Source organism: Mauremys mutica, chromosome 18 (assembly GCF_020497125.1).
Source record: "Mauremys mutica isolate MM-2020 ecotype Southern chromosome 18, ASM2049712v1, whole genome shotgun sequence".
In the NCBI taxonomy this organism is placed as follows: Eukaryota; Metazoa; Chordata; order Testudines; family Geoemydidae; genus Mauremys; species Mauremys mutica.
Window position 1 is genome coordinate 18830336 of NC_059089.1, and position 66099 is coordinate 18896434.

General features: G+C 48.4%; 2 protein-coding genes across 8 annotated transcripts; one reads left to right on the top strand and one right to left on the bottom strand.

Annotated features, from left to right (window-relative positions):
- The first annotated feature begins 275 nt into the window (after positions 1-275).
- Positions 276-52870, top strand: PLPP7 (phospholipid phosphatase 7 (inactive)). 7 transcript variants are annotated; one of them, XM_044993063.1, is made up of 8 exons: positions 276-469; positions 8543-8632; positions 10900-10957; positions 11282-11362; positions 17496-17686; positions 27322-27550; positions 34601-35063; positions 51952-52870. In XM_044993063.1, the coding sequence occupies exons 7-8, from the start codon at positions 34613-34615 to the stop codon at positions 52314-52316; spliced, it is 816 nt and encodes a 271-aa protein (XP_044848998.1). In that variant the 5' UTR covers positions 276-469; positions 8543-8632; positions 10900-10957; positions 11282-11362; positions 17496-17686; positions 27322-27550; positions 34601-34612; the 3' UTR covers positions 52317-52870. The 7 variants fall into 7 exon arrangements, with proteins under 7 accessions (XP_044848998.1, XP_044849000.1, XP_044849001.1 ...); XM_044993065.1 differs by lacking the exon at positions 276-469 and having other exon boundaries at positions 8540-8632; positions 34590-35063; XM_044993066.1 differs by lacking the exons at positions 276-469; positions 8543-8632; positions 10900-10957; positions 11282-11362; positions 17496-17686 and adding an exon at positions 25294-25747.
- Positions 8626-25057, bottom strand: FAM78A (family with sequence similarity 78 member A). Its single transcript, XM_044993070.1, has 3 exons — positions 24536-25057; positions 23301-24081; positions 8626-13246 (listed from the first exon to the last, which is right to left on the bottom strand). Exons 2-3 carry the CDS (start codon positions 23621-23623, stop codon positions 12718-12720), a joined length of 852 nt encoding a protein of 283 aa, XP_044849005.1. The 5' UTR covers positions 23624-24081; positions 24536-25057; the 3' UTR covers positions 8626-12717.
- Positions 52871-66099: the final 13229 nt, after the last annotated feature.

The window sequence follows — 66099 nt, forward strand, 5'->3', positions numbered from 1 at the left end:
GCTCTGCCCTACTTTGTTTTTCTCAGAACTTGTTTTATCCTAAACCAGGCAGCTGGAGAGAGTCAACCAGTATGTCAGGGAGGGTAGTGCCAGGGAGACAGGAGAGAAATACTGAGTTAGAGCCTTAAGTAATAACTTTGTTCTGCTCTTGTAGCTGTAGGGCCAGGTTTTCAAGTGCTCAGCACTCAATGGGTCTCTTGAAAATCTGTCCCTGAGTGTGGATGCTGGAGCAGCTTTGAAAACCTGTCCCGGGGTGTTGTCATGGACTCAGATTTGGATACCAAATAGTATTTGCAGCAACGTGGGAAAAGATTGAGAGCTTGTTCTGGGTGCGCTCAGGCCCTGTGCACGGTTTTATTCGGAGTTTTGTTTTTTGATTTTAGTTATCAAGGAGATAAGGGACCAATAACCCTCCTGGAGCCAGGCCTAGCAAATTCCATAGAGAAACGGTGTAAACTTCCACAAACAGGTCAGTCAGTGTGTCTCAGGTCAGTGGGCCCCCTGCTTTTCTCATACCAGATCCCAATCACCTTTAGGTTAACCTCTTATTCCAGTTCTAGACCTCTACCAACACACTTCCTTACTGACAGTATTCTATCCCGCCTGCCATTCCAGTCCTGGGTCACTTCCAATATCAGCTCCTTTCTAATCATGAGCAAAGGTCAATTTGCATTTGAGTTCCCAGAAGGCTGATTAAACCTCTGCACCATTCAGGCCATGGCTGTATAATGCCTCCTGTGTGAAGCTACTGCCCCATGCCTTCTGCTGGCAGTACATGGCTGGTGTCTGAGAAGATGATACAAGCATCCATCCATGCTTGGTGCCAGCGTTGGGTCTGTTGTTTTTCCTGAGCTCCAAATGGTTCCTGAATGAAAAGTAAAGCCCTTCAGCAAAGAGGAATCTTTTGATCGGGCAGCTCTGCTAATTGCTAAAGCTAAATAACAAGGCCACTTACAACTACATTCCTCTACCGGCAGAATCTGAGCAAGAGGGGGGATGCTAGGCATGGGACAGGCATGAAAGCCACCAAGGGTTGGAGAAGGGGTGAACCACCTACCTTCCTTGGTTATACCTACCACATGCACATCAACTCTAGCTGCAGACCCAGAACCACAGAGCAGTGTTGCATGGATTTAACATAGGCCACTTATCAAAAGATAGTCCCTCTTGTTGCGGGCTCCACTGCTTAACAAGGACCGCAGTGGTATGCACCCTTCAGTGGTAAGTCAGAGCCTTTCCTAAGGCAAATCCAACCAGACCTCATTCTCTGGTTTTATTTGCAGGTGGGGGGAGGTTTGGACTTCCAAGTATTTTGGCTGTAAATGAGTCTGAAACCTCCAAAATCAAAGAATAAACCCTGGGTTGATTTTTGTGGGGATGGGCATGAATTACCCCAAAACTATAAATTGCTTGAGGTTCAGATCTGACAGAATTCAGACTGTGCCATAATCTAAGACCTGAGGAGAGGTGTTTGGGGGTCAGGTTGGTTGGTTGGGTTTTTTTTAGTATTGTTGCAGGAAGCCAAAGGGCTCCAGTTATTACTTCCCCATAAAAAACTGGCTCTATTTTAAAGGTGATGCACCAAGGTTTAGCATGGGAGAGTCGGGTGGGAAAATTAGAACAGTTATGCCACTTTTTTTTAGTTAAGTGCACAGAACACACAGCACTCTGAATTTAAGATGTTTCTGGATTCTGCAAACCATCTCTGAACTTTATGGAAAAGCGTTTGTTTTAAAACATAACAACATTGGAAAGTAAAAGCAACATCTGCAGCTGCTGCACGTCAGAGGTCACCACGGTGCAAGACAGCAGAAGACAAAGCCCAGCTGTGACAGCAGATGGAAGGTTACTGAAAATGGTTCTGAGCAGCGCCGTGGAGATAAATAGGAGACTTCCGCTAACAACTGAAAAGTAATAAAATCTGAGGCATTATTCTGCTTAAAAAAAGGGGCCATGAAATTACGAACCAAAGTGGTGAAGAACAGAAACTAGGCTCACCACCTTCAATGCCCCCTGCCCCCATGGGCTGCGAGGAGGGGAAGTGTCCCTGTTCTTAGAGTGGAGGCACTGCACAGAGAGCCTATGGTTAGTTCAGTTTATGGTGCAGGTGTCTGGCTGCATGGCCAATCCCCATGCAGTCTTCTGTAACCAGTGACTGGACTGCAATTCTGCTTTCCCTGACAGCATGTCTGGCCACGTGAACGAGAGTAAGAGCTGCTCTGGCCTGGAGCACTGTTGTTACTGGTGACCTCACAGGGAAATAAGTGTTTGGTGAGAGCTGGAACCTATGAGTTGGATGAGGCTGCTACACATTCCTCCAGCACCAGCCAGGGCTCTAAAATGCTCGAGGGACCTGCCGACTCCTGACATCAATTGCTAAAGGTGACCCTGCAGCCTTTGATGTAAATGACACGTCCAGCCTTGCGATCGTCATTCCTTTTCATTCCTCTGACTTGCATTTTCATTTAGCCCAGTGACGGGGGAGTCCTGGCATAGCTTTGCCTCCCTTTTCACATGGCTTCTAGTCACACACCCCTACCACCTGACCCCCTGACTACTTCTATAACCAGAGGATCCCGTCTGATCTTGGTGGGCTGTGATGGATTTTTTTTTTTTGTTCTGCTGGGCTTCTCAACCTTGGCAATGAAAAAAGAGGGGCCTTTTTTTAAGATGTCAGGGGGATTTAGGCGTTCAGCAATGAATGCTACAGCTGCCTCTGCTGCTCTTTTTCCCCAGTTCTCCTAGGGAAATATCTGGACTCTTCTATACATACAGCAAGTGACTGGAGCCTTTCACCTCCTTAAGTGTGTAGCCCAAAGCAGCTGTGAATAGACTGGTATCTTCCCCCTTCTCCCCTCCCCCACCCCATGCCCAAAAAAACCCCCTGGGACATCTAAATTTAACCAGTTATCAACATGGAAGGCTGGAGAGTTTCCACTGTGGAAATGAATCCCACTTGGAGCCTGTCTTCTCTTCTGTTCAGTCTCCATCCTTGCAAATTCCTGTCACTAAGCCACAGCCTACAAAATACTTTATCCCCCATCTCCTCCCCAGCTGCATACTCATGTGTCCTCGCATTCATGTTATGCTTTTACCTACATGCTTGTTCAACATCATGATACTCACGCTCAGTCACGGGTACATGTCCATACAGCCAGTAGCTTCCTGTACACAAATACATGGTGCATACATTGCACACGGCCTTGTAATAGTGTGAGAGATGCTTTGGCCCTCAAACAGTTGGCTGCAGTGTAGAGTATAAAGGTGCTTGCTATGCTGATTGCTAAAGGAGCTCAGGGAGAGAAGCAGGGTGTTTGAGGATAGAGGGTTTAGAACTGAAGGCCTGGTCTCTTTGTCCTGGTGCCACATGTGTCTGCTGCCATAAGAACGGCCATACTGGGTCAGACCAAAGGTCCATCCAGCCCAGTATCCTGTCTGCTGACAATGACCAATGCCAGGTGTCCCAGAGGGAGTGAACCTAACAGGTAATGATCAAGTCATCTCTCTCCTGCCATCCATCTCCACTCTCTGACAAACAGAGGCTAGGGACACCATTCTTACCCATCCTGGCTAATAGCCATTAATGGACTTAACCTCCAGGAATTTATCTAGTTCTCTTTTAAACCCTGTTATAGTCCTAGCCTTCACAACCTCCTCAGGCAAGGAGTTCCACGGGTTGACTCTGCACTGTGTGAAGAAGAACTTCCTTTATTTGTTTTAAACCTGCTGCCCCTAGTTCTTATATTATGGGAACAAGTAAGTAACTTTTCCTTATTCACTTTCTCCGCACTACTCATGATTTTATAGACCTCTATCATATCTCCCCTTAGTCTCCTCTTTTCCAAGCTGAAAAGTCCTAGCCTCTTTAATCTCTCCTCATATGGGACCCGTTCCAAACCCCTAATCATTTTAGTTGCCTTTCTCTGAACCTTTTCTAATGCCAGTACTTCTTTTTTGAGATGAGACGACCACATCTGTATGCAGTATTCAAGATGTGGGCATCCCATGGATTTATATAAGGGCAATAAGATATTCTCAGTCTTATTCTCTATCCCCTTTTTAATTATTCCTAACATCCTGTTTGTTTTTTTGACTGACTGCTGCTGCACACTACATGGACATCTTCAGAGAACTATCCACAATGACTCCAAGATCTCTTTTCTGATTAGTTGTAGCTAAATTAGCCCCCATTGTATTGTATCTATAGCTGGGGTTATTTTTTCCAATGTGCATTACTTTACATTTATCCACATTAAATTTAATTTGCCATTTTGTTGCCCAATCACTTAGTTTTGTGAGATCTTTTTCAAGTTCTTCACAGTCTGCTTTGGTCTTAACTATATTGAACAGTTTAGTATCATCTGCAAATTTTGCCACTTCACTGTTTACCCCTTTCTCCAGATCATTTATGAATAAGTTGAATAGGATTGGTCCTAGGACTGATCCTTGGGGAACATCACTAGTTACCTCTGTCCATTCTGAAAATTTACCATTTATTCCTACCCTTTGTTCCCTGTCTTTTAACCAGTTCTCAATCCATGAAAGGATCTTCCCTCTTTTATCCCATGACGACTTAATTTACGTAAGAACCTTTGATGAGTCAAAGGCTTTCTGGAAATCTAAGTACACTATGTCCACTGGATCCCCCTTGACCACATGTTTGTTGACCCCTTCAAAGAACTCTAATAGATTAGTAAGACATGATTTGCCTTTACAGAAACCATGTTGACTTTTGCCCAACAATTTATGTTCTTCTATGTGTCTGACAATTTTATTCTTTACTACTTTTTCAGCTAATTTGCCCGGTACTGACGTTAGACTTACCGGTCTGTAATTGCCAGGATCACCTCGAGCCCTTTTAAATATTGGCACTACATTAGCTATCTTCCAGTCATTGGGTACAGAAGCTGATTTAAAGGACAGGTTACAAACCATAGTTAATAGTTCCGCAAGTTCACATTTGAGTTCTTTCAGAACTCTTGGGTGAATGCCATCTGGTCCCGGTGACTTGTTACTGTTAAGTTTATCAATCAATTCCAAAACCTCTTCTAGCGACACTTCAATCTGTGACAGTTCCTCAGATTTGTCACCTACAAAGGACAGCTCAGGTTTGGGAATCTCCCGAACATCCTCAGCCGTGAAAACTGAAGCAAAGAATTCATTTAGTTTCTCCACAATGACTTTATCGTCTTTAAGCGCTCCTTTTGTATCTCGATCGTCCAGGGGCCCCACTGGGTGTTTAGCAGGCTTCCTGCTTCTGATTTACTTAAAAAACATTTTATTACCTTTTTGAGTTTTTGGCTAGCTGTTCTTCAAACTCCTTTTTGGCTTTTCTTATTACACTTAATTTGGCATTGTTTATGCTCCTTTCGATTTACCTCACTAGGATTTGACTTCCACTTTTTAAAAGATACCTTTTTATCTCACTGCTTCTTTTACATGGTGGTTAAGCCACGGTGGCTTTTTTTTAAGTTCTTTTACTGTGTTTTTTAATTTGGGGTATACATTTAACTTGGGCCTCTATTATGGTGTCTTTGAAAAGTGTCCATGCAGCTTGCAGAGATTTCACTCTAGTCACTGTACCTTTTAATTTGTTTAACTAACCACCTCATTTTTGCATAGTTCCCCTTTCTGAAATTAAATGCCACAGTGTTGGGCTGTTGAGGTGTTCTTCCCACCCCTGGAATGTTAAATGTTATATTTAGTCACTATTTCCAAGCGGTCCTGTTATAGTTACCTCTTGGACCAGATCCTGCGCTCCACTCAGGACTAAATGGAGACTTGCCTCTCCCATTGTGGGTTCCTGTACCAGCTGCTCCAAGAAGCAGACATTTAAAGTATCAAGAAAGTTTGTCTGAATTTCGTCCTGAGGTGACATGTACTCAGTCAATATGGGGATAATTGAAATCCCCCACTATTATTGAGTTCTTTATTTTGATAGCCTCTCTAATCTCCCTTAGCATTTCATCGTCACTATCCCTGTCCTGGTCAGGTGGTCAATAATAGATCCCTACTGTTTTATATTCTGATTAGAGCATGGAATTACTATCCATAGGGATTCTATGGAAGATGTGGATTCATTTTTACTTCATTTGATTCTACATTTTCTTCCACATATAGGTCTCCCCGCCCCCCACATGACCAAGTCTGTCTTTCCGATATAGTTTGTACCCTGGAATGATTGTGTCCTATTGATTGTCCCCACTCCACCAGGTTTCTGTGATGCCTATTATATCAATATCCTCCTTTAACACAAGGCACTCTGGTTCACCTATCTTATTATTTAGATTTCTAGCATTTGTGTACAAGCACTTTAAAAACTTGTCACTGTTTGTCTGCCCTTTTCTGATGTGTCGGATTCTTTTTTTATGTGAATGTTTCTCATCTGATCTGGCCCATACTTTATCCTCTTCTATCCTCTTCCATCCTCTCCTCCTGACTAAAACCTAGAGAATCTCTATCAATAGACTCTCTCCTCTAAGAGAAGTTTCTGTCCAATCCACATGCTCCTCTGCAGCAACTGGCTTTCTCCATCTTAGTTTAAAAACTGCTCTGCAACCTTTTTAATGTTAAGAGCCAGCAGTCTGGATCCACTTTGGTTTAGGTGGAGCCCATCCTTCCTATATAGGCTCCCCCTATCCCAAAAGTTTCCTCCTCCCTACACCACTGTCTTATCCATGCATTGAGACTCTGAAGCTCTGCCTGCCTGCCTACCTGGTCCTGTGCATGGAACTGGAAGCATTTCTGAGACTGCCACCATAGAGGTCCTGGATTTCAGTCTCTTTCCTAGTAGCCTAAATTTGGCTTCCAGGAAGTCTCTCCTACCCTTCCCTGTGTCATTGGTACCTATTTTTTAGGATGCCATGGGGATTTAGGGGTTAGCACTAGGTAACTCTAGACCTAATGACAGGGGTGTCTCCAGTTTGAGCTAAAACGTCCGGCTTGGTAGCTGGGGGCCTTACTAGACTCTCATCCTCTGTGGGTTGGGCACAGAAGGGGGTTGCTGTGGTAATGCAATCTACAAATTTGCCATAGTCATAAGCTCAACTGCTGAAAAGTGGGCAGAGGTTCATGAATGGTCACAATGAACTCTCTATATCACTGATTAAGGAAAGCTGTGAGAAGACAAACAGACTGAATTAATTTAAACAGGCTCAACTGATACCACCCAAGGACTGTTACGATTATGACTGGTAAACAAGCAGAGCAGAAATCAAGCAACCAAAATTGGTATCTTGGAAATCAGGCCTAACTGGTGGACAAAATAAAGAGCACATGTGCACCCACATCTACACAGCAGAAGCAGTCCCTTTGTGCCCTTTTTCATGGGCATGTGCTGGGCAAGCCACCAAACTGCCTTGCTGCAGTTACAGAAAGACAGACAGTCTGCACAAGAACAGGTGTCCTTGATCTGCCAGGAACTAGCCAGCACTGCAGGGTGGAACCTCTTGCATAGAACAGGTTGGGCCTTTCTCAGACTCCTTGCTGAGAAGTCCCTGCCTGGCCTCGCACCTTTGGCAGCAGTGAGTGATCTGGCAGCAGTGGTTCTGCAAAAGGGGAAATGACGATCCAAAACTAGATGCAAAGACGTATTTCCTGAGGAGGATGGGGAACCCACAGTGCGGCTAGCTGAATGTCAAGAGGAAGTTGCAGTTGAGACCTAGGCAATGCCACGAGAGGTCCTATTGATTAATCTATTAGCTTAGAGCTGTTGGCCTAAAGCCCAGGTCCCTACCTTCTCCTCGGACACTTTCCTGTTGGATTAGGTGCTGCCTTTCTTCTTGAAAAGTGACGTGAATCTTAACAATGGCAAGAGTTGGGGGTGGGGGAGGGGGGAGTTATGGAGACAGATGGAAGGGGGGGTAGGTTGAAGTTATTCCTATAGACCAGTGGTTCTAAAATTATATCCTGAAGTCCCGCAAAGGTCTACAAAGTTCTGCTTGCAGGAGTGGCCGTAGGCATTTTTCAGCCACCGCCCTCCTGCATCGAAGCGCCATGCCAAAAAAACCCAAAACCAAATCCAGCCAATCAGCACAGCTGCATGGTAACCCCTGCAAGTTGGTACCCAAGGCAGCTGCTCACCTGCCGCTATAGAATGGCCCTGAGTGCTTGGCAGTGAAAACCACATCAGGTAACCAAATTGTACAGAAGCTCAACTGGTGTCTACCCTGATGGGTGCTCCAGGCTAGGTTAGCCTGGCAGTTTTATCACAGGGCACATATCAGCCCAGATGGTGGTTAGGGGAAGGTGGAAAGCTCCCCTGTGTTTTTAAGCAGTACCTCCACGCATTGTGGAAATGCACACAAAAACAGCACATACACTGCAAGCAGAGTGTTTGTTTAATGTGGAGATCTGAGCATGAATGCAAACACCATGTAATCTTTACCTTAAAAAAAAAAAAAAATCCAAACCCCACCCCTAACCACTCCGGCAGACTTGTTTGAAAATTCCACTTTATTTCTCTCCATTATAAAAGCAGGGTTTTGTTTTTACATTTCTGTTAAGTGTCCAGACTTGGTACATCTTCATTATGTTTTCACAGTATCTCTGCAAGACCCCAAGGACGGTTCATATTGCTGCAGCATGAATGTGGGCAGAATGCTAGAGAGGAACCTCTGCTACGGAGTCTAAGGTAACCCTTCTCTCCCCCGGCCAAAGCACCATCCTAATCCAACTGCCTTTCTCTGAGCTCATTGCAGGCTCTCTGCTGCTTCTTGCCATGCTAGCTGGTACATATAAACATAATGAAAGCCAGGAATGGAATCCATGTGCCATCGCTCACGTGGTTTGCTAGTGAACAAGAAGCCATGAAGTCCTGCCTCCTTTCAGTGTGCAGGAGATGGAAGTTAACATGAGGGACCCCTTGCTGTTTCCATCCTGGTCCCTCCGCATCTCTGCCCATCCTCTCTCTCCTGACATGCAGCAGAGACTGACCCAGTTCTTCCTGAGCAGAGACTGGCACATTTCAGCTCATGCACTAGCTTGGAGCCATAGAGAACTGCCCATCATGAGAGGAGTAAGATGGGATCACCGGAGCTACCACACTCACGTTGCGCACTAGATCTGTACCCAGAGGTGCAATAGCTCATGTTTCCAGCAATACCCAGCTTTAGCTCTGCACTTCCTTCAGGACACGTCCCTCGTACAATCCCATCAATTGCTTGGCTACCCTAATAGAGAGGTAGCTGTATTTACCGCTGCTGATCACAGCCACTCAGTGCATGAGCTGGTGCCCTGAAGATTCAAGTACCAAAGGAGAGGCTAAGTGCTATGCACAGCAATTCTAAATATATGGCTATTGCGTTATTAACCAGCCATATAAATAGTGGTGTGCATAGCACTTTTCATTTCCAGCCGCCACCCCTTTTGTGTTGGCTCAATCTGTCCTCAGCAGTTTTCGTAATGGAGCAGCATTGGAAAAACATCACTTATTTAATCACAAAGCATGAAGTCTTAAAAAGGCAGTGTCCTTTTTCTACACCAGCATCTGACAGCACAAAGGGAGGAGGGAGGGATGTTTCCAACAAGGAAACAGGAGAGGCATTCTTGGGATGGAGTGGGAGTTAAAGGCCTTGCAAAGGCTATGCAAAACTGACCCCTGACATGAACCTTCATTCTCACATTTACTGCCCAGCCAGGTCTACTCAGTGCAGCAGGAAAGTCTTAGCAAGGAGGTTAATGTCAAATTGCAGGGGTGTATCCAATCCAGCAAGATAGGCAGTAGGAATCTGGCTTGTTTCATGTACCCAGAGACTAAGCCTAATGCCACGCTAAATGGAATATGGCCTGAGGATTCCCTGAATGTGATTTCGGATGAGCAGGAGAAGAAATCTTTCCTCAGAACCCACTGTCTTAACTAGCTTTATGAAGGAGTGTTCTGATTTTTTGTGCCAGAGGTGCTGAGAACCCACAACCTGTACTGAAGTCAAAAGTAGCTGCAAATACTCAGCACTTCAGAAAAAGGCTCAAAATAATGCCAGGCCTGAAAAACACCTCCCCCTTCCTTCCCCAACGTGCACACACTAAACTTTGGGGCTGCTGAGAAATGGATGCAAGCTTCACCACTTGGGCCCATCCCAACTATCACCAGTCCGGACGCACCAGGAAGAGGTTTTGCCGTATTCAGTGATTTGCTATTGCGTGGTATTGCCCGGGAGAGAATATGGATAAGTCTCAAGGGTCTGTACAAGTCAAGCTATAGCTGGGAGCTGATTAGACATAAGAAAGGGGAACTTAAGAATGATGGAGGCAGTCACCACGCACACCACAAGGTCTCTCAAGCTTGAATCATCATCCTCTCTAGATCTAAGGCCTGGGTTTAAGCCTTCTTTGGCCGTTGGTTGGCAAACTGCATCTAATGACTGGCTCCCTGCGTCAGATATCTGCCTGTTGGGAAGAGTGCAGGCATCTGTGGACAAATCCCATCTGAAGCAGTCTCTCCCGGAATGCCCATGAACACTGCTGCTGTTGGGAATCAACTGAGTCTGGTGACATGAAGGATGACTATAGGTGCTGTCATGTGGGATGCTGGGGCTTGGAAGCAGGCATTGAGGCTTCTGGTCCCTGAGCGGGAGGGTTGCATTTGAGCATGCTGCCAAAATAAAGGGGTTGGACACAAAGTAGGGAGGGTCCTGGTATATCGTAAGGCTGTCTTGCTGGTGAACTCTTTAAAGAGTGTGCATGGAGGCTGGCTGCAATGCTAGCAGCTAGCCGATGAGTGTGGGGGAGAGACAGAGCTGCTTGGAGCATAGCGTGGAAAATGGCAGATCCAGATGGGAGTCTTGTGGAGTCCCGGTGAGACCAGCTGAGCAGGGACCAGCCAGGTACAGAACATGTGAGCACTCCTAGTCCCTAAGCAATTCCTCGGGAAGGGGAAGTGTCACTATCCTCATTTTACAGGTGCAGTGGAGAGTCAGAGACTTACCTGAGGCCATACAAGAAGAGCTGAAAACAGAAGGTAGGTCTTCTCCTCCCAGCCCCTGCCCTGTCCTCCAGCCCACACTGCCTCCACCATACAAGTTCCTCCATTTCTAAACTCTCCTCAGCTACACATCTCAGTCGAGCTGCCTCCTTTTCATGCTTCCTGTCTTTGGAGAAATACTGGTGGTGTCTCTGAGGCCACCTAGGAGATCCACCAAATGATTTCTTAGGGCCCTGACTTATGTTCCAAACAGACATGACTTCCCGGAGCATCCTCCCTGCAGGATGCAGATTTTGCATTATTTTCATCTTCTTAGGGGTCGCCTGCTTACACATGTATGCTTCCACCATATCTCTGCAGCTATGTCATCACCCACAACCCTTATCACTGAAAGCTATCTGAATCCGGTGGGACCATAAGGCTGCTTCTCCATCAGCCCAGGTGAGCACTAAAGCTATAGTAAGAGGAGACTTTTTTTTGTTTTCACTGTTAATAGGAAGGGTGCATATTATTTTCACAGGTATAATTCTTCCTGGGTCAGAGACAACAGCTGCCCTCATTTACACCCATGCAGCCCCAGTGATTTTAGATGGGTTCTGCTGTATCTTGCTCCTCTCACCCCACCTGTTATGAGTTCATTGGGGTTTCATGGGAGTAACCGATGGCAGAATTTGACCCCACATATATTACAGTTTGCGTGTGACCCACCAGTCACGATAGCCTAGGGGGAAATAATAGTGGGCTCGTTTGGAAGGAGAAAGTCATCTCCTCAGGGCAAGCAAGATGGAACTAATTCCCCTGATTTGTGTTTTTTTGAGTACCACATCTCCAGTCGTTCCCACCATTGTCTGGATTGTCCCGTATTCTCATGCCAAAAGAGGCTCAGCTCAGAAGGCTTTAGCAATGCAAGGCTGGGATGACCCCTTCTATCGAGCAGTGAGGGGCCTGGCAGCTCTCGTCCACAGACGTTTCTCTAACAAACTTGTTACTTGCATTGCAACTGTGTGAGTACTAGTCCCATTTCTGCTCATACAGCAAAACAACTGGGTTTGAGCTGGGTTTATTTCCATGCTTTCTTGTTCCATGTTTAAAACCAGGAAGGTTTTCTTTTTAATCTGGTTTCTTCCATTATCATTCCTTCCTCCTCATCACTTGATACACTGACAATCTATCCCTTCCTCCAGAACGCTTCCCCTGACCCTCCCTAAAATCTTGTAGAAAAGAGATTCTGCTTGGTGAGATTAAATTTTCTTTCAAACACAGCTTTAAGGCAAAAGTTTGGCAATGCAAAGCAAAGTCTACATAAGGCCGCATGACTTAGGTTTGCAACTCAGAACCTTTTATCATTTAAAAAAAAATGCATAATAAATAAATAGTCAGCGTTTAGCTCCAGGAACTTGAGTTTCATTCTGGGGACAAAAAAAAAAATCCCTTTCCTCCCACCAAACATAATAAAATCCCCGATAAAAATCTTATTTTGTTCTGGACAATCTGGGTGAGCTAATGAGACTGAAGTTCAAACCATAACTAAAGTCAGGAAGAAAAGAAAGTTACAGGGCTAGAAATAAAGTTTAGTTTGCTGATTCCTCCCTTAGGGAATCAGGTGATGAGACAGACCCTGGTCAAGGTCTCCTCTTTAGCTTCAGCACAGTGAGATCCGTCCCAATGGGAGAAGGTAGAATGGTTGCATTTCTGTTGAATGAATAAAAAGTGCATCTCAATTTTGCTTAGATTCTAAAAGTATCTAAGTGCAGGGTTATTTTCTTCCCTTCTGGTGCCGGGATGCCAGGTTGCTATTACCGATATTTTGAAGGGATCACCACTAGTGGTGGCCCGTCCTTTGGCCTCCACATGAGTACCTGAGCATCATTGGCATTGGGTTTCACAAGGGCACTGGGTGGTATTGGCTCATTCTTGCTAAGGACCTGGGGCTGCTCTTGAGCAAAGGGTTGCTGCAGCGTTGCACGCTGCCCCAAGGGTCTGCTGGGATTCACGTCTATGCCCAGCCTCATACGCCACTTGATAGTCTGCAGGATCACCATCTCGCTGGTGGCTGTGTTGGTGGCAACCAACCAGGTGGTGAAGCTTTGATCCCGGTGGATGCTCGTGAGTTTTGCCACGTTGCTCTCGCTCACAGGCACCGCCCATGTGACACTTGGGTAGAAGTTATCATTCATACTGATGTTGAACTTGGATTCCTTCCTGGTGGGTCCCACGATCATGCAGGTTTCTGTGGTGTTGCCGTACCAGGGGTAGTTCACGCCGTCCGAGTCGCTTATGGCCTGGATCTTGCCATCTTGCAGATCTGGGAGCTCCCAACTCGACCTGCCACAACCAAGAAGGAATCACGGAAAACTGATTAGCGCAGGGACTCGCTGGGCTGGGTTTTCATTGTACGGCCTGAGAGCGGGGGTGGCTCTCAGTGCAGCTCCCCTGTATCTTCCTCTATCGGGATTTGTGCTCCCAGTGTTACTTTGTGATGAGAGCTCATCCCTTCTGGTTGCAAATGCCTAGGCCCAGTCCTAGAGCTGGGGGACACCACTGCCCTGGTATCAAACAGAACTGGAAATTCAGTCTCTAGGCTTGGTACCAGTGTGGTTGCAACTTAACTACTGGGCGTGCTCTCAAATATACTGGTGTTTCTAAACTTCTACAGAGGGCCCTGTATATCACTATCAGAGCCATGAGACCCACCCCAGTTCTCTTTTTCTCCTGTCCCTTAAAAACCCTTTATTGCAACCGGTCTTGTGCTGCTCCTTACTCAGCCTCTTACTCATTCCCTTGCCTCTAGGACAAATAAGCTGCCTCCAGTTTCCTGGCCCCTGCTGGTTTTCAGTAAGAGGAGGAGTCAAACCCAAGTCTCCCAACTAGGCAGGGCTGCTGCCAAGCTGGCAGTCAGACTCCCAATCCTATGGGACAGGAGGAGCAGCCTTGAGTGGTGGGGAGAGGAGGTCGGCAGTCTAATGGCTTTCAGAGGGCCCTGCCACTCGCTAAGTCCTGAAATAAATACTTGTGTTTAGCAGGGACCTTCCTATCTTCATTCAGTCTCTAACCACACACGATTGTTCAACATTCTGGACAAGCCACTGTCCTCTCCGTCTGCCCCTGCTCTATACCAGTCATGGCTAGGGCCCTCCAAATTCATGGTCCATTTTGCTCAATTTCACGGTCATAGGATTTAAAAAATCATAAATTTCATGATTTCATATATTTAAATCTGAAATGTCACAGTGTGGTAACTGTAGGGGTCCTGACCCAAAAGGGTGTTGTGGGGGGCGGGATTGCAAGGTTATTGTAGGGGGGTCTTGGTATTGCCACCCTTACTTCTGCGCTGCTGGTGGCAGGGCACTGCCTTCAGAGCTGGGCACCTGGCCAACAGCCACTCCTCTCCGGCCACCTAGTTCTGAAGGCAGCAAAGACGTAATGGTGGCAATACCATGACCCCTTTACAATAACCTTGCAACCCCCTTTTGGGTCAGGACCTCCTGTTTGAGAAATGCTGGTTTCGCACGTGAAATCTGTAGACTATGGGGTAAAAGTACACAACAGACAAGATTTCACGGCCAGGAATTTGGTAGGGCCCTAGTCATGGGCAAGGATTGCCTTGTACAGCATCCAGAACAATGGGGTTCTGATACTGACCGGGGGCTCCGGACACTACTTTAATACAAATTACATTAAATAAGGCCCAGCCTCTCCCTCTACCCCCTTCCCCAGTCCCTCCACTTTAATCTAAGACAACTTTCTTACAGCACAAGACTTGACTGTGCAGCTAAAAACCCAACCAAACCAATAATAGGCAAGTTGTTCCAGTGACCCTCGGGCTGCTACAAAAGAACAGCCTTCCCTGCAAGGAGGGGGGGGGGAAACGTTACAGCTGGGAAGATTGTTCTTAATTAGGCAGCTGGAGAGTGCAGGGAGGTAAATGGCCCCACTGGCAAATTAAAAAGTGAAGTGTGTCTGTTCTGCATACAAAAGGCTCTCCTCCCCTCCCCTCCCCCCCATCAGAGCAGTCTGACTCAGCTCTGCTGTCCTGATCAAACGTAGGAGTAGGAGGGGCTTTCCACTGGGGAAATGTCACTCAAGGGAAGCTCTGGCCCCTCCCCCCATCATTCCCAAAGAGTTGGCAGAAATTCAGCCATCCCCCATCACCCCATTTCCTCATATGCCAAGTCTGCTAAAACATCTCAAAACTTATTGCAAAAGAAGCAACGCTGGCATTTAAAATATTACACCGTTGGCTGGAGGTTTGCCTGCGTGCTGGGTTTTGTGATCTATGGATTGACAAACGTATAGAGGATCTGCGTATAATACTTTGCATTTCTAAATCCAGGGCGCTCACTGCATTTTCCAAACGCTAATAAACCCCGTAGCCTCCTTCCCACCTACCGTGTGTTTTATCCATTTTCCAGACGTTGAAGCACAGAGAGGTAAATGGTCTGATTTTCCCCCTCCCCCGCAAGTTGCTCAGCACCTAGAGACCACTCACATTAGTAGGGTCTGGGAGTGCTCGACGCATCTAAGAATCTGGCCCTAAATGCCTGACCCAACATCACAGCAAGTTAGAGCAGGGAGAGAGTGCAGTCCAGTGGCTAGTGCCCCTAAAGTGGGACTCAGGAGACCCGGGTTCTGTTCCCCCCCCCACTCTACTGCTGACCTCATGGCTGAGCTTGGACAAGTCACTTCCCCTCCCACCTTTTGTCTATTTAGCCTGTAAGCTCTTCAGAGCAGAGAGCCTCCTGCCTGTGTGGTGCCTAGCACAAGGTGGGTCCAATTTTGGTTGGCGCCTCAGGCACTACCTACCAAAATACAAATGATAAATGTTAGTGGCAGAGCTGGGGAAAGCACCTAGAAGTTCTGACTCCTCATCACCTGCTGTCACCGTTAGACAAAAGTGCCAGACCCAAGGGTTTGGAGGCCATCACAGTAACCACAAAAGCAAAGGCTATGTGGTTCAATGCCCTCTAAACCAGGAGGGGGAGGGGAGAGCAGCTGCAGTCGGTCTTTGATTGCAAGTTTAAACGTAATCACAGGACTCCAAGGGAAAGGCTAGTTCTTTCTGTTGAAGAGATGAACAAAAATGTTCCTGCCCGACCTGCACATTTAATGTCAAATGCTGGAGTTTTGACCCTTCCAGTTGGATTTTTCAAGCCCATTATGAGAAGCTGATTAGTGGGTCAGAGGAACATGATGCCAGAGGTAGCTGAGCTCAGCTGAGAGCCTGATATTTTGCAAAGTAAACACCCCGGACTCCAGTGACCACAAATGCTGATGTGAGCCCAAAGGCCAAGCTGCATTCTGGAGACCTGCTTTTGCAAATTGGGCTGGCAACGCTGGTTCTCATGTGCACACTGAATTCCTACTGGCGCTATAATTACTGTGTTTTGGGGGGATTTTCTTGCACTTCAGTACAAGTCTTATGTCCCAACCTTAAAACAGCCCTTAGAGTAAATGAGAAACATGCTTTGAGCACAGGACTGGGAGCAGGAGAGTCTAGTCTAATCCAAGTTTTGATATTGACTCACGGTGTGGTTTTGGGCTAGCCACTGACCCTTTCTTTGCCTCAGTTTCCTAATCTGTAATGTGGGAACAATAGAAGCTACCTCACAAAGCAGTTCTGAGGGCTAATGAGTTTAATGTTTGGAAAGCCCCATGAGATGTCTCTTTCGCGAGTTAGCAGCATTTGGCTCTAACCAGGCTGTGGGATATTTTATACGATCCAAGGTTTGTCGTGGTCTCCTTGGTTAAAGGCCTTGCACTTGTGGTTATGCTGTATACTGGGTGGCTGCATGTCTAGTGCTGTTGTCTGTACAGTGCTCAGGGATGTTGCAATATAGAAGACGCAACATAAAAGGAAAATATGAAGTGCAAAGCATTATTTTAGGAAACTGCATAGGGCGCTAAGATCTGGGGTCAAGATCTTCAAAAGTGACTAGCAACTTTGGGTGCCCACCTTCAAGGAGCCTGATTTGCACTTCCTGGAAATCAGGTCCCTTTAAGGTGTCTCAAGTTGGGACCCTAAAAATCATTAGTCACTTCTGAACGTCCTGGCCACAGAAACCTGGGATCCTGCCCCCAGCCTGGTAAGTTCAGTGCCATGCGATGTCATCAGAAGCTGTAGGGGTATATAGCCTGATTTGGTTTGTCATATGCTACAAACCTATTGGCTAACATACTGTCTGCGGCAGTTCTTGTTCTTTCAAGTATATTGCCAACAGACAGAGGGAGTCCTTTGCCTGAGAGCCACTTCTGACCTAAAACTGTGTTTAAAAAAAAAAACAAAAAAAACAAAAAAAAAACACCTCGGAGTGGATTCTAGCCATAACCCCTATGGCACAGGGGAGACTGATTATATGAGTGTCTCTTAAACAGCTAGGAGTCACTCCTCCCCTACGCCCCTCAACAAGGGATGAAAAAGAAAAGCTCCAGGGATTTTTTCAGTGAACTCTTCCCCGCGAGGGAAGATGAATAGGAGGTCACGTACTATAGCAACAGGTTTAGCCCTTGCAGCAGTGTCTCATCAAGTGTGATCTCTGAAATACCATATGGGAATCCTTTCTCTCCCTTTCAGCAGATGGTTTAGGATTACTTTCCGTTCAACTCGTTGCTGATGCTCAGCTTGACTGAGGCCCGGGGACGAGGCATGACAGTTTCCTGCACGTTCCTGTGCATTATCAACGTGCCCACTGCTGAGACGCAGGCGCAGTACAAACGTGGGCGCACCACACTGGGACATCTCGTTCGGGGCTCAGCCCGCTGCTTGAGGTTTGTAACTGAATCCTGAGCTGTTTTGTCCTACCCTTGCCACAGGCTGGTGGACAAACTATCTGGCTGAGGATGCCTCTGAAACTGTGAAAACAAATTAATTGGTTCCACCTTAGTGCCTGATGGATCTTTTGTCTGCATCTCAAAACCACTATGTAAGAGCCTCTGGTCAGAAGCAGCTCTGCAAAGGTTGTTGCAAGTCAGGACTGCTGGGCCCTGGATTAGACCGGTAAGGAGTGCTGCCAGTCAAGAGGTGCATCTGCAGAGTTTAGGGAGAAGGCTAAGGACTCAAATGGCAAGGGGTTCTATATGGCTGAAGTGCACTGGCTTAACTTTATAGAGTGACTCGGGCTGGGGGTGGGGGATTAGGAGTGGATGCTGCAGAGCAGGTGAGAGGTTTGGGGAGGAAATTTACACAACACCCAATGGCTCTATGCCTAATTCTAGCAAGTGTGACTAATCCTGAGGATTTCAATGAGCCTCAAATTTACTCGCATATGTTGGCGAGAGGAAGAAGTAGGCCTTCGTCGTCATCCTGTTACTGGAGCAAAGGGAAACTAAATAGCATAGTTCATGAACTACAAAACCTGGAGTTCCTGCCCCTTGCCTGCTGTTATTATCAAAGATCCCTTGCCAAGAGGGGTCATGACCTTTGATTGTGTGGCTTGTCCATATGAAGTCAAATAATTCTCCCCAACCGGCTATTTTAACATGCTCAGAAGGAGGTGCTGCAGAATGCCCCATTGCTACAAACGGATCTCTCTGGGATTAAAACCGTGCCATGGAAAGCCCAGAAACTTGCACTGTAAATTCTTCAACACCAGGGAAGCTGTATGAACTCCTAAGGCTATCTGATTTCAGGCGGAGCTGCTCCAAAATCAATGATTCCGGCTTGTAATGCTGGCAAGTTTGTGTTTTACTCTGCTGCCCGGTTGTCCAGAATCACCATAAACTAGGTAGCTGAAAGGCCTGCTTTAACTTACCATAGGGCCTTTACTAACACATGAATACTCTTTCAGCTACATCTCCATGGAGCAATGGTGCCCGGGCTGTAGCCTGTCAAGCCATATTTTCCAGCCCTCCCGATTTCCTTTTCGGGCATGTTTCTTTCTATTCCCTAAAGAGGGGACCCGGCTTATACAATCCCTCTGGATGTTCCCCTGCAGCATAACATGAGGCCAAAAGTGCAGCCTTGTGTGCAGACACAGCAAAGTGACCTCCAGCTTTCCGCAGCAAGCAGGATGACATGGATGCATTGTTAACCTTTTCAGACAAGCATAATGTGCCATCAGTAAACACTCGGGTTCTAGCTCATCCTCGGACCTCAGTGCTTGAAGCCAGACCTTAATTAGTCACAGGACATTGTGGCCTTGCATATTGTTCTTATAATAAGAGGGGGGCGCTTGCATCAGATCTAGACTTTGCTCTGCACAGATGCCCAAGAGGAAGCCCTATCGGGGGTCAATGCAGCGCCATCCTGGGCTTTCCACCCGTCCTTCCACATGATTCATTGTGACCAACATCACCAGCTAACAAAGTCTGTGCTGGTGGCAGAAACAGACCGAGGCAGCGCTGTCCGTTAGCAACAAGCGGGAATAATCCTGAACTGGATTTCTATGGATTTATACCCCTGATCCTCCACGTTCAATAGAACTCCTTCATAAATTGGCTTTTACCCTCTACCTCACCTACTTCAGCACTGCAAAGCCATTCAGTAGGGCTCCTGGTAAAGAACAAGAAGTGAATGAGAAAGTGGAATGGGGACATTCATACGTGAGAGTAGCAGAGCTGTTACCACTTTTAGACTTTGGGGGAACCTCGATGAGTTGGTTTGCTGCACACCAGAAATGTCACCGTTCTTTTAGTGGATTAGTCTCCAGTCACATTTCTCCTCCTGGGGTCTTGGAAGTTTATTCTTCATATAGGTTTGTTTTTATAGCAGAGATCAGTTTAATTCTATTTCTGTTATAGGCCCTGGAAGATGTAATCTTTAAGGCATCTCTCTTTTAAAACTTTAAGGGACATTGTAGAGATAAAACTCTATATATAATTTTATTTTAAAAAGCCTTCGCAGATGACTCAAAAAGTCTGATTTATTTATCAGTCTGTGTTTTGCTTATCACCATCTGTGCTGGTACCTGTACTTTACTCAATGGAGATAGTGAAATTAACCTGGTTAATTTCACGTAAATTTTATATAATTTGTATTATGATAGCACCTAGGAGCCCCAGTCATGGACCACACTGTGCTAGGCACTGTACAAAGACATGGTCCCTGCCTCAAAGAGCTTACAATTTAAGTAGGGTCTGACCTTCCCCCTCCCTGCTTAAGCAAAGCTTTCACTGCCTGATTCTGATCACCCCAGTTGAGTAGCACCTTGCTCCAGATAAATAGTTCCATTCACTTCCATGGACGTGCTACTCCGGGTAAGCAGCGGTATCAGAACCAGGCTGTCAATGCAACCTAATAACCAGTGCAAATTGTTTGCAGAAGGACAGCAGAATAGGACCAGCAGGCAGTTTCACTTTGCAGTCCTTGTGCTCTATTGCTCTGCTGTTTGCTTTTGGCTCATGACACTGCAGGGGGAATCTTCATGGCCAAGGAAGCATTCAGTGACTTTTTAAGCAATGACATTTCTCTTAGCATTAGGTTTTTCAAAAGCGTGTGTGTGTGTGTGTGTGTGTGTGTGTGTAAAACCTAAAAATTTGGCACCTAATCCCTGAGCTGCAGCCATCCTTTTAAACAAGCATGTGTTTGACAGATTGCCTCTGTATCTCTCCTCCATCTAGTACTGAGGGGTACGCACAGCTCAGTCTGTGTTCCCCTGCCATGCCTGCCTTCTTCAGGGCAATGGGCAGGGTGTAGGTGACTGAGCGACAACTGCAGAATGTCAAAGCAAAAATGCTTCGAAGCCTGGTGTGAAGATGAGGCTCCCATTCTCAACCTGAATCCTTCCTGTGCCATCAGACTTCATTCAGGTCATGGACATTAATTTTTGTATTCAGAGTTATTAGAGCCTGTTTTAATGGTCTGTTGCAACCGTGATTTTTAAAAAATCCAGTTGTTCCTATTTAAGAGGGAGTGTTCCTACTTCCTTGGGCCAAATTCTCCGCTGCTGTAAAACTCCAGCAATGGAACTCTGCTGATGTACATCAGCTCATGATCTGGCCCATTCTTTCAACCAGATTTCCACTGGTAAAAAGCTCTTAGAATCATAGAATATTGGGGTTGGAAGGGACTTCAGGAGGTCATCTAGTCCAACCCCAGACTGGGACCAATCCCCAGATTTTTGCCCCAGATCCTAAATGGCCCCCTCAAGGATTGAGCTCAGAACCCTGGGTTTAGCAGGCTAATGCTCAAACCACTGAGCTATCCCTCTTCGTGCAATGGCATTAAGAGGTCTTTCTCCCCAAATGCCCTTTTTATAGCTTTATCATGTGGCAGGTCTGGGAAATGGCATGGAGAGGCCAACAAACTTTTAATCATGTTTTCGTAATGTACAAAAACAGCTAAATATGGCTGACCCCAGAGGAAAGCACCTCTCTGCACACATACAATGATATTTTCATCCCTAAATTTGCACTGTTTACTGAATTATAGTTCATTGTTCCTCTGTATATGTGCTGAGCTTAATTCCAGCTGCTCTGATAATACTTAGCTCTTATACAGAACTTCTATTCTACGGCTATCACAACATTTTAGAAAGGAAGGTCAACATCATTATCCTCAATGTACAGATGGGGAAACTGAGGCACGGACACAGTGACTTGCTCCAGCTCTCCGCATGTAAGTGACAGAGTCGGGTATAGAATCTAACTGCCCTGTTAGTTTTGTTTTACTGAATACCCACCTATATTTATGCACCAGTGGATTTTTGTGTGTTTTCCCTCGCACCTGATCATCTAGGCTGAGATTGTCAAATGAGGCTATGGGAGTTAGGCACCCGATTTGTTTCAGCTTTGAAAACCTTTGAAACCACCAGCCCTAATTTCTTGTTACTGGCCCCTACCCTGCAGAACCCCATTTTAAAGAGCAGACAGTGAGCCCAACTTTCCAGGACTCAGCCCACTGTGTGCGCTTTAGAATCGGTAAAATCTTACCCCCTTCCCCATCCAACCTACCTCTATCAATATTTGGCTGTTGCTAGTGTGTTGGCAAGGGGGCTTTCTGCTTGAGCAATGAGCTGAGAAAGGAAATGGGGACAGAAATCTGGAACTTGGCAATCTGCTCCCCTGGGGCGCTAGGCCTGTCAGGCACATATTCACTTCACTCCTGAAATGTCAAACTCGTGGCATTAGGCTGGGCAAATACTATAGATAAGCTTGCCCTCTCTCGGTCCTCCAGTGCTCCTGGAGGGCAGAGGCGCTGGAAGGCGGAGTACAGCAGAGAGGCAGTTGGACCTTTTGGGAAGGCAACGTGTTAGGTTCATCTGCTCTCTGGTTCTATCCTCTGTCTCCCTTCTCTTCCCTCCTCCCCACCTTTCATTTTGTAGTTGGCCTTTCCCCCAGCTAGGCAAGCATTTCCCTCACGCGGTGCTCGCTGAATTAGCAAGCAGGAAGGTTGCTTAAGCCTGATCTTTTCATCCCATCTTCCGCTGGAGACTGGGCAGCATCATTGTGTCCAGTCACCAAGCCACCTGCCTCTCCTAGCCTACGCTATGTTCCAACGTCAGGCTCGTGTACTGCTGGCTGGGCAAACCACTTCCGCTGCACCATGAGTCTTCGACTAGTTTTACCCATGAGCCACACACTTGCTATTCTGTGTGGGGGTGTGTGTGTAATATTTATATATATAGATGGAGTTGCATTTCCACTTACATCACAATTTGGAGGTGGAGAGGTGTGGTGTTTTTTCCCCTGTTCTTTTCACTTCCTGTTCTTAGACGGTGTGGATGGGGATGTACATTTTTAACCGCAGCCCCAGGGTGATGCAGAGGGTTAACCCATCACTCTTGCAGCCAAATCCTGCTTGCCTCACCCATGCAGGCAGCCTGTTGCAATGAGCAAAGCAAACAGAATTCAGCCCCCTAATGCTGCCTTACATTCATGGCTGGTGTAATGTCAAGCACTCAGCCCTGCTGATAGCACATTGCAGGAATAGCAACCCAACTTGTTTACAGCAGCAGAGCGCTGCAAGTGTCAGCATTTGTTTGCATTCTGATTTGTCAGAAAGCACCCTTTCCTTTTTTTAAAAAGGAGGCATCGGCGAAGAGCTGGCATGGAAAGAACTCCCTTATCATATGAAAAGCAACACCCTTGTTTTCTACCATAGCCGCAATCTCATGGCATGGGTGACTTCTGCTTTCAGGATTTACAGTGTTGCTGGAACACTCGGGCTACCCTCTGTATAAATGGTATTGCATTTGCATAGCTACTCAACCAAGCGTTTCTGTTTTAGGGCGTGATTTTGTTCCCCTGGGTGTCAATGGGAAAACACCCATTGCCTTTAAGGAGGCAAGATCAAGCCCTTATCTCTTTTTTAAAGAAGTGCACGGTTCTAATATTAGAGAAGCTAAATCAAATGTGCTAAATGGTGCTTCACCAGCCAAGTCCTGCTTTCCCTACTGGAACACACACACACTCTCTCTCTCTCTCTCTCTCTGGAAATACTTACATTCCCTGCTCCCCGTAGTGGTTGTAAAACTCCATATGGCTACATGCTTGAATCCAACCCACGATCCAGGTCTCTTTCTTGGGGATAGGTGGTACCAAGACCTGGGCAGAGGCTCGAAAGTGAGGGGTCCGGTAGCGCAGAACCACGCTGGATGACTCGTCGATGCTGGTGGGAACAGGATCGATGGAGGCTTTCACTTCAATCACTGAAATACTTTCCCGGAAAACTTTGGATTTGCAGCTAATACTCTGAATACAGCCCATGGCATACAACACCAGTGCAATTCCTAGGACACTCCAGCAATCCTGGGGAAGATTAGGCATTGAAATGATATGGTGCTAGATCAAATATAGATCTTCCTGATTTGTAATCTCAAAAATGATATCCATAGGATAGAAAATTCATCATATAAAGTCTCTGTTTGAATTTCAGTATTATCACTACTGCTTCTATGGATTTAGCTGCACTTTAGAAGCAAGGGGCCTTTTCTTATTCTCCAGATAATGTCAGATGAAATCTTTCATTCATATATTCTTTGGATTAAAAAAAGTCTTGAGTTCAATAAATAATCATCTCCTTTTTTAAAGATGAGATATTTAGTCCTTCCTCTTTTTGAATGCCATCTGTTCACCATGAAACATCAGCAAAGCTGGCATTTCCCTTTATTCTTTGGATGAAAACGCAGAATGCTGATAGACACATCTATATAAATAATAAAAATACTTCTTGTCACAGTCCCTGTAGATTTTCACTTCCGGACTTGCAGTTGTTCATAACTTCCCTTTGAAAGAAAAATAGTACTGTAATTAAAAAAAAAAATAACGGTGGAAAATGTTAAATCAGCCACATCTGATTTGGAGGCTTCTGTAGGTGCCAGAGATATGGGTGTTGCTAGGTGTTTTTTTATGTAATAGTTTAAATAATAAATCACAGGTCTTTGTCACGCATCACATTCCCCCGGCTTTGCATGTAGAAATAAAATAGGAGGAGAAATGAATAAAATGAGCAGTTCCCAAGGAGATATTTTAGCTTTTCTATTGCACCACTTCGCTGATTTCTGTTTCAACTTTGCTCTCCCTTCTTCCCTCAATCACTGTGGGTTCCAACTGCAAAAACATAACTGGTGGAAGCACAGCAGCCTCCCTGTCTTCTCCTCCCCCCCTGGGCTTTTCGCGATCTGTGGGGAGTGGGGCCACCTCGCCTGGGTTTAGTCCTTCCACCTCTCCGCTCCGCACCTGGCTGTGGGATCTGCAGAAGTTTTGTCAAAGTTTCTCTGCTGTTACTGGTGGCGGCTGCTGCTTCCTGGCTGCTTCGGGTAGAGCTGCTCTCCCCCTAGGTCACGATCCGCCACGCTGACCCAGCCTGCAGCAAACAATCGCCTCCCGTGACATCTCCACTCACCCGCCACCTGGGCCGGGGAAGGATGCGAAGCCGGCAGGATACGAGCCCGGCGCTGGCTTCGCAGCTTCTCCCCACCCCTCCTCCTCCCCTTCCAGCGCTGGGCTCTTAGTTTGATGCTGCAGTGGATCGCATGTCACGCCGCCTGTGTCCTCAGATGTCTCGGCAGCCCTGGCTCAGCAGCCTGCCTCGTCTCCGGGGACCCGGCTCGCCGACACCCCCAGGGACTCAGCTGCAGGCATGGGGCGAGTGTCCTTTGCATGTGTGTGAACAGAGAGAGAAACAGCCTTTCCCCCAGGCTGCGCTTCCGGATCCTTCTGTCTTCAGAGCTTCACAGCATCCTGCACCTTGGGGGAACTTTGCATTTTCACAAATGCGCCTCCCCTCTCCTCCCCCCCCCCACCCCCGGACAAATGTCATTCACAGTCTCGGATCGCTTCGGAGCTGCAGCTGCTGGGGGCTTCTTGGTGTCAGGACAGCAGCTTCTTCGTGCATCCGTTTGCTAGGCTTTTCCAGCCAGACCCCCCTCTCTCTCTCTCTCTGTATGTGTGTGTCTAGGGTGGGTTTTTTGCTTTATGTCTAGGAAGGTGAGCAAAGCAGGAGCGACCCCCCTCGCTGTTGCAAGCTTCCTCTTTTTGCAAGAAATCGATCAGGGGGCAGTGTCTGCATTGTATCTCAGCCTCTCCCGTGGATCAGTCCCTTGGACGGTGGGGGAACAAAACCCTGCTTCAGTTTCTGCTGCAGCATCAGAGAGGCAACCAGGTCAAACTTTGCAAGTAACTCATTCCCGGCATTTTCATGCCCGTGGCATTCTCATGCAGCCCAGCTGTTCTTGCAGGCTTTCCAGGGAGGGAGCTCTTGTGCATGACAGCTTCTCTCCCTCCGCCTCAGTCCAACTGCAGTATTATTAGCAGGTCTCTCTCTCTGCCGCTCATACCTCCCTCTCTCTCTCCTAGCCCTCCCCCTGTATTCCTCGCTCAAACTGCAGCTGTTGGAGCTAAACCTCGTTGCAAAACGGCATTTCCTTTCCACAGCTTCAGGCATTCTGGGTAACGTAGTTTTTTTTTATTCCACCTATTTTTTTTTTTAATGCAACGCATTTTCTGTCACTTTAATTTTGGCCCTTTTCTCTCCTCTGCAATATTTGCTGGCTGAAGTTTGGTAGGTGGATTCAGTCAGGGGCATGACATTCCCTTAGTCCTAGGCTCTCTGGGCTGGGTGAGGATTCTGACAATGGGAAATCAAAAGCTCTCCGTAGTGGGGAAAAGGGCTGAAGAATTACTGGCATAGACAGAAAATTGAAAGTGGCTGTTAGGAAGCAACGGCTGGTGGGAACGTTATTACCTTGTATTACTGATACTTGCAATGTTGCTGCAATGCTCTTGTTGTATATAAGCCAACTGCTAAGGTTGAGGTTTTTCCTCAGCGTGTTGGGTGCTGAGCTCTGTGAAAATCTGAGCATAAACCCTGCTGGGTGAGCACAGCTGCAAACCTGGGGTGCATGCGTGTGTGTGTGTGTGCTTTTCTAGAATTATTATTCTAGCTCTTAGTGCTTTTCATCTGTAGATGAAGTTCTTTACAAAGATGGTCAGTATTTATTATGCCCATTTTATAGATGGGGAAACTGCGGCATGGAAACATGAACTGACTTGCCCCAAGTCAACCAGCAGTATAGTCTAGTATCTCAATATAATAAGATGGACACTTGTGTGTTACTTACATACACGATTTATTTAGCTCTGACAGTGTGCTTGGCACTGTGCAGTCTACCCAGGTACAGTCTCGGCCCTTGATTCTACAGTCTTCTAATAGATACACGGAAGTTTGGGAGGCAGAGGGAAATTGAGACACGCAGATGCCTTTGGGACAGGGCGAGGTTGTATTTGCTCCTCTTGGGCAGTGCTGGAATTACAACGGAGCCCATTGGATCTGAGGCCCGAGCGAGAACACAAGAATTTCACTGGGATGTGCAGGCATAAATTCCCACCTCCATCTCTGTCTGACCAGTAATGTTCAGCCTTTCTCCCTCCCTCTTTTCAGCCAGGGTCCCTCATTCGTCCACCCTTCTGCCCTGGAGAACAGCATGAGGTGGGATGCTGAGCCACGTACCTTCCTCGGCCTGCTCCTCCTCTTCATGCAGAACAGAGCAGAACTGTCCACCCCACTCAATAGGTTGGGGCAGAAAGAGCCAGGGAGGGACACTCAGGCCCAAAGAATACCACAGAAGGAGTTTCCCTGGGTGCCAGGGTGATGGGCTGATGGGGAGGGGAGTGGTGAGCTGCTAAGCAAGCCTGACTGTAAGAAGAAATGACTGTAGGGGAGTGGGGAGCAGAGACCAGCCCCACTTGGAGCAGGAGAGATCATGAGGTTTCTCCTATTTGACTTTAAAAGTCATTTACAGTCTACTCTCTCAGCAGAGAACACCTACAGACTAACTAGGCATGGACACAGGCTTCCACGTTTTGCAGCCACGCCCTGTTGGCCTGTGAAATTGTCAAATTAAACTAAACAGGATCAGAGCTGGTCAGTCTTTGGATGGAAGCTTCCAGGGAAATAGCTGCTAGAAGGGGCATTCATTGATCATTTAGCAAGTGGTAATATTTTCATGCTTTACATTTTTCAGAGTGCCATGCAAATATTGGATTCATTACTGAGTATTGCTATCCCTGGGCCGCACAGAGCATACAAGGGAGTGATTTGCCCATGAACTCACATCAGGTCTGGTGGAGGGGGAAGCAGAACTCGGAAGTTCTTGATTCCCAAGAGACTACTTTCTACCAAGTCAGTACTGTTACCAACACCAACCATTGTGATGCTGAGAGTGATGGTCTGCAGACAAGACTTAAAACAAGGTAATTAAAAATCCCCATTGCGCTTTTTGCAAGAGTTGAGTAGAGCTGTGTGGCCGACAGAAGTTGTGTTTTGTGCAGGATTTTGAAATCTGGCTTTGTTCTGAAGGGGAATAGAAACTGAAAATTTCAAAATATAACATAAAATAAGAAAAAGTTGAAATAAAACCAAAATGATTCCATTGACCCAAACCTAATTTTCTGGGGAATTTTTCTGCACTAAATTTCAGGTTTTTAAATATTTGTTCCAATGCAGAACTATAATTTCAAAACAAAAAATTGAAATGTTTCAGTCTGAAAATGTTGATAAGGAGACATTTCAACCTTGTTAGATCTTTTCCCCCCAGTGTTCTTCTGAAATTAACCCAATTTTAAGAAGCATTTTGATTTCAGTAGAATCTGGTTCTGTTGCAATTTCGCTGAGCCTGTTTAGCTTTGCTGTCCTGGTCAGTTTCTAATTTGGGTCATTATAGTCTACTTATAACTCCAAATCATCATCTCTGCAGCTTCAGTGGGATTCTTCTTCACATTTGGTGGTACATGGCTACGTAGCATGCTGGGAACTGTTAAACAATTGCCACATTCCACTCCAGCAGTAGCTGCATGTGAGGACTGGGTAAAGCAATACCTGTGCTACAGTATGGAGAAGAGCTTGAAGGTGAAAATGTTCATGCTGAAGGCTGGCCTGTGAGGCCCAGCTGTAACACAACATAATGTTGCGCTTGGGCATATTTGTTGATCCCTTCGGTTGTCTGTAGGATGCTTTTCCTTCTTAAATCTGTTTAGTGTGTGTGTGCCCCAATCTCACATAACATGCCCACTCTCCATTCCTCCTGGGGCTATTTCCTCCTGGCAGTGGGGCTGATATACTGAACTATCACCTTGTTTCAGCACCGAATGACGGAAATACAGCACCTTCTTTTATTGAGGGGAAAAAAAATACTGCTGTATTCTACACTAAAGGACTCAAATACTGCAGCTGGAGCTAGCCTTGCTGTAGCATTCCAGGTTAATACTCCAGAATACTGTCGTGTATTTTAAATAAGGTTCCTCCCCCGCCCCCCATTCACCACCACCTCCTCCTTCTTCACTGCCACCTCCAAATCAAAAGCCTCCTGAAAACGAGTCCTATCGCAGGAAGGTGCAGAAGGTTTTGCTGTTGAGCAGTTTGGCTGCAAGTGCCTGCTGCTGCTGCTGCTTGGCAGTGATTGCTGGAGCTTGGCTGTGGCTGCTGGCACTTGGGGTGTGCTGAAGGTGTCGGTGATGTTGGTGTGGGCGGGGATGGGGAGGTTTCCAGAATCACGGGGACAGAGGCATTGCTGTTCTTCCCTGACCGCATCGCCGCTGCAGGCTGCGTAGCTGGGATTGCGGACTGAGCTGATAGGCAGCAACAGCTATGCGGGGAATTTGGGCCATCAGACCCCACCAGCCCAGGGGAATGTGGAGCCAGCCTGGGAGGAGGAGCCTGCTGGTTGAGAGGGAGCTGACGAGGAGGGGAAACGTGCTGGGCCTGGGCAATCAGCCACCTGAGGCAAAACTTCAATCTGCTGCCCCCCGCCTACTCTCCTAGAAGTTTGCAGCAGACCCTCTGCACCTCCCCCACTGCTGCTATCCCCCAGCCCTGAGCCTCAGGCCGGGTTGGAGGCTGATGGGCCAGACCCCAGTCTGACATCCCAGTTTGTTGAGCTGGGCCAGGCCACCATGAAAGTCTCGCCAGGCCTAGGCCCTGCAAGCTGCCGAGACCTGCTCTTTGGGCCCACAGTATCCCTAGCCGGGGCCACCTTTCCCAATGGGCCTTTCCAGACAGGTCGGCATCAGCTGCCCAGGGCTCAAGAGGAGAGTGAGCCCAAGCTCAGCATTGCCGGGCTGCTCAGCTCAACCATAACAGGACCCAGGCTCGGGCAGAGGGCAGCTCTCGGCCCACAAGGGCCTAGTGAATGGGCAGTGTGGACCCCCCGCCTCGCCCTGCATGAAGCCACCTGGGCTGGGGATGTGATTCACCCTTTGCATAGTGTGCACCAGGCTCCACCCCTCAGCCCCCACACCGCTAGTCCCCCACCTGCCCACCCCTGCACACCACAATCCCAGCCTGCACCTCCAGCCTGTCCCCCTGCACTCCCACCTCCTGCCTCCACCCATTACCCCCACACTGCCCGGCCCACCCCCTGCACTTTTCTGGATTTGTGTCTCAGTGTTGGGCTCGTAGCAGTGTCAGTTCCTCCAGAGCCCACACATGGGGGAGTTGAAGCAGCAGGTGGGTCAGGAGCCAGGCACTGCGTGGGCAGCAGGGCCTGTGGGGAGCCAGGTGCCAACCTGGAGCTGGGTGGGGCATTGCACTTGTGGCTGAAGCCCTACCAGCGCCACAAGGAGCAGCCCTAAGCTGCTCCGCACCTTAGCTCCTGCTGTGACCACTAGCTTACCTGCTCAGGGAACAGCGGAGAGAGGCAGGAGCACTTCCCCAGCAGCCCAGCTGGGACCCCTTCCTGCTTCTTGTAGCCCTAGCTGGTGGCTGCCCACAGGCCTGGGCAGCCTCTCTGCCTCCACCGCCAGTCTGCCGCCTTCCAAAATCTGCCATCCTAGGCAGCTGCCTAGTCTGCTATAGCTAGCAAGGCCTCTGAACCATGGCCTCAGGGAAGGGAGCTGGAATCCATCAGCCTGGGAGTTCTCCAAGGTGCTAAAATAAACCCAGTGTGGATCAGATTGCAAAACCAAAATAACCCAGCAGCAGCAGCAGCAGCCTTGGAAATCTGAGCAGAGAGCACAGCGCTCAGCAGAACGAGTGTGAGGGAGGGAAGGCACATTTTAATGATTTATTAATAATATTTCAAAGCCGTGTGTTTCTGGTTAGCTTTCAAAACATGGTGTGCCTCTGCAAAACCTGTTTCACCTCTTCCTCCCCACACGCAACATGCATGTGCAACATGTGTCCGTGCTCAGGGCAATCTGCGAATGATGCAGCCTCAGTGTGATCTGTAGGAAACCCAAAACTTTTATCTTGAACTCTCCTCCCCCTCTAGGGCGACAGACCATTGCAGCCTTCCTATTTGTGGGGCTGCTAGCAACAAGCTGCTAAAAGCAGAGTCCCCTGCCCAATCCAGACTTGCCCCTGAAAAAGGGGAAAAGCAATGAGTTGTCTCCTCTCTTTCCTCCCTTTAGGAAGAGTGGGAACTGGACAGATAATTGCCTTCCTCTCCCATCAAGCTGCTGGGAGGAGGACATTGGGAAATAAGCTGCTAAATCTGTGTGGTGCCCTAGTTAACCACTTGTGCTTATGTTTAAGGCTGGGGCCATGATTAGAGCTTGTGGAATGTGTGTGTGAGAGAGAGGGAGAGTGTGTCCCCAGTGTACTGGAAAGTAGTTGGCAGGAGAGACACCCATCAGATTTAAAATTAACGCCCAGTGTTTGCTTTCAAAGCATTTTTCCCTGTGATTACTCCACTAGGGAAACTGCCTAGTAACAACCTCCTTCCTCCGCCCCCCCCAGCCATGGCCCAGAGAGACAGAACCCTTCCTCCTGATTGTTAGGACTATTGCCACAAAAACACTTCATTACAAACAGCCCCATAGAGCACCACCCCTGCAGCAGGCAGTAGGAATGTCTGGGCCATGCAGAGCAAGAGTGATGGCTATCATAAAGTTAAAGCAGTTACTCGTTGAGCCAATGGCACATGGGCTGTGATTTTTCCCACGCCGTGGAACCTCTGCACAGGGTATTGGCAGACCAGTAGTAACAGGGATATTGACTTCTCTGATATCGTAAGAATGCAGCTGCATAACTCTGATCAAATAGGATCTACTGCGTGTCTGTGGTGTTACTAGTAACAGCGCTCCTGTGCTGCCTCTTGTCTATTATATATACATATATGTAGTAGCTGTCTTTACAAGTCAAGCTGGGGTGTCGCTCCTGGGATGGGATAGGTGTGTTTGGAAAGGGGAGGGGACAGAAAAGTTTGCTGCAACGCAGTGAAAGAGCTCTGTCCTCAGCTGGTCATCACATAGCAGTGGTAGATCCTTGGGGCAACAGAGGCTAAGAAGCTGCATTAGACTAAAATATATTTTTTACCTGTTACATTCCCCCTCTATAGATATCTGGTGGTCAGAAAAAGAGGAGTTGAGACTCCTGGGTGCCTTTATTAGCTCTGCCGCTGATTTGCTGGGGCACGTCATGGGTTAACCTCTCTGTGCCAGTTTGGCTATAACAAAGTCTTATACCACCTCCCTCCACAGGGCTGTTGTGATGCTTAATTAATTCTTGTGACTCCCTTTGAGAGACTCAGATGAAAGGTGAATAGATGTTCAAAGTTTTATTTATTTTATTTTATTTTATTATCCTCCAAAGCCAAAACCATCTCCTGCGGATGGTTTCAGCTCTCCCATGCAATGTATGACTTAATGCTCATATTGATAAACAGCTGTGGAACCAAGGAATGTGTGTGTACCATGGGGCAGTGGTCATCTTTAATTGCACTGCCTATCATCTGAGGATTTCAAGGCCCTTGACAAAGATGGGTGCATATTATATCACTTGACAGATGTGGAAACTGAGGCACACAAAGAGGCCTTGTGGCTTGAAGGGCAATCCAGCAATACTGTCAGTATTGCTCCCCTCACTATTTGGAGGGGTCAGAGTTGCAAAGGCATCCCCTCCAAAAGACTCAGCCTGGCCTACAGGGCTGCAGAGAAATGTCTCTGGAGACCCCCCCCCCCAATTCCTTTCCAAGCAGTGCCAGATTAAGCACAGATCCATTGAGCTGTAGATCCAAATTTTACATGGCAAAGGTTCTAGTCCCAATGGCCTTTAGATCTACTGAGGTGTGGCTGCCACCCACACAAAGGCACGGGGGGGACAGCTTGGTTGGGGGCTGGCCCCAGCTGTCCTCTGCTATCCTGTGTATATTGCATTAAGGAGCTTGATCTGAGCCCCTATGCAGATGTGGCCTGAAGCAAGAGTAGGGAGCTCGCTGTTGACATCTGTCGGTGAACAGGGAGAAGAGCAGCCCAGAGCTGCATGAGAGCTCCAGTTGGAGAGGGGCTCTGTAAGGCAGGGAGCTCTCTGCTGGCTTCTATTGGTGAGCAAGGGGAAATGACCGAATGGGCCAGGCCTCGTTTGCATTTCAGTTATGTAACAGTTTGGTGCATTTTGGTTAAGTTTTGAGTTTGGGGGCAGTAAAATGCTATTTTCTGTGGTGGGAAATGAAGGGACAAGAGAACTGCATCAAATATGCCTAGAGTGAGAAGTCCCCCTAACCACACTTGTGTCCTTGCATAGCTGAGTAGCAGTTATTGGATAAAGTATAAGTAAGTAATTTGAATGGATAAACTGGCTTCTGTTGAGACGCTCTTCCCGGTGGTAGGGGCTTTGACTCTTCTCTGAAGACTTCTTACAGAGGTAGCTTAAAGACAGTGGTTCGCTTTGAGGTAGTGGACAGAGGTAAACGGAGGTGCTTCCCGGCAGTGAAGGGAGCTGAGGTGGCTTGGGCTGAAGCCACAGAGAGCTGCAGCTTACCTGAGGGACTCCGGTGCAGGTATCTCTACCTAGCAATCAAAGCTGAAATTGCTTCTGCTGGGTCAGGTGGTAAAAGATGTTTCTCCCTCCCCCTGGCAACCCAGGCAGCACTTCACTTAGAGGCTGATGACTGAACTGGGCACCTCCAACCCTGGACACCAAACTGCAAGTAGGGGGGCTGGGACGAGAGAAATGGCCAGAGTGCGTTAGGAAACCTGAGTTTGGAACTAACTACTGCTAAGACACCTTGGGGCAGGGGGAAGCGTCTTACCTAATACAGTCCATTTATTAACTGCTGGCTTTCCCAAGGTCATTCTGTTGCCCCTCTTTCCTCTCTGCCCGCTGCCCCATAAAGGTCTTTGTTTTAAACCCCTGAACTCTCCATCCCACTCAAAGCTATGCAGCATCAGTTGGTCTCCTAGTAACATGCCTGTTATCTATAACCACCTCATCACACCTCTCCCTAATAAACCAGTCGCGTCCTATTCCCTGAGCCTGTCAGTTTTCCCATACTCCATGCTTCCCTTTGAATCTCGTGCCTTACAGTCTCTCTGGTCACACCTTGCTCAGCTACAGATGCTAACTGCATTTTAATCTTCTGTGCTGATTTGAGTTTGCAGGTGTCGCCTGACAGCTGCTGAGAATCAGGGTTCTGTGATTCTGTGCAATGTAGTACAAACATGCTACAATGAGGCCAGACTCAGTGTGGTGGGTGGTAGAGAAGGGGGAAATCATTAGCAATCCGGCATCTCTCTTAGTCCAAAGGCAGGTGCTGCTACACCTACAGCCCAGAGGCTAGCGGGTTGGTGGAGCAGTTACTGCAGGAGTTTAGAAAAGGTGGCTGGGTGTTGGGAATATAGGACTAGTGATATTTGAAGGCAATTAACACCGAGGTGTGACAGGAATTATTTAGGGCAGCACAAGGGGGGGACAAGGGGGCCAATTATGAGCCATGGGGTTGAAACTATGCAAGGGAAAAGAACTGGACAAACTCCCTGACAGTGTCCCAAGGAAGCCCTATCTCTTGAGATTTCAAACCCAGACTGCACAACAGCCTGCAGGGATCGATCATGCCCTGGTAGGGAGAGGGGATGGGGTGATCTTTTTCAGCTCTAATTCCTCCATTAAATCAGATGGACGAACATGGTGAAAAACTACATTTCCCAGTCTCCCCTGCAGCCCCGGGGATATAAGCAATTGGAAGATTTAAATAGACCAGGCCTGAAGCAACCAACCTTTGGCATATAGAATTCCCCTCCTCTTCTCTGTATCCATTGGCTGTTTAACCTTTTTTCTGGTGTTGGACTGGCTGCCCAGCCTGGCATTAATTTTTCTTCCAAGCTTGGTAGGCCCATGAAGTAAACAGCCATGTGCATTCCTTGCTCTATATTTAACAGCTGCAGTCTGTGCTGGGGGAGATTGGTAAGCGACACAGATTCCCTTCTTGTTCAAACTCCTCTCTCTGAAGGGGGGAGGTGGGGAGAGCTGATTGGAAGGGGAGAGGGATTTCTCTCCTGTACAATTTTTTGAAAGCAGGTTTCATCTAGGGAGACTCCACAATGCCAGCATCCCAAAGCCGGGCCAGAGCCAGAGAGCGGAACAATGTCCTGAACAGGGCTGAGTTCCTCTCGTTGAACCAGCCCATGAAAGGGAACCAGGAGACCAGGAGCTCCAGCAGGAAGCAGGGCAGCCAGTCTGGTCTGGCTCCCATCCAAAACGAGGGCACCAAGGAGCGACGGCAATCGCAGCAGCTTCCCGAGGAGGACTGCATGCAGCTGAACCCCTCCTTCAAGGGAATTGCCTTCAACTCCCTGCTGGCCATCGATATCTGCATGTCCAAGAGGCTGGGGGTCTGTGCCAGCAGCGCCTCGTCCTGGGGCAGCGCCCGCTCCATGATCACACTCATCGGCATCACAGGGCATGGCGTACCCTGGATCGGGGGCACACTCATCTGCCTGGTGAAGAGCAGCACGCTGGCGGGACAGGAGGTCCTCATGAACCTGCTGCTAGGTGAGTAAAATACTCCACCTCTTGCACTCAAAGCCCAGCCCCTAGTCACAAGGGACAGCAGGAAGGCGCTCTGATGCCACGATGATGGGCGCAGCATAAGGGCCTAGAGGGCACGTGCAAGGTTCTGTGCCTTCCTGCATAAGAAGTTCAGCTGGCTTCCATTTGGCTACTCCTGGAGTAAGGTCCTGTGCAATGTGAGACTAGCAGAATGGGACCTGGGACAGTTAGTGACCAAACCTGTGGGCAGGAAAATCTTATGGCTTTTATGCTGTCAGCCAGATCCTTTATTTACACTGTATCTGTGTCTCTCAGAGGCTTAGCTGGGGAAGATTTAAAGATGAATTAAGATTTCAGTCGAGGGTGGTTAAAGGAAAAATGGGGATCAGAGTCACCCAAGAGTCACTCCTCTTCTCAGATCCCCCAAGGGGAGTCTTGTCTCCCGCCTGCTCATGCTTCTTTGATCTTCCTCCCTTCCTTCAGCAGGTGCCTCTCCTGCACCATCACCTGCTGCTCTGCTTCGCCTTACTGAGCAGAGAGAAGCCCCTTTTAAAAGACTATGAGGACCGATTGGTAAGGAACTAAAGGCCCCTGGCAGAGCCTGTTCCCATATCCTGTGCAAGGCTAACCTCTGGGGCCTGGGAAGCCTGCGGCTCGGGGCTTCTGAACATTTGCAATCCAATGATCAAATGCTAATTTCAGCTTTTGCTTCTTTTTTTTTTTAGTCACTTGCCCTTTTCACTGCAAAGCTACGATTCCAAATATGAAGCAGTCCTGGGCTGGCCCCCTTCTCACAGGTTATTCACACTTAGCCATGCAGCTGCTAGCACCTGGCCTCTTGGGAACACAAAGCCCCCATCAGTAGGTCCCCTCAGTTCTGAGGTGGTGCCCAAAATAGCCTCTGCTGGGCTTCCCCCAAACCTTAGCCCAGCTCCCAGTGACCCACAAAAAAATTGTTATTTTTGATCTTGTTGTTCTTCTTCACAGGAAATGTAAAGGCTAGTTTCATCTCCTATTGATCAAAGGATGGTGTACTTTGTCTAACACCCGTTGCCATAGTAACTAGGCAGTTTCCAGATACGGGCATATTAGGGAGATTGCAGAAGACTCGGAACAAGACACATGGAGACATTTCTGTCCCCTGCATCCTCCTTGTCACATTTCCATCATCTCCCCACCTAGACTTACAATTATCGTGTATAAGGGGGTGGCAGATACAACAGGAGTGGCCAGTTAAAGGCCCAAAATTAGGAGGGCAGAGATCTGCCTATTTATAGAGTGCCCGTTGCCATAATAACTAAGTGCTGGCAGGATGAAAGGCCTAACTAGGGATGTGGGGTTGGAGGACCCAGCCAGTGGCCACAAGAACCCTTGTGCCTGAGGGAATGAGAAGGGCGTGGTATGACCAGCGAATGTGTGTCTGCCTGCTCCTCTGTTTTGTGAGTTGCTTCTCACTAAGAGTCTGGGATTTTTTCCCTAGGCAGATCCCTGAATATTTCAGTGACCTTTTAAATGTCTCAGTTCTCCTTCGGAAGGAGACAGGGCTCCCATCACTGGCTTTACCTCCCCGCAAGAAACTTGGTTTGCTGATACTGTCCGACATCCTCTGTCACCCTTTTGTTTTGGCTCAGCCCCATATGCAGTTCAGATCCTGCGGTACTTGGTGATGATAAAGCCCTTCTGGGTGGGGATAGGTGTGAGGGAATGAGTTCTTCCCACCCTCGCCCTGACCCTTCGGAAGGGGAAGCAGCAAGGCTGTTCACCCCACTTGGCTTTCCTCCCTGCCCCCAGCCCCCTCGGAGTCTGAGACCGCAAGCAGAATTTCTGATGCAGTCTCTGGGCAGGGAGCCAGCCCATCACAAAGCGCTTGCGTAGGATTTTTAATCAGGCTTTGCAAAGGGAAGGAGTGAGGAGATTGCTGAAACGGGACTGGGGACCTGGCAGAGGCACAGCTGCAGATGGAGAGTGTGCTACATGTCCCCGAGCTGTGCGCTGGGTGAAAACTTCCTGGCTGTATGATGGGATGTTTGGGGTGGGGGTGCTGAAATCTAGCCCTGCGCCATCCCCATCTAGCCCTCCCCATAGCATGGATCCCAGCTGTGGATCCCCTCCCTAGGCCCAGTGGACCCATGTTGGCCCACACATTTGCCATCCATGCTGGGATTTCTTAATTCACCTCTGCTTCATCCCCAGCCACAAATGCCGAGCAACCAAAGTAAAGAAGCAGAGTCACAGCCTGTCGCTAAGAAGAGGGTATCTGTCCCCATTATAAAGGCTCCTCTGCTAGAACACGCTTTCAGGAGAGCGAGGCCTGGGTACTGCCAACCTCATCTGTTCAAAAATCACGAATCAGGCCCCAAAAATCATGATTGGCTTAAAAATCACGAGATTTAAAACAATACAATGTGGGTTCATTTTATTTGGAGCATTTAGAGGTCACATTTTCAAGTTTTTCTCTGCAATAAGGAGGGCTAGAAACTTACGTTTTTTAAATGAGAGCTGAGATTTGCAGATACTCATCTGACTCCAGCAGCTGGGGAAAATCAAATATCCTGGGACTCACGATAAAATTGCCACAGTTGGCAAGTTGGGGCCAGTGCTCTGATCCAGATCCAAACTTTCCCAAAGCTGAAGGGGGACGGGATCTGGTGTTCTGATTCTAATCCACTTAGCAGAAATGGGCCCAAGTTCCGGGGGCGGCTCTAGGCATTTTGCCGCCCCAATGATGGCAAGCAGGCTGCCTTGGGCAGCTTGCCTGCGGAGGGTCCGCTGGTCCCGCGGCTTCAGCGGACCTCCCACAGGGACGCCTGCGGGAGGTCTGCCGAAGCCGCGGGACCAGCGGACCCTCCGCAGGCAAGCCGCCCAAGGCAGCCTGCCTGCCGCCCTCGCGGCGACCGGCAGAGTGCCCCCCGCGGCTTGCCGCCCCAGGCACGCGCTTGGCATGCAGGGGCCTGGAGCCGCCCCTGCCAAGTTCATAGAATCATTGGTTCCTTCTGGCTTTATAATCTTTGTGATCATCTAGTCAGCCATCTTGAGTACCACTGGACATCTCTGAATTAATTTCTGTTAGAACTAAAGCAGATCTTTAGAAATGTTGGCTGTTTTTTTAAGTGATAGAGAATCCAACACTTCCTTTGGCAAGTTGTTTCAATGGTTAATAACTCTCATTGTTTAAAAAAAAAAGTACCTTTTTTCTAGTGTAAATTTTGTCTTATTTAAATAATGTAAGTAGCTTCAACTTCCAGCCATTGGATCTTCTTACACCTTTGTCTGCTAGACTGAAGAGCCCTCTGTTATCAAATTTTTCTTCCCCATATAGTTACATATAGACTGTGATCAAGTCATCCCTTAACCTTCCCTTTGTTAAAACCAAACAGATTGAGCTCGATAAACTGATGCTTTCTGGATCCAGAAATCTCATAAGCCTGAAGGGGCTTAGTTCTGGTTCCCAGCACTGGGCCCCTTTTTTTTTCTAATGCAAGCTCTGATTCAAAGGACACTGCCCATTGGTCCCTGATAGTATCAGTTCCATCTTCACCCCTTTCCCCTACTCAAAAATCCTCATTAAGGGTAAGTGCTCCAGCTCCCTGGTGGTGAGTCAGGGAAGGCACTGGCTTTAAATCATTTCTTCCTACAGAAGGCTGTACTTCTGGGGATAGTAATAGAATAGTAATAGTGAACCTTCTTGTGGCACCTTTTAATGCAAGGGTGTTCAAATGCTGTACAAATGTGAGTGTGTTAGTTCCCAAGCCTGTTAGGAAGGAAGGAGCTGGTATCATCCCAACTTTATCACTGGGGAAGGTGAGCCAGAGAGAGGAGAGTTGACTCGTCCAAGGCCATGCTGAGTGGTTGTCAGGGGCCTGTCCATAAGGGAAGTTTGCTTGGGCCCAAGGAATTAGTTAATTCCCCCAGCACACGGAAGGAAGTGGCTGATTCTGGTCTTGTTTACACTGTTGACTTCAGTGGAATTACTCCTGATTTACAGTGGTATGAGTGAAAAGAGAATCAGGCCTGAGGTGCTGTGAAGGGGCTGGGCTGGCTGGTACCAGGGGCTAATCCCTCTTGAAGATATGGGGGACACAAGTCCTGTTTTGAAGGACTCAGCCTTTGGCCACACAAAGCCCCCCTTTTGGTTAATTTCACTTAGTAAGCAGGCTGGGGGAACCCGATGAACCTTCAGTGTAAAACTCTGACTGTGGGACACCCTGTTTGTTATACTGGTCTCTGTAACATCAGGCAGTTTGGCTTCAGGGGCCTGATTATCCATTGGCTTGCTCTTGGTGCAGCTCTACACACCTGTGCAAGGTGATCGGCAAGTGCTACCATGTGGATTTGGTAGCATTTTGCACTCAGCTTGCACAGACATAAATGCTTACACAAGGTGCACGTCAGCAGAGACACCAGCCCCAGGTTCTGGGGCATTGGTGCCACATTTGATTGTGGCTTGCTGGATTTGCCACAAAAATCCAGGGTGCTGATTCCTAGTCCCCTGCTCTGCCCATTAGCCTACACTGCCCTTCCCCCTCCTATCCCTCAGCATTAGGAGCCAACTGGATCGTGTTACTCTTGAATGAGGTTTGGTGATGGGGAGAAGTTTATTTATTTACCTGGTGCAGAGTGGCATAGCTCCATTGACTTTAGTGAAGCTACAACAGTTAGGGGACCTGGCCCTTAGATTTTACCGTCCGTTACCAGCCCTGCATGCTGTATCTAAATCATACGTTGGCTTTGTCACAAGGGGTGTATCACCCTCAAAGAAGCAGTACTGAATGAAGTGGACGGATCCTTCGTTTCTTAGCATCAGGGTAAGGATTTGCTGTCTGCCTGAATGAGGGTGAAAGGCTGGGGTGGGGGGATTTCCCCCTTCATAAAAGTCAGCAAAAGGTTGGGACACACTCATTTCAGTCTGTTCCCGATATGCAGAGCCAGCCTTAAGATCTGGGAAGCCCCAAGTAGCCATGAGGGGTGGGGAACCAGGCTGTAATGTCCTGGGGAAGTCCCCTATAGATTCCTGACCAGGACTTTGGAACTATCCTGCAAATACATCCCTGACTTTATACTGAGCCCAGTACATACAGGGACAGGACTCTGGGAGTTTAGAGAGCACTAGGTGAATACCCCTGCAGTGCAGGCAGGCTCATTGTTCATGTATCTGTGGGTATGTCTACATTGGAATCAAGGATGTGATTGCAGCCCGTTTAGACATACCTTTGCTAGCTTGGGTGCTGGTAGCAGTGAAGCCATGCCCTCACAGGCTCCAGAAATGCATCTAGCCCACACTGAAGCATGCACTACTCTGGTATCTCTGCTCCGGGACCTGAGCTAGCTCAGAGATGTCTACACAAGGTGGAATCGCACCCCTTGACTGCAGTGTAGACATATCCTTTCTGTCGAGTCTTGGGGCTCAGTAGCCTGGACACAACCCAAGCAATGAGTTACCTCCTCCTCTACTCTTAAGGAGAGTGGCATTGCCAGACAGCCAGGTCTACACTACAGACCTATGTCTGTTTAACTACGACTAGGTCTACACTGGGAGGGGAAGGGGGTTGACCTAAGATATGCAACTTCAGCTACGCGAATAGCGTAGCTGAAGTCGGCGTATCCTAGGTCGATTTACCTGGCCGTGAGGACGGCGGCGAGTCGACCACTGCCGCTCCCCCGTCAACTCTGCTTCAGTGTCTCACTGCAGTGGAGTTCCAGGGTTGACGGCAGAGTGATCAGGGGTCAATTTTATTGCGTCTACACTAGACGCGATAAATCGATCCCCGATAGATAAATCACTACCCACCAATCCGGCAGGTAGTGTAGACGTACCCTACATCACTCGGGTCTGAAAAATCCACACCCCATAGCAACACAGTTACACCAACCTAACCCCTCATGTAGACAGAACTATGTCGATGCTTCTCCTGTCAATATAGCTATTCCCTTTCGGGGTGGCGGATTAACTATGCCCATGGGAAAGTTCTCTCCCCTAAGTCTAGGAGCATCTTCACTTAAGCATTAGAGCGGCACACCTGCATCAATGCAGTTGCGCCAATGCAGTGTTTTTAATGTAGACCTGCCCACTGTCAGTCCATATGCAGCAGAGCTTGTGGGCCCCAGGTGGGATTGCCTTTAGGCCAGACACATGGATTTTTTTTTTTTAATTATCTCACCAACATGTTAGGGAGCATCTGAATTAAGCAGAAACAAATTATGCTCTAATGGTGGAGGAAACCGCTTCTGAAGACCCGGCGGCTTGCGTGTACATTCCCTGCTCAGACACTGTTTGGAGGTGGTCCCGTCCCCAGCTTGTTACCCTGGAATGCACAAGAGATGCTTGTCTAGCCTCCCCTCCTGGGATCTGATTTGCCCGCTGAAATCTTGGCAAGTTTGCAGCCTGTCTGCCCAGTGAGGTGGAAACTTAAATGTCAAGTGGGCTAATGTGACCGGCCCGTGGTGGGTGTTGATCGGAGGTAACCTCAGACACATCCACCTCCAGTGCTCTCTGCATCCCCCATCCACCCTGCCTCAACTTGGGAGTAAACATTCCTCTTCATCACCCGTCATGCTGCATATCTCTCTCATTATCCTTCTCAGGCGCTGCAGTAAAAGCCCCGGGTCCTTTGCCCTGTGTCTTCCTCCCCTCTTGGCCCATCCTCACTGATGAGTTCAGGCATTGATAAATGACACATTGCATCCAACTCACTGGCCTCCCCTCCTCCTCCTCCTCCTCACCCTGCCTGCCGTAGTTAGAGCAAATATGTGCTGTTAAAGGACAACCCTATTATGAGTCTGCAGTGTCCCTTCATATAGTGGCAGGCCCGGTGACACACTAGCACCTGCTTAGCTGCTGCAGGAGCAGAAACCAGGACCTATGTAGGATCCCTGCCAGAGCACTGGTCCAGCTAGATTAATCAGCTATCTCAGCCATGACTAATGCCCAGCACTTCAGAAGAAGGTGGTATGCCCTGAGGCCAAATGCAGATTCAAAGAGAAGGGAAGTGCTGTGGTTGTTAAATGGGGGAGGGGGAAATTGGCCCTATTTCTGTGCTATCCTGCAGGGGACAGCTGTCTGGATCTGCCTCCCGCAGCTCTGAACTCTAAGGTACCCTTGGAAGTAGGTGTTCGATGGATCCTGCTCCTGCTGGGAGAGGCCTCAGTGATGGCTCCCGCCCCAGGGGCAATGTGTGTGTGTTTGCCTCTGATGCAGCTTGACAAGAGGAGTAGTTGGGGGAAAGGACAGGAGTTGTGGATTCCAGTTGCTTTCTTTAAGGCTGCCAGAGGATGGGCGGAGAGTGTTGAGGGGCAGGGGAGAGGGGCTCAGGGACCCTTGCTATCAGTCTGGAGTAGGAAGTAAGGACAATATTAGAGGTTTTCTCCTCTTCCTGGCAGAGCTGGGCTGAAAAGCTCCACTCTGTTAGAGGATTTCTTAGATGTGATTTCAGGTTTCTGCTCCTGGCTCCCCTTTATCACTCTCCCTGGGGCACTGAGAGGGCCCAAGTCATCAAGGTTAGTAAAGTGCTTTGAGTTCTACAGGTGGGAGGTGCTGTAAATCCTCCAAGGCTATAAAAACAATCTAAGAGGCTGATTCCACTTTCATTGAAGCTGATGGGACTTAAACGCATGCTTAAGTGCATTGCTGAACAGGGATAAACTGAAGTGTGGCTTCATGTTAAGCACGTGCTTATGTACTTAACTGAAGCTGGGCCTTAATCATGACATTATGGGTTGCCCAGGCTAGGCATTGCATCACTAGTGGGTCAGCAGCACAAGCACTTCTCTTCCTTCTCCTCACAGGCAAAATGTTCTGCTTTCCTTTGCTTTCCTTTCCGCACCTTGCCCCAGCCTTCCCTCCCATGAGAGACACGGACCATAAGTCCAATCTAGTTACGCGGATGCAATGGTCTCATGCTCTGTGCTGTCGTTATGGGTTGCCTGTGCACCATGCAGTCTCATGCTATATGGTGCCATTACAGGATGCGTTAGCACTGTGTGGGCATGGTCGCCATTATGGGATACCCCGGTACTATTCTGGTGTCGTCATGGGTATTATTAGTGCAGTGTTTGTGCAATCTCTATCCGAGGTAGCTGCACAGTTGTGGGAGAGGTCTCAACAGCACGTCAGCTCGCCTCTGCACATAGCTAGCAGGATTTGTAGGCAACGGGTATGGAAACAGATCTGCTTCAACCCAATAGAAAAGATGTTCAGAGGCAAGTGCTCCTCAGAGGCCCAGCTCCTCCATAGCACGAGGTGTTTTCACTGTGCTCACCCTTTCTTCTTCTCTTCTCCAGAATAATTGCAGAGCATGTGCATGGCAGAGCAAATCTGCAAAGCAGCCATGCTAAGGAATTGGTTCTAAGATACAAATTGCCCAGCTCCCAAGGGCATGTTATATCCAAAGGGAAGCTCTCTAGGCAGCCTGTGGTTTCACTCAGGGCTGTTGTCTGATAATCTAGGAGACGGAGTCTAACTTTTTTAAATTCCAATGACCCCAAATTCCTCCACCGTATTATCCTCCTGGGACCCCCATGTCCCAGAATCCTTTGTGTTGTTTTGACTGAAAAACCACCTCCCCCAAATGTTGCACTATATCATAATTAGTTATTGTTTAAGTTCATTGTGTCATGTGTGGCCACTGTCTCCATTGATGTGTGTGGCTGGTGAACCTGATCATTTCACATTTCAGAAAGAATATTGGGAAGGCGATGGCTGGACTTTCAGAGTTGGTGAGCACCTCCCGCTCCTACTGACCTCAGGGCTTTAGAAGACCAGGCCCATCAATTTATATCCTTGTTGGGAATGGTATAGCTTGCACATTCCCCAAGGCTACATGTTCAGGGAAACTATTTTCTACAGCAGCTTACACTTGGGAAGTTTTCCACACAAGCAGTAGGTGCTATTGAAATGCCATGAGTTCCAGAAAACAGCTTCACGAACCACCTTGGTGCCACAACTTCCGGGAGATGAGAATCACAGCCTTGAAAGTGCTTGGTTTTAGCTTGACCTTCAACTCTGTGTATTTCCACAGCTGTGGCTCTTGTGAGCTCTCCAGGGGAGCAATTGTCTTTTTACTTTATGTTCACACAGTGCCTAGCCCAGTGGAGCCCTGATTCAGACTGGAGCCTCTGCGTTCTAGTGTAATAAGAACAGCCATACTGGGTCAGACCAAAGGTCCATCAAGCCCAGTACCCTGTCCTCTGACAGTGGCCAACGGCAGGTGCCCCAATGGGAATGAACAGACAGTTATCATCAAGTGATCCATGTCCTGTCACTCAATCCCAGCTTCAGGCAAACAGAGGCTAGGGACACCATTCCTTCCCATCCTGGCTAATAGCCATTAATGGACCTATCTTCCATTAATCTAGCTCCCTTTTGAACCCTGTTATAGTGTTGGCCTTCAACACCCTCCAGCAAGGAGTTCCAGAGGTTGACAGTGCGTTGCTTGAAAAAATACTTCCTTGTGTTTGTTTTAAACCTGCTACCTATTAATTTCATTTGGTGGCCCCTTGTTCTTGTATTATGAGGAGTAAATAACATTTCCTTATTTACTTTCTCTATACCACTCATGATTTTATAGACCTCTATCATATCCTGCGCTTAGTTGCCTCTTTTTCCAAGCTGAAAAGTCCCAGTCTTATTAATCTCTCCTCATACGGAAGCCGTTCTATACCCCTAATCATTTTTGTTGCCCTTTTCTGAAACTTTTCCAATTCCAGTATATCTTTTTTTTTAGATGGGGCGACCACATCTGCATGCAGTATTCAAGATGTGGGCGTACCATGGATTTATATAGAGGCAATATGATATTTTCTGTCTTATTATCTATCCCTTTCTTGATGAGTCCCAACATTCTGATTGCTTTTTTGACTGCTGCTGCACATTGAGTGGATGATTTCAGAGAACTATCCACAATGACTCCAAGATTCCTTTCTTGAGTGATAACAGCTAATTTAGACCCCATCATTTTGTGTGTGTGTGTGTGTGTATATATATATATATATATATATGTTAGGATTATGATTTCCAATGTGCATTACCTTGCATTTATCAACATTACATTTCATCTGCCATTTTGTTGGCCAGTCACCCAGTTTTGTGAGACCTTTTTGTAGCTCTTCGCAGTCTGCCTGGGACTTAACTGTCTTGAGTAGTTTTGTATCATCTGCAAATTTTGCCACCTCACTGTTTATCCCGTTAAATAGGACTGGGCCCAGTACAAATCCCTGGGGGACACCACTATTTACCTTTCTCCATTGTGAAAACTGACTATTTATTCCTACCCTTTGTTTCCTATTTTTTAACCAGTTACCAGTCCATGAGAGAACCTTCCCTCTTATCCCATGACTGCTTATTTTGCTTAAGAGCCTTTGGTGAGGGATCTTGTCAAAGGCTTTCTGAACATCTAAATACACAATACCCACTGGATCTCCTTTGTCCGCATGCTTGTTGACCCCCTCAAAGAATTCTAGTAGATTGGTGAGGCATGATTTCCCTTTACAAAACCATGTGGACTATTTCCCAACAAATTATGTTCATCTATGTGTCTGACAATTTTGTTCTTTATGATAGTTTCAACCAATTTGTCCAGTACTGAAGTGAGGCTTACTGGCCTGTAGTTGCCTGGGTCACCTCTGGAGCCCTTTTTAAAAATTGGTATCGCATTAGCTATCCTCCAGTCAGTTGTAATAGAAGTAATAAATAGAGATTAGCGAGACTGCCCATGCTCTAACATCCATAGGGATTGATCTGAGGATAGGGCTTTATCTGCAGAACTCCCTGATACTGTATCACTCTCAGGCTCTTTTCTGAGCTCATTGTAACTTCTCCCTGCTTCAGTGAGTTTCTCTCCACCCATTTCACTTCCCCTTTTCCCATCTACCCCCATGACTGGCAGGTGGTAATGATGCCTGGGGGTTACTAGCTGAACCATTGGGTCCTGCCTTGTGATTTTTAGTTTGATATTTATCCTAAAGTCCTTACTGCCAAGAGTTATCCGTGCTCATTTTAATGATTCCATGTGAGTACCTGTAGGAGCAGCCAAAGCAAAAGTCTTTGGGGCTTTCTTTTTGTCTTTTTTTGGTACTGCACCCAGGTTGTTCAGCAGTAATCACCGGAGAACTTATCCATCTAAACATCTCCCCGGAGCCACATCCCTGGAGTCGCTTCTCTAGCTCCAACCTGTGGGAGTCAGCCAGCCTTCCCGCACAGTCAGCGAGACCTGCTGCCCCTTTAAGATCATCACGCCTGAATCTACTTCAGAACCCTTTCTTAAAGGGACAGCAGCAGCATTCACACCTCAGAACACCAGAAAGGAAAGAAATGACAGAGGGAAATCCTTTTATTCAGACTTCCTTTAATGGTGATATTAGAGAGAGTTTTTGAAGACATGAATGGAAGTATTAACACCTCTAAGCTCGTCCCTAACCAGTCTATGCAGGAGGCTACTACCTCTCTCCTGTTGTTGAGCTGCAACTTTTACATAGTTCCTGAATGCAGTAGCAACAAGGTAGATACATTTACTCCTTCTCTGTTAGCAGAGCTAATAGCTACCTATGTGGCTTCCATTAATTTCAATGGGAATCCAGTGGGCGAGCATCAGAGGCCAGATTTTAGCTATTTAGATATCACATATTAGATCTCCCTAGATAGGTAAGATTTGGCCCTCGGTTTTATGTGCTGAGTAGAGTTGTGAAACCATCTCGATTTGCACTTTGGGAGATTTTTGCCCATTTTTTAAAAACATTGGGTCACAGGAGAAATTGAGCACATGCCATTTAAAAAGGAAAAAAAAAAGAGAAAAAAAAGGTGGGGGTGGAGGTGAAGGGAGGGTTGAACCTAAAGGGAAGGAAAGGAGAATTGAAATATTTGATGTGCTCGTAAAATTATGTAATGGCACCTCGATGTTCTGCTGATAGGCGCTGTTGCAATAAAAATTCAGCTCTGCAGCCAATCGCACTTTTGCCTAAGGTGACATTTTCCCATTTTTGTTATAAACCCGAAAAACTCTCTCTCTAGGGAGCAGAGCAAGTGCAGGCTGGAGAGCCAGTTTCAGGCTCTCTTCAGAGACCTCTGCCTATCATGGATTGGGTAGAGAGTCACAGGAGCCAAATTTTCTACAGTCATCAAGTATCTGGGCCCGAAGATTTTGCCTGTGTCTCCATGTTGGGTGCACAGGACAGGGGATCTGGGTATGCAGATGCCAGTTCGTAAATCAGCATGTACTCACGCAAAATGGATGTGCTGGCAGAGTTTGCAGGTGCAGTTCAGACAGTATGCTAGAAACGTAGCCCTTTATTTTTGTATTTCCTGTGCACGCAGCAGGCCAGCTCTGGAGAGAGAATCCTACCTGCACTGGGCTGCAAGATTGAAACAGTGATGGGGGAGGTCAGTTCAGCCAGCCCACAGCCTCCATCCAAACAAGAATGTAGGTTGGGGAATTGCAGGGGGATGAGAGCTGGACTATGTGCTCCCTGAGTGACTGCACCATTTGTATCTATTTCTGAAGGCTGGGCTGTTTGCTGACTCTGTCAGAACTGCGGTAACACCATGTGCTGATTCACTCTGGCGTAGTGTTTCCCCAGGGCAAGCGGTGGAGGATAAGCAAGCCAGGGCAAGCGGTGGAGGATAAGGGAGGGCAAGGTTAGAACCTTTGCTTTGGTGTGTGGTTTAAAAGCGCTGATTGGGTCTGTGCTCTTGGGCTGGGGTGAGCCGCCCGGCATTACTTTCAACCCCATGCGTTGCGCTTCAGAGCCAGGGCACTGCTGAGGCTGCTGCAGACGCATCAGGGAACAAGCTGCTCGGTGGTGGTGACCACAGTGCAGGGGAAGGGGACAGAAAAAGCACCAAGCTGTAGTATCTCGTGGTAGAGAAGGGACAGGTGTTGGTTGTAATGAATATTACTGAGGCTGCTGGAAAAGGCACAGGCAGACCCATTGACTCTCTGAGGCTCTCTAGCTCCCAGGTCGACTCTCACAACCGATGCTGCCTAGGTCATTGCTAGGACCTAGCGGCTAGGGGCCACGGACTGCATTACCAAAGTAATTTAAATGTGTCTAACTTGCCTCTTTATTAAGTCATGCATAAGCGAGGCTAAAGCAAGTGTCCATTTCAGAACAAGTTGATCCTATCCCAGAGCCTCAGATCTTGCAGCTTATGCCCAGGGAGAGCGATGGCCACTTTCTTGGCTCATATGAGAGACCAGCTACTAGAAATAGTATAATAGGCCCTGATTCGGTATGTGTGGCCATACTTTGCTGAATCGGGACCCTAAGAGGCATGGTGATAAGGGTTCCGAAGCTGGTGTCCAGCTGTAGCTCATGAAGCAAAATGAGAGTCCGAGCCCACGAGACCACCTGGATCGCTGTCAGGGCTAAGCAAGACTTCCCCACGATGACTAGCCAAGCTGAACAGTTGCCCTCTGCAGCTGTTAGCTTTGCTGACAACATTTGGTTTCTAACAAGAAACAACAGTGAATGGCTGGCTGGTTCAAAGATCGCTGGCCTATTTTTGCAATTCCTTGCGCCCCTGTGAAACATCAGTCTTAGCAAATCTTGAAACACAAAGGAAACCCCCTTTCTGTTCAAATACTATTACAGAATGAACAGCGACAGACCTGAAATTCTATCCCTAGCTAAGCTTCCCTCCTGCCCAGCTAGTGCATCACACATACCAGTGGTTCTCAACCAGGGGCCTGGGGCCCCCTGGGGGGCCACAAGCAGGTTTCAGGGGGTCTGCCAACCAGGCCTGGCATTAGACTTGTTGGGGCCAAAGGCAGAAAGCAGAATCCCAGTTGCATGGGGCTGAAGCCTGGTGCCCCAAGGCCCGCCACCTGAGCAACTTAGCTTTGCGGGGTCCCCTCTGGCATGGGGCCCCTGGCACCAGCCCTGGCTTTTATATGCAGAAAAATAGTTGTCGTGGGCCAAGGAGTTTTTATAGCATGTGGGGGGGGGGGGGGCTTAGAAAGAAAAAGGTTGAGAACTCCTGACATACAATACAGGAGCACCCACTGTTGGCGTTTCTTCTCACAATCTCACCATTGTTAGTGCAAGATCTTTCTCCTGGGAAGCCCCCTGCTGTCTTGAACAGCCTCTCTGCATCACTCCGCCTCATCGAATCTCTCCACCTCATTTCAAATCTCATCTGTAAACCTCTCCTCCTCCTCCCCTTTGTCTCCGCCTCTTGTGTTTAGGAACGGAATACTTTTGTTCCCTATGCTCTACAGTGGATTTACAACACTGTTTCCTCTCATGTATGCTAAAGATGAGCTGGAATCAGAATCTTTTTTCCCCAATCTAGTGCCCTTTGATGGTTCTGATAACATGGGATCTGGAGCCAAACCACCCCTCATTTGGGCTTTGCAGAAACAAATTCCAGCCTCTATATGCTACCTCTGAGTTACGCCTATGTCTATGGTCTTGTGGTGCTTAGCTTTGCATGGGCTACACTTTGCGTGCAAGATGCTATTCAAGCTGTATTGAGAGGAGTGTGTGTTCAAGGTGCATGTATTCATGATAGACACTATCAGGGGCGGCTCCAGGCCCTAGCACGCCAAGCGCGTGCTTGGGGCGGCATGCTGCGGGGGGCGCTCTGCCGATCGCCGGGAGGGCGGCAGGCAGGCTGCCTTCCGTGGCATGCCTGCGGAGGGTCTGCTGGTCCCGCGGCTTCGGTGGACCCCATGCCTGCGGGAGGTCCACCGAAGCCGCGGGACCAGCGGACCCTCTGCAGGCACACCTGTGGGAGGTCCACCGGAGCCACGGGACCAGCGACCGGCAGAGCGCCCCCCGCGGCATGCCACCGTGCTTGGGGCGGCGAAATGTCTAGAGCCGCCCCTGGACACTATGTAGGGAAGAACACAACTGGCGAAGATGCCATCTTTGCAGGTATCTGGTATAACCCGTGAGTCAGAATTCGCTAGCTAGTTGTGACAAGAATATTACAGAGCAGCAATAGAGAGTTGAGACCTTATTCCTGATTATCTGAATGGATATTGTGATCCCCTCCATGTGCATTGCTGTTTTACTGTCCCTGGACTAACTAACCTCTCTTAAGGAGAAGCCCCATTTAACCAAATGAATCCCCTGTGCCCTAGTCTATTTGGATAAATACAGTTTTGTTGTTGTTCTTACTAGCTAGCTAACTTAAGTTTTTCTGTAGCACTCATCATGGAGAGCAGTTCAGTTGATGTCAATGGGATTACTCGCCCAAGTAACATTTTGCAGGATTGGGCCCTTGTTTTTTGCCTTGTGGCTAAGGTGTGTCAGTATCTGGGATAACTGCTTACCTTGTTGTTTGCCATCTCCTGTGAAACCCCCTCCCGCCCCCCAATCCCTGCAAAATCTTGGCAGGTTCAAGTGAATAGTGTTAGTCAGCCCCTGAGAAAACAGGCAACTGGCTTTCTGACATTCCTGCGGATGGAGCAGGCTGTGCCTGCTATGGTATATATCTGCTGTCACTGCAGCTCCTTCCCAGCAAGGAGCTGAAATCAGCACTCTACCTAATTAGAAACGCCGCAGAAAGGCAGATGAGGGGATTAAACAAATTGAAGAATAAAATCAACAGCACCTGTCTGAGTGAGGGAAATGGAAATTACTTCCGGACAGGAGCAATTAAGGCAGAGGAGCCAGGAATGATATAGAAACCACCCGTGTGGCAATTGGAAAGCAAGAACTGTCTGTCTTTAACATTTATGTCTCTCTCTCTCTCTCTCTCTCACACAAACAGGAGTGTCTCTCTCTCTCTCTCACGCACGCGCGCACACGCACACACACACACAACATTTATATGGGGGGGATGGGAGGAGAGTGTCTGTCTGCATCATCAGGACCATCTCACACTCATGTACATTCATTTGTCCTTTCTGTGCTTGATCCTCCAAGCTAGGCCTCAGAAGAAGCAGCTTTTTCCAAATCCGTCACAAATATTTTTTCTTTCTTTATTCATTCCAATCGTGAGTTTTCTAAAAACCAAACCAGCCTGTCCTGTAAAATTGGCAGCCTTCACGTGTGAGACGCAGAAAGTGGAAACGAACTAGAAATCACAGTGACGTGGAGTGGTCTGTTTTCATTGCTCCATCCCTAGAGAATGCAAAAAGAAAAGTGAGAAATCAAAGAGAATTATGACCGCATTCCATTTTCAGTTCACCAAGGTGGTGTTAGTTATGCAGATGAGGCCATTTTCTCAGATATCATTTTTAACCTGTCACTCTCCCTTAATGTCCTCCCACTAGTGGAATCCAGCAGTTCAATAGAATTCTGTGGGTGTGGGGAGGAAGAGGCTGCTGTATTTGTGAGTGTTTGTTGTCTTTTTTTTTTAAAGGCTCACGAGAACAAGGAATTAAATAGCTCTGGCATGAGCTAAGCCTACTTTAAGGCAGAGATTGCGTAAACTTCCCCCAGCCAGCTCTGCTACTGCAGCTCAGTCTTCCTGACTTGCAGCCTCAACCATCTGTACAGCAGAACGTGCTGTATTGCAGGATTGTTTCCTTTGGCACACACATGAGGACTAAGCTAGAGAACCGTTGTCTAAGCACAGGGCTAGGAACACCGGGGTTTTAATTCCAGCGCTACCGCTGATTCGTTCTGTGATCTTGGGTGAGTCACTTGTCTTCTTCGGGCCTCAGGCTCTCCCTCCTGTGAGAAGGGGATAACACAATATTTGCCTACTTCACGGGGGGCTTGGGAGGGTCAATTAATGTTTGTAGAGTGCTTTGGCGATGACCAGGGCTGAAAGCGCCCAAACTTGTTTTCACCGATGCTGAGATTTGAACTCAGGTCTTCAGTGCAAAGACAATTATTGCCCCAGCACAGATGCTGCCCTGAGATCCTCCCTTTCCCTTGCTGAACATCCATAACAGTGACCTGTCTGCTTGTCTCCATGACCTTTCCCACTTTCTCCCTTGTTTTGCAGCCTTACTCCTGGACGTCATGATTGTGGCAGGATTGCAGAAGCTGGCCAAGCGACGAGGCCCATACGATGTCCACCCCGGCCTCTTGGACTATCTGACCATGGACATCTATGCTTTCCCAGCCGGCCACGCCAGCCGAGCTGCCATGGTGTCCAAATTCTTCCTCAACCACCTGGTTTTGGCCATCCCACTCCGGATCCTGCTGGTCCTCTGGGCCTTCTGCGTGGGGCTTTCCCGCATCATGATTGGACGGCACCATATCACAGATGTCCTGTCCGGCTTTGTCTTTGGCTACTTGCAGTTCAGGCTGGTGGAGTTGTTGTGGATGTCTTCCAACACGTGTCAGATGATAATATCAATCTGGTGAACACAAGAATCCCTGACGGAAACTAGCAGACACTTTAAGATTCTTTCTCTCATTTTTTTAAATATAATTCTTCATATTTATTGGGAAAAAATTAACTTCCATAAGTAGTAGTAGTCTTTTTACTGTTGCTCCCCTGCCTGAAAAAAAAAATGTTTCTTGCAGATGGTTAGGCTTTAACAATCAAGGGCCAGCCATCACAGTAATTTGGCCACTTTTTAAAATCCCATTTGGATGGTAACCAAACTAAGATAACAAAATGAGTTCTCTTTGGATGGTGCACATCTGATGCCCAGGTGTGTTCTCAGGAAAACCTGTTATCCCTTTGGGATGCGTTAATTAGCTTCTTGGAGGCAAAACGTTTTGGGGCGAAGTTCTACAGCGCTTTTTCTGTCTGCCAGCCCAACGATTGTGTCTTGTACAGGGCCGGGCACACTGCCGGCACCTCACAGATAATAAATAATCATAAAAGTTCTGCCATGTTTGTTTCTTATCATATATTGGGGGACTCTCCCAAGGGAAAGTGGTGGAAAACCCATCAATTGGGACTTTTAAATAAAGGCTGAACAATGCCGTGCAGGGAACAGTCCTGCACTGGCCCTTGGGAGACAGAACAGTGGCCCTGATTAGAGCACTTAAACACATGCTTAATTTTGAATGTGTGCTTAAATCTTTTTAACTCCAATGGAACTTAAGCACGTGCTTATGTGTTTTGCTAAATAGGAATGAATTTCTGCACATATTTAAAGCTAAACGTTTTCTTAAGTAGTTTGCTGAATAAGGCCCTAGATCAGGTATTCAAAATTCTACTCAGCTAGGGTGAGTGTGTGTGTGTGTGTGTTGGGGGGAAGGGGAGTTGTTTTTTTGAAAGACAAATAAAATACACACTTTCCTCATGGTCAAGGGTGGGTGATTTGATTTTGTGTCTGTTCATGACAATTTTGAAAGACTGGACTAGATGGGACCCCATGAGTCTTTTCTGTCTCTTAACTTCTATGATTTTAGATTCATGCTAATTAATAAAATGTGTTAAGGTGATTTTCATGGCAGTTCCAGTCTCAGATGGAATGCAATCCAGCACATAGGGAGTATGGTGTACTAGCCAGAGTAAGGGTTTGGGAGCCTAGAGTTGTTGTTTCTACTCCTGGGCATGGCTTACTTGCTTTGTGACCTGGGCAAGTGACTTCATTACCCCATGCCTCCCTTTCCCCATCTGTAAAATGGGGGTAATGATCTTAGCCTTCCTGGGTTGTGAGGCTGAGTTAACTGATGTTTGTGAACTCTTGAGATTATTGGCTGGCAAGTGCAGCACAAGCGCACAGCATTGTTGTTCTGAGCTATCATCATGAAAACTGGCCAGTTTATATCAGAATTGACTATTTGAAAAACGTGATCCATCTCGGATGCATAATGCGACGACCATGTGGGGAAGCCCCAGGTTTTGAAAACTGTCTCCTTCCCCTTCAGAAAAGGGGTCATGGCATTTGGTGGAGGACCCCACCAGTACATCAGGGGCTCCCATGGTTGGGTGCTTCTTCCCTGCTCCAGGTTGGGCTTCTGTCTTTCTCCTACTTCTGAGTCCTTGATGGCCCCCACCCCTCATTAAGTCATACAAGCCAGCCAAACCTGGCCCGCATGGTGGCAGCCTGCCGGTGCTGCATTCCCATCCGCTCCTGTGCGTCACTACTTGTGGGGTCTGGATCCCAAAGATGTAAGTATCTGCCCACTCCCTCTGACCCGCCTACCAAATGAGAGACCAGACCACTGATTCCGTAGGATCCAGGTAAGAGAGAACATGAGTAGTGTAATTTGTGTAGAAACTGCCTGGTGAGACAGAAAGCATTTTAGCTAAAGGCTGATGCAGGTGTTTAACATTTGTTGTTGTTGTGTGATAATTAATATGAAGCACCTATCCCAGGCAGACATCTCCAGCTGGGGAAGACCGCAAAGAGCCTTCAAAGGCATCAACTGAATGCTCTCGCCACGCTGCAATTACAGCAGGCAGAACGTAGCGAGAGATGCATTTAAAGACAATTGAATCTTATGGAGCTTCCCCTGTGAGCAGCTCCTAAAGAAGTCTCTTCTGGGAAAGGCCTGTGATTGTAGTGAGTGTGACAGGGAAGGGGAGATGCGAACGCTGAGTCCGGATCCTGTTTCTTTTCCAGGAAAGCAGCACCCATGTTCTTGGAGAGGACCCAAGTGCTGAAGGGTTGGTCTGTCAGTTGTTTGAGGAGTAGTGGGTTAGGTGTGTATAGGGGGTGGGGAGATAAGGCCGGCTTCTGCTCCCATTGCACTCACTGGCAATACGTCTATTGATTTCTGTGGGAGACATTACCGCACTTTGGAAGAGAAGCTCTGATCTGATGTCTGGTTTTGCTACTGGATGAGGAAGAAGAACCAGCGTTTCCTATGCCTCCCAGGGCTGGAAGGGTCTTTGCAAACACCCACAGGTGCTGATTCATGCACAGAAGTGAGCTGTTGTGTCTCTTGCCTCTTTTTCTTCCAGGTTTCCCTGCTCTCAAGATGGCTGACCTCCACCTTCAGGGAGAGATTGAGGCGTGGGAGGGAGCTCCCCAAGGTGAGTGTATGTAGCTGGCTGTGTTGGATGGACAATAGATGTATGAACAGGAAGGGGGCAGTCGATTCCTCTGTCCTGGTTTCCATGAGGAAACCCATCACTTTTAGGGACATTTAATCCTAAACCCCAGATTTTCTCACCCCTCTGATAGTGGGCTGGATGCTTCTATAGCTGCACTCCACACCCATTGCTAGGGCCTGAATCTCTCCTCACTCACTCCAGTTTCATGCTGGAGTCTCCCTGCTGGCTTCCGCAGAGTGAGATTCACAGTGGTATAAGCAGGAGGCATATTAGGCCCCGAGGGTGCAGTGAAGACTTGCTGACTAACCTCAGTGGCCAGGCTGCTCTCTAGCACCCTCTGGCTGGTCATGAAGAGAGGAGGGGACAGTTAGAGGCCCCAGCTGCCTCTGGGTGGACACTTATTTCCCTGTGAGTGGCTGGCCCCTTCTGTTGCCCAGGTGGTAAAATGATTTGGGTCATGTGCCAGGAAGGCAGCGCAGGCCAGGCCTAGGGCTCTGGACACTCCAGCGAGGACGGGCTGGGCGTGCCAGGCGGGACAAAAGCCTGCGAAGCTGCAGCTGGACTGAGGAAGCAGCTGCCGGTGAGTGCTGAGGGGACCACGGCGGGAAGCAAGGGACTGTCCGGAGCTCTGAGAAGTGGGGCTGGGGACCCCTGACTCAGGAGGAGAAAACTAGCTGAACTTTGGAACGGGTGCCTGGGGCCGGACGGGTGAAGCCGGTGTGAAATGCCACGTGGCTCGGGAAGCAGGGCTGTGGGCTCCCTGGATTAGGGGGAAGGGCTGGGGCCTGGAGAGCCAACGTGTGTGTGGACTAACTAGACTGGGTTCCCCTCCAGGAGGGCAATGTCCAAAAATGATAGGGATTGGGTGTCGTTTTTGAGGAGCCCTGTGAGAGATGCAGAGCCACCCAGGCCACTAGGGGGCGCTCTGGAGGCGACAGTGGTTTACAGGGGGTTTGTTTTGGTTTCCCTTAGATCTCCCCCAGTCAACCTAAGCTAAACTGACATAAACCTGGTTTATATGGAAATAAGAGCGTCCGCACAGGGATTTGCTCCAGTTTAATTAAATCACTTCAGAAATCACACCTTTGGTGAAGCTGGTACAGCTCTGTGGGAAGGCCAGCCCGAAATCAGTTTAGAAGTCACTGTGACTGCCTGGTGTGGACACAAGAGAGTACAAGTTAAATCAGTATCGGGCGCTCTCCCCCGATCTAGGTGCCCATCAGTGTTGGGAGTGTTGCACTAATGGAGGCACTTCAGTGCTCAAACTGTGTAGCCAAGGCCTAAAGCCTCTCAGAGAAGCTGCAAACTTCACACACACAACAGCATTAATACTTCTCCACGGGTCCAGCTGGGACAGGGCTGGGGCACTGCCTTGTCCCCGGTGAGCAAGGGGTTAACGCTGGCTCAGCTTCGGCCTCCCTTGCTCAGTGGGTAGGGTGCCTGTGGGAAGGTTAGGCTCCACAACCAGGTGCACAGGCCCCTGTTGAGCCCCCAGGTTGGGGAGAACGGTCTTGTTGCTGACCGTTCGCCTGGAGGAAAAGCACTCGCTGACTGCATGTGTCTTCCACTCACCCCTTGCCCAGCATGGCTCTACCACGGTACCTAGCCAGCTTTCCTCTCACCTCCCTTCCCCCTGGCAGAGTCTGAGTCTTCTCTGCTCTCCCCTCCACCTTCAGCAGATCCTCTCCCATGAGTGGCCGTGGGCCCTGCAACCCAGGCGCTCATCCTACGGGCACCTGTGAAAGTGCCCCTGAGTGCCGATGCAGAGACCGCCCCCAAGTGGAATGCCTGCTGCTGACTCTGGGACACGAGTCGCTGCCCCTCTGCTATCTGTCTTTAGATTGTCAGTGCCATGCTGACACCACAAGGCAAGAGGGCACAGAGCACGGGGAGGAAGGTGAATTTGTTCTACTCTGCTCTTTATTTCCTCATTGTCCTGAGCGGCACAGGGATGCAGGGCCCCCATTGGCCGAGGGAACACCGGGCTGCGACTGGACTCAGGGACGCGCAGAAAATCCATTTGCAGAGGCTAAGTCGGCTCTCGAAGGATGTGATTGTGCCTCTGGGTTAGAAAACAATCAGTGGAGCTGTGTGCAGTTCTAGCCTCAGCTGAACGAGAGGATCCTGCCTCTGTCACTATAGCAACAGACCAGGATCGCAGGATACCCGGGTGTTCCCTGGTCAGTGTTGCTCAACTTCTGCGCCGGGGCTGAGCGAAGCTCCTTGAGCTTGCTTGTCCAATGGCTCTGCCATGAGCTTCAGCGGGCGCCAGGGCAGGTCTCTTCCAGGAGAGCCACGCCACTGCAGCCCTTTGGGAGGCAGGTGCCTTTGATCGCCATTATAAATCACTGCAGTCTTACAAATGGGCATTCAGGGCAGGAATGGATGGGTTATTGATTAGCTCCTGGGGGTTTGAGGGGAGGGAGGCATGGAATTCACAGACTGACAGAAACGGCTTTGAAGCAGCATTCTCTGATTGTAGTTTAGAATCGTGTGGGTGGTGGTGTCTGGGAGACCACAATGCTACAGCCTACAAGATACAATCTAAGGGGATTTGTTTTAGCTTTAAGCTTCGGTATAAATAATACAGACCTACTTTTATGATGATTACCGTTTGTGCTAGTGATAAGCCAGGATGGCAGTGGGGTGATGGGATTGGATGGTGCGGTACTGCAGTCGCAGAAATTCAGGGCCTGATTTGTCTCTCACCCTGGTGTAAATCAGGAATCACTTCACTGAACTCAGTGGAGTTTAAACTGGTGTAAGTGACAGGAGAATCTGTCCCCCCTCCCGCATTTATATTTCATGCACCACAGGCGCTTACTTCTTGCTAGCATCTGATTCCTGCTCACCGCTCAGAACGGAGACATAGGTGTGGTTGTTTTTAAAAGCAGGGCTTTCCAGTCAGGGGCAGCGTGTAAGTTTTGTTGCCTCTCCGAGGTTTCAAAGGGCTGTCGGTAGCATATAGAGCCTTTGGGCCTGGTTCTTCTTACAACCTGTGTCATCATTCACACCTGTGCAACGTGGGGGTAAAGGCCACCATTCTGGTTTGGTAGCATCTGACATCCGCTGTGCACGGGTGTCAATATCTCTACAAGTGAAGGGCGGTGGAGAATCAGATCCTTCAACTGCTAAATCGGAGGTTCAAATCTAACCTGGGTGCGTAATGTCCACCAGCGAATTGCTGCTCCACGGCTATGTGGCAAACAAGTTTGGTGGCCCCAGTCCAGTGTTCAGAGGGCAGGTGTCCCCATCACATCAATCATCCCAACTGGCACCTCAGTGGGGAGTTTGAGCAGAGGAAAAGGGCTGAAGGAGCCTCGGGCACTAAACTCCTACAGGTCATGGTTGATGCCCATGGGTATAGGAGCCTGCCCTGCAGCTGCCCATGCTCTGTATCGTGGCCCCCAGAACAGTGGGGTTGGCACCTTGTACCAGCACCAAATTCACACGTAAAAAGTTTTCAATACATGGGAGGGAGGAGAGTTGGTGAGGCCTGATCCTTGGTTAGAGACAGACTCTTTTCTACAAGACAAGGCCAGGAAGCCAGGCTGCTCTGGGCTCTTCCTGTTTCCTGAGCCATTCTTCATCTGTGTTGAGCAGCAGTGGTGTTTCTTGTGATAAGAGCAGGGGAGGAAAGGGGGTGTGTGTGTCAGTCAGTCACACCCTGAACGTGTTCTCTCAGAAGCCCAGGAAGGCTCAGGCCTCCCTGAATAACTGAGAACCACCAGCCCACAAGAAGTGGGGACAGGGCTGTAAAAGCTGGGATATACATGAAGCCCCTGTGGGGCTTTCGTTGGCGGAGAGGCTGGGTGGGGAGATGGGCTGCCTCTGTGTGGGGATGGAGAGGGTTGGTGCCAGATTTGGAGCAGCAGAATCACATGTGAGATGGGGAGGCTCCATATACAGAAGGGATTAGAGGGTAGTGGCCAGGCCCTGCGCAAGGTGCGAGGTGCCTGCTGGGGCTGAAGGACAGAGATCTCTCAATCAGCTGAGGCTTTAGTAAAAGGAGATGTGTGTTGGTATCGTGCATTGCATTGTTGTGTGGTCCTGTGGGCTCGGCCCGCATGGAGTAGCCGAGAGCTCTGCAGTAGAAGTTTCCCAACAGACAGCTTTGTGTCTTGGGGTGGGGTGGGGGGTGTCCATTCACGCAACACCAACAATCTGGTGACACCCGTGGTGCTACTGTTTAGCCACTTGACCCCATGGTGCAAGCTGCTTGACTTCTTTCCCTAGGAGCCTCGGCAGTAGGGTGACCAGGTGTCCCGATTTTATAGGGACAGTCCCGATTTTTGGGTCTTTTTCTAATATAGGCTCCTATTACCCCCCACCCCTGTCCTGATTTTTCACATTTGCTGTCTGGTCACCCTACTTGGCAGAGTAGGTTGGGGTGGGGGGGTGTAGGAAGCTGCACAAGGCCTCCAGCTGGAGGCCCTCGCCCCCTTTCCCTCCCACCAGAGGCATGAGGGCTGGGGCTAGAATCGCTGCCCACACTGCAGGGGAGGAGGTGCCCCCCTACCCCCTGCCACCCAACAGTTTGGGGTGCAGTGTTTTCCTGTAGATTTGTCTGTGTGAGGGGGCTGTTCTGGGCGAGCTGCCTGTCAGCTAGAAGGAGCTAGGGCCCTGGCTGTGTGACAGTGCAGAACACCTCATTACGGGTAGTGTCACCCTAGCGTCGCCAGAGAGCATGAGCCCCAACTGCAGCCACGCAGTGCTGGCATCTTCACTGAGCACACACACAGCACAACAAATCCCCCAGAGGAGGCAGCTGCTTCATGCCGAGCTGCGTGCGTGGGCTGCTCCTGCCGACGCTGCGGAAGCCCACGCGTTGTGGAGACGAGGAGGAGGATTTCATTTTTATTTTTGGTGTGAGTGATAACATGCCCCCAAGCTTTTAATGCTGATTAAATTCAGCTGCAAAAAAAGGTTTTAATTTATAAAAATGAAGAGCACTGGGTAAGAAGCAAATCTGGATTATAACCTCAGGCATATGGGGGAATCAGAGCTGGGCTGTTTGTTTGTCTCCCCCCCGCAAGCTTGTGTTTTATTTGAACAAGCTGTTTAGTTTATTTTTGGCCTCTGATGATTGGAACTGTGGGGAAGAAAGAGGGAGACACATCCCTTCTCGGTAGGGCTGTGTGGAATCTCGCCCCGGTCTGTGTTTTGCTCTCTCACTGGACTCTTTCATGTTGCGTCCGTTTCTGTTCTTTCCCCAAGGCAGAAGAGGAGAGGAGGCGGGAATGGGACCCCCACCCCCACCACTACCAAGACCAGAGAAGGGCATGAGATGGTTTGAGTTTGGTGAGCAGGTCAGGCTTGCAGAATGCTGGAGTGGATATGGCTAAAGCTGACCCCTCTGGAGGGGGCAAAGACCCAGCAGGTGGGTGGGGAGAGGAGGAAAGGCCATTTTCCTTTAGCATGTTGTTAGAGCTGGGTGAAGAACAGACTTTTTTGGTTCACTGGCGATAGTTCTGAAAAGCCGGGGGGAAAACTGTTGGGTTTCCGTTTCCTTTTGATTTTGAACATTGACTCGCGCGTCTTATTCTTCCAAATAAAATTCAAGGTCCTTTCAAAATGAAAAGTCCATTCAAATCAGAAAATCAAAACATTTCCTTTCAAAATGGTCCAAATAAAATATTTTGATTTATTTGGATTTTTTTTGTTGTTGTTGGTTACCAAACCAATTTGGCAAAATCAGCACCAAGTCGTGAAATATTTTGGTGTGGTCAAATCTGCGTTGGTCACCGAAAAAAATGTTTAGGTTGAAAAATTTCACCCAGCACTATCTGCAATGGCCACAGAGGCTTGGAGTCAGCAAAGAGCTGGAGGAGCAATGGGGGGTCTTGATACTCTGAAGTGCTGCACGCAACCGCCTACTGCCACCGCTTGTGCTGCAGCCAATTGGGCTTTTGTATCTCAACAGTCACAAAACAGCTTCAGACAAGTGTGGGTGCATGTCGTGGGGGTGTGTGGAGTTTGTGTGGCCTGGACACGTGTGCCAAGAGAGTGTGGTGTGTATGCATAAATTGCATGTCTGTGTGGTGTTTGCATGTGTGTGGCATGTATGTATAAGGGGGAAGGGCTTGTTTTGTGTGTATGTGTGTGGTGTTTGTGTGTGTTCAAATGGCAGATAGTTCCCCCCACCTCTGATTATACTGTTGAACTGGAGTGTAACTCTGCCTCCCACAGAGACACCATGATCCCATAGAGCTGTTCTGCGGATTTGAGGACTGGGGGGCAGGGGCAGGGTGTTACTAACACTGTTATGCAAGACTTCATTTTGGTAGAGCTTAAGGAAAGGCACCTTTCGGTGTCCCTTTCCCCCGCTGTGTTCAGCTGGAGCTGGTCTCTCTCCGCTATGGAAGGACCAGCTGGCAGGAACGCCAGCAGCAGGAGAGCAGCCTCACGGGTCTAGTTCTCCGGTGGGATGGCCAGCAATTCCCTAATGCCTGGCCTTAAATGCCTGTCTCCTAGAGGCAGTATGTGATCTTGGAAGAGTCTTTCCTGGAATGCCATGATGTGGCTCTAGCCTCTTGTGTATTGGATTTCCTTGGAAAAATGCTTCCCCCCTTTATTAACTCAAGAGGAAGTTTCTAACAAACGATAAGAGATCCATAGACCGGTTTAAACAGCTTTCAGCAGCTCTCTTGAGTCTGGAAGAATCTATCAAGTGTAGCTGTGTTAAACTACTTAAAACTTAAAACTAAAGCTACTTAAACTTAAAGTACAGGTTGTGCTAGAACATCTGTTGCAACAATACAAATAATCTTTTTCTATGCCCAGAGACGTCTAGCCCACAAGGACAACAGTAGTTCATGAGAACTCCAGTTTAGCCTATGTACATAAATTAGGTGGCGATTAAGCCTTTAGTTACTGGACTGAAAAAAGAGAGATGTGCTGTGCGCATATATAAGATGGCACATCCCCTCTCAGAGACTAGACCAGTTACTGACAACTTGGTGGCAGAGGGAGGCTTGAAATAGGAGATAAATGACCCTTTCCCCTGAACACACAGACTACAATAACCTGGTGTTGCTGGGCTGTCAGGGTCACCCAAGAGTGAATGCAATAGATAGAGTCCTTTGTCCTAAGACGTGCTACTTTGTGGGTGTCAGTATGTCTGGGAGTGTGTCTCTGTTCTGCACTGGGACTGCATCCTTGTCTTAGCTTTGGGAGAACCAGAAAGTCAGGAGAGTGAGCCTTGACTGCCGTCTCTGATACTGTGCTTTCATGCGGAAGGTGTGTTTTCTCCCATGCTGACCTTAGTTACCCAGGCGTCCCCCTTTGTCAGAGGTAGGGCTGGCCGGCGGATATTTCTCATTAGTGCTATGGGGCAATATTAGGGTACGGGGCATTATTTAACTTGGCATTTCCTCAGCTTTCATCTGAGGATTTCGGAGCACACGCTGAACATACTGATTCCCCCTCTCAACACCCCTGTCTTTTTAAAGGGGTGGGAAACTGAGGCACACACCTTTCTCCAAGGTGAATCAGTGGCAGAGCTGGCCATAGAACCCAGGTGTCCTGACTCCCTTTTCACTGATCCAGCCATCAGAATACACTTCCCCTCTGCAGGTTTGAGCATGTTAACCCGGCACTTGGTGGGCCTGGGCCCTCTGCTGGATGGGCTCCTACCATTGGCTGATTGGAACGCCAAGAGATCTTTGCTTCTGCGTTCATTCCCCAGGATGCAGGAATCAAGTCGGATTAAGAGTCCCTTAGCTGATCACATTTATTTCATTATTTGAGTGAAATCCCTTGGTAAATACCTTCTTTCCCCGCTCCTATCCCCTTTGCCCTTCATCAGAATAGAAGACAAAGAAGAATTGCAGAATTAGGATACGCTAATCACAAGAGTGGCATTAAAGTCACCTAGATGCATCATTAACCTCTCCTGGCCCAGCTGCACAGAGCAGGGAAGGAGGCTTGGCTGTTGCTGGGAGATGCTAAACAGGGAAAGGATACCAGCAGATTCTGCCTGCCCGCACGGTCCTCCTGCTTAGTGGGAGAGAGACATTCCAGCAATTAACGAGGGATTTCCCAGCAGCCACTAAGTGGAGCTGCAGCTACTTCCTTTGCAGCAGCATCGCAGCAATGAACCTTTCACGGTGGTGGTTTGACAAATTGGCTCACATGCCATAGCAATTAACAGCAAAGGCCATGGGGTAGGGCAGGACTTAGGGCCCTCGGCATTGTGACATACATCATATGCAGGGGGCCTGAATAGGAGGTGTTTCCATCCAGAGTTTGGAGTCGAGTGCAGTTGTAAATCGAGGGGCAATGACATTTCTAATAAGGTCTTGGATCTGCCCTGTGCTCTCGAGGGCATGAACACGAAGGCATTGCTAATACACCCGGTGCTTGGACAGGAACCTCCCTATGGACCTTTGAGATGTACAGAGTGGCTTGGCTGCGTGTAGGACTGTGCCTTCATTGGAGCATTCTCCCCGGGCCACTTCCCGGCCCCTATATGGCACTGGAGTGGGGGGAGGGACAGAAATTGCTCCAGTACATCCACTGGGGCACTGGCTTGCCGTTTGTTCCCCAGGGCAGTTGCAGGCCTTGGTTTTCACCGGTACAGCCCCTTATGGTTTAGGCCCTGGCTCCCTTAGAGATGTCCCTCTGCCTTTGCGCTGAGGTCTGCGGGTGCCCTGTGCGCTGAGGTCTGCGGGTGCCCAGCAGCTCCCCACCCCAGCCTGCAGCCCCTGGAGGCACACTGCCATGCCCTGCTACTGAGAGACACCTGCCCATGAAAGGAGAGTTGGGGTTGACAGAGACCCTTTCAGGCCTGGGGATTTTTATTGGGGGTTGACTGAGCTATTTAACTGATGGTGTGTTGCTCTGAGATCCTGTTTAGCGAGATTTAGAAGCAATTTCAGATAGATGCCCTGACCCTCAGAAACTCCCCTGCTCCTCCGGACACCCCACACACCCACCCTTCCACACACACGGGCAGCACTTGATAGCGGGGAGCAGACATGGAGAAACTCCCTCTTTTCATCCTGCTTATCCTCTTAATCGGGTCCTAGCCTGCATTCCTTGCAGAACCAAGGAGCCCACTGAAATCAGCAGTGGACAAGGGCTGCAGAGTCAGACCCACAGAGATTAACTCAAATAAAATCGCAGGGAAGAGAAGCTCAGATAATTGCAAGTAGATGATGGGTGTAAACTAAACGTTCCCCTTGAGACACGGGTGCACTGTCCTTGCTCTGCCTCCACGTCCCTGCTTGGCAGAGCAGCAGTGAAAGCGTTTCCCTTGACAGTTTGTTTAGGAATTAGCTTCATGCACATCTGGCTGCAGAGGTCAGCTGCAAAGAGACGTGATCCGGTTAGTGCTGATTCCCCAGGCTTGTTGAGATTTTGACCTTGAAGCTGCCAGGCTTGTTGTTTTTAAAAGGGGGTTTGCTGTGTGTGTTTTTGTTTTAACCCGATCGCTAAAGACGTACAACAGCAGCACATTACCACGTCAGTTTCGTGTCCGGCACACATGGGGGGTTACGTAAAGCAGATTAATGGGATTGCAGGAACAGAAAGAAATACATGGGGCCATGTGATGAGAGCTGCTTAGGAAGGGATGCGGCAGGAGGAGCTGTCAGGTACCAGATCAAAAATAAGGCTAGTCTGATGGTTTGGATGATCTGAGTTGAGCCAGAGCAGTTCCTGGAAGTATTCAGCTACTGCTCTGCATTCCTTGTTTCAGGATGTTTCGTATATTCTTTTGTCTTGCTCCTAAATCAGTGTGAGGTCATGTGTGCTTAGCTGATTTCTCTAAGGCCCTGTCCAGAGCTGAATCAGAACCAGGCTAGATGTGAACAGAGAATTTCAGACTGCAGGACTTCGGCCCAGGAGCATCAAATAGTCCATTTATTAGATACTTCAAAAAGGAGAAATAATATGAACTCTTCCATTTGCAACTTCCCTGAGTTTGGTTGGGAGGGTGGGGGCAGAATGGGAGGCACAAGCTAGAGACCAGGCAGGGAAGCTTTATACTTTAGATACTGGTGACCCAATCTTTCTACCTCCTATTTCCACCCTCCTGCTAAAACAAGTCACTGCAATATGTCTGGCACTCAGAGAGCTCAGCAGCTCTCACCTGGGGAGGTGCCTCTCTACTGCTTTGGGAAGGCACGGCTGGAGTCTGACCCAGAAGTGTCTAGATCAGAAGAGTAATTACGAGGGGAAAGATTTGTATGGTTCACAAGATTTCCGGTGTTTGTTTGGGTTTTTTTCAGTCTCCTGCAACAACAGTGGCAGCTGCTCAGCTTCCTTTCTAGATAACCTTCTTCCTGTTACCCAGCATGCTTATTATCTACTACAGACAGACTGGCAAGAGTAACCGGAAAACTGATACCTTATCTCTACCTTCAAGGAGCATATTTAGGAGTTGGAATGTGTTGCAATGGTAATTGACTGTATAAATACAAGTGATGTATATGGACATGAGGCTACTCCTTTGAGAGAGACAGAACCTGCTAGACAGGAACCAGGCTATAGGCACCAGGCTTGTGCCTACAAAAAAACCCTGTTTTTACATTTAAAATGTGAATCAGAAAAGCAGTGGCTCAGGCTCAGCAGCTGATTGGGGGTTGGGAGTCAGGACTCCTGGGTTCTACTCCCAGCTCTGCCACTGCCTTGCTGTGTTGTTAGCCAAGTCATGACTCCTTTGGGCCTGGGTTTCCCCATCTGTGGGAAAGGGCTCGCCGTACATACCTGCCTTGCAATGGATGTTATGAGGATGAATCAATTTGTTTGCGTGGCGGTTTGCCACAAAATGTCCTGAGTATGTACTTTTTAGTCTAGGCTTGGATTTAGAACAAGGTAATATGCAAACACAACAGTAAGAGTAAATAGGATTTGCAAGTAATAGACTAATTGCAATGAATGGACTCAGCAGTGAAGGCAAGCTGAGAGTGCTGAACCAGAACTGATGAGTGATGGGAGTCAAGCAGTGCTGCAGCACTTCACTCATTTCCCTCTCGTAAGTTACTGACATGACTGTAGCAATCGCAGTAGCCCTGTCTTGGTGGTGATGAAAGAGGAGGGAACAGAACAAGCCAGCTTGGCAGGGGGGATGAGGGTAACAGCTGCAGGAGAGGGGCGGGTGTGTGTGTCTATTTTGGGCCAGTTCTGGTTGGGGAAAACAGACGAGGCACTTGTGAAATGTCGGCTCTTGGGGCCAGTCTTGAG

Coding starts and splice junctions, on each gene's coding strand:
- PLPP7 (XM_044993062.1), top strand. CDS start 34,422: ATGTGCATTCCTTGCTCTATATTTAACAGCTGCAGTCTGTGCTGGGGG. Junction 34,476..34,600: donor GTCTGTGCTGGGGGAGATTG/GTAAGCGACACA, acceptor GGTTTCATCTAG/GGAGACTCCACAATGCCAGC. Junction 35,064..51,951: donor CCTCATGAACCTGCTGCTAG/GTGAGTAAAATA, acceptor CTTGTTTTGCAG/CCTTACTCCTGGACGTCATG.
- FAM78A (XM_044993070.1), bottom strand. CDS start 23,623: ATGCCTAATCTTCCCCAGGATTGCTGGAGTGTCCTAGGAATTGCACTG. Junction 13,247..23,300: donor CACTACGGGGAGCAGGGAAT/GTAAGTATTTCC, acceptor TGGTTGTGGCAG/GTCGAGTTGGGAGCTCCCAG.